The 57,048-nt window shown below is 43.8% G+C and overlaps 3 protein-coding genes across 11 annotated transcripts; 1 reads left to right on the top strand and 2 right to left on the bottom strand.

The window, feature by feature from the left end:
• Positions 1 to 1,616: 1,616 nt before the first annotated feature.
• gcdhb (glutaryl-CoA dehydrogenase b) lies at positions 1,617 to 7,571 on the top strand. The gene is made up of 12 exons (XM_034540167.1): positions 1,617 to 1,729; positions 2,168 to 2,283; positions 2,879 to 2,911; positions 3,045 to 3,185; positions 3,424 to 3,486; positions 3,727 to 3,897; positions 3,990 to 4,119; positions 5,197 to 5,413; positions 5,630 to 5,733; positions 5,852 to 5,977; positions 6,324 to 6,484; positions 6,603 to 7,571. The coding sequence occupies exons 2-12, from the start codon at positions 2,181 to 2,183 to the stop codon at positions 6,674 to 6,676; spliced, it is 1,323 nt and encodes a 440-aa protein (XP_034396058.1). The 5' UTR covers positions 1,617 to 1,729; positions 2,168 to 2,180; the 3' UTR covers positions 6,677 to 7,571.
• Positions 7,572 to 13,756: 6,185 nt separating this feature from the next.
• Positions 13,757 to 21,873, bottom strand: farsa (phenylalanyl-tRNA synthetase subunit alpha). 2 transcript variants are annotated; one of them, XM_034539905.1, is made up of 13 exons: positions 21,681 to 21,873; positions 20,456 to 20,593; positions 19,928 to 20,026; positions 19,721 to 19,839; positions 19,140 to 19,232; positions 18,075 to 18,203; positions 17,873 to 17,988; positions 17,693 to 17,777; positions 16,612 to 16,711; positions 15,499 to 15,667; positions 15,312 to 15,389; positions 14,269 to 14,383; positions 13,757 to 14,161 (listed from the first exon to the last, which is right to left on the bottom strand). In XM_034539905.1, exons 1-13 carry the CDS (start codon positions 21,825 to 21,827, stop codon positions 14,056 to 14,058), a joined length of 1,494 nt encoding a protein of 497 aa, XP_034395796.1. In that variant the 5' UTR covers positions 21,828 to 21,873; the 3' UTR covers positions 13,757 to 14,055. The 2 variants fall into 2 exon arrangements, with proteins under 2 accessions (XP_034395796.1, XP_034395797.1); XM_034539906.1 differs by lacking the exon at positions 13,757 to 14,161 and having other exon boundaries at positions 14,274 to 14,383; positions 15,499 to 15,620.
• Positions 21,874 to 22,456: 583 nt separating this feature from the next.
• On the bottom strand, positions 22,457 to 35,849 carry LOC117734602 (interleukin enhancer-binding factor 3 homolog). 8 transcript variants are annotated; one of them, XM_034538778.1, is made up of 18 exons: positions 35,737 to 35,849; positions 34,392 to 34,487; positions 33,355 to 33,578; positions 33,013 to 33,187; positions 31,860 to 32,007; positions 30,423 to 30,514; positions 28,734 to 28,829; positions 28,501 to 28,618; positions 28,293 to 28,390; positions 28,100 to 28,211; positions 27,856 to 27,969; positions 27,002 to 27,207; positions 26,722 to 26,898; positions 26,329 to 26,610; positions 25,586 to 25,721; positions 25,407 to 25,454; positions 23,628 to 24,050; positions 22,457 to 23,303 (listed from the first exon to the last, which is right to left on the bottom strand). In XM_034538778.1, the coding sequence occupies exons 2-18, from the start codon at positions 34,392 to 34,394 to the stop codon at positions 23,143 to 23,145; spliced, it is 2,613 nt and encodes an 870-aa protein (XP_034394669.1). In that variant the 5' UTR covers positions 34,395 to 34,487; positions 35,737 to 35,849; the 3' UTR covers positions 22,457 to 23,142. The 8 variants fall into 8 exon arrangements, with proteins under 8 accessions (XP_034394669.1, XP_034394673.1, XP_034394674.1 ...); XM_034538782.1 differs by having other exon boundaries at positions 26,329 to 26,595; XM_034538783.1 differs by having other exon boundaries at positions 26,329 to 26,595; positions 35,719 to 35,798.
• Between the last annotated feature and the right edge of the window lie 21,199 nt (positions 35,850 to 57,048).

Raw genomic sequence — 57,048 nt, 5'->3', positions numbered from 1 at the left:
TAACGAGGACGACATCCCTCCTGTTTGTCAATCAGTACTCATTCACAGCGAAAATGAATCTACACCAGCTAAAATTGCAGCAAATCATTTAGAGCAGCGAAACTTTTATTGGCCTGATGCAAATCAACACAACATTAATTATAAAAGCAATCTATTCATTCATTATTCAACTAACGTGCCTAACATGGCCTGGAATGACTGCACTCTGTGAGTCTGGGCAGCTGCTCGTCGGCTGCAGAGGAGGGAGAGAAAATCCCAAATGGTTCAATTAGAAATACCACAAAGTAAAAAGAAATACTACGTCACTAGTTAAAAAAAAAAGTTACTTCAGTAGTAATCCAGATGTATTATGTGCAAAATGCAATATGCATTTAAAAAAAAAAGTTAAATCATTAACTATGCAGTACGGACCCTTGAGGGGATTATATTGATGTAATGCATGGGCTGTACTCAACTGCTGCATATTCCCATGAACATGCAATCTATATGTTGTAGCTGGTGCAGATGGAGCTAATTTGAACAGTGCAATGTATCATGCTGTAGGAGCTGACAAATACATGCTTACATTTTTTACGAATTAACTATATTGCTGTCATAATAATACGGTGGAGCAAAACATTTGTTTGTCAATGAAAGAAACAGAAAAAACGATGACGAAAAGGAATCTGTATGTTTCTATGACAACATATACTGTGTTAGGGGAAGACAGGTATCTGCTGAAAATGTTGCTAGCAGCTAGTAAAAAGGCTATTGCGAAGAGATGGCACACGATAGAACCACCATCACAAGATGGATGGTTGAAAATTGAGATATATGATATGGAAGTGTTAACTCACAGAATAAGAGCTCAAGAGGAGCAATGTCATGAGAAGTGGGAGAAATGGACGGTGTTTACACATCAACGAAAACACAAGATAAGAACACTTGAATGTTGCAGGATTTATCATGCTTTTGAGAGGACAGAGCAAACCATACCCCCCATTTTTATTTGTGTTGTTGTTATTTTTATTTGTTTTTAATTGCTGTATATATGTGTTATATCTGTGGTGAAAAGACAACAAAAATAAAGTGTTAAAGAAAGAAAAGGAATCTTTATTTGTATTAAATAATGCACCCTTCTGGTGTTGTTTATGTAATGCTTGCACTTTTGGAAAATGGTTGCATTGAACATTTGTATTGGCCTCCTGGACAGAAAGCTTCAGACAACTTGTCCATGAGTAGCTCTGTTAATGATGAGACTACAGCATGTGTCATTTCATCCAGCATGAGAACAACTGCGTCTGCTGTTGAGACCCGAGGGAGGGCTGAACCTATTGGGACACTGGCAGCAACTGTCATTCCTTCCTCGACCCTTTTTTTTTGTTATTCTGGGAACTGAAACATGAATACAGCACAAGCACCCACTCCTTCTGCCAATGAGCCAATCACAGTCGCCCGCGGGTTGCTGAGGTTTCCCCCGAAAGGGCAGCCATCTTCAACGATGCATAATGTTTATGTCACCGTCTTAATATTTCATTTGCAGTGCTGCTTTCAGACAGAGAACGCGACTGGCTATGTGAAAGCAGAACAGAAGTTGTTAAGTGTTGTTAACCTCACACGTGGACACGCCCAGCTCGGCGTGCTTAACGTGATGACGTCAGGTTGTGTGTTGACGTTCAGTGAGTGCCCCGTCAACCTCAGTAGCGAAACAGGGAAGCCAGAAAACGGGTTGTCGTCCCACTTACCGCAGGTAAAAGCTCCAGCGTTTGTAGTAGTTTGTTTACTACTATACTCAACGCGCAGTGCTCATTCAGCACGTTGTTACTGGGGTCATGCGGGAATTAAGACGTTTACGACCGAGTTACGAGTTAGCTAACGCTGTTAGCTCGTAGCTACAATGACTTTACTGGACGCGCAGGTTAACGTTTGTTAAGCTAACATATAATTAAAGTCAACACAACTGTAACTAAAGTCCTTCGTTCGTATCAATTTAGTGTGTGTCTGTGTGTGTAATAAGTGTGTGAGCGAAGCAGTCCGACACGTGCTCCGGGTAACCAGCCGACGTCACCTGAAGGCATCAGCTGTTCAACTCTTGGGTGCTCGCGCGGTGGACTGCTGTGTCGAGTTGCTCTACAAGTTGTCAGTTCAATGACGGTGAATAAAATGTGAATTTCTTGTTGTTGTACAGAGTCCTCTTCATCATGGCATGGAGAAGCGCCGTGCGTCGTCTCTTGGTGAACCCTCACAGGTGTGCCTTCCTCTCCGCCTCCAGAGCACAGGGGACCGCGGCGGCCGCCAGCCGGGGTGAGCACTGCGATGGACCGTTGAGTCTTTCCATCAGCTGATGTCTGTAAACACGAATGGCAATGTGGAGAAATATTAACCTGGTAGATTGCTTGCTTTTGTAAATTGTTATTGTTTTTGTTGGAGAGTCGAAATATCATTTGACACCCACAGGGAGACCCCACGGTAGCAAATTCAAAGCTACATGTGCTACATTACATTACATGTCATTTAGCTGACGCTTTTTATATAAAGCGACTTACAATCATGTTACATTCATACACTGTAGACACAGCTACAGGGAACAATTCAGGGTTAAGTGTCTTGCTCAAGGAGACATTGTCTAGAGCGGGGATTGAACCGCCAGCCCCCTGATTGAAAGCCGGACCTGCTAACCACTTGACCCACAGTCGCCTTACTACACAGTGCAGTCTAATTTTAAAAAGAGTTAAAGAAGTGTGGTATAATTATTTTTTAAAAAGAGTGTAACTAAATTTACAATAGACGTTAGCAAATGGGCTATCATTACATAACATGGCACTTTTATTTTCAGGTAATACAGTAGTGTATCGTTTCTTGCAGGATAATAAACATTCTGGTTTCGAATTCTCCACAGATGCTGAGAAGGTCGAGGCGAAGTCTAAAACACGTAAGTGTCAACAGCTCCTTATTTCTGAAATCGCGTCCGAGATCATGTTTTGAATTTAAGGGCTTCTTGCCGGAACATTTGTTTTACATCTGCGGTTGAAATGTTTCTGAACTGTCTTCTAAATGTCTGACAGCAAAGGTCCAGTTCAACTGGCGCGACGGCCTGGACCTGGAGAGCCTTCTGACGGAGGAGGAGGTCATGATCAGGGACTCCTTCCGGACCTACTGCCAAGAGAAGCTCATGCCTCGCATTGTTATGGCAAACAGAAATGAAGGTGCGAGACTCCTCTTCGGTTTTTTTTCTTCCTCCACGTGTGAGCCAGAGTCCTCAATTCAGCGCTTGATTGTTTTTTTTCCATTCAGCTTTTAATGATCAGTTTAGGTGTCTGCTGAACAACACAGATTATCAATAAGATCGTAATGTGTTATGTAACGTGTGCGGCAATATTCCCACTTTGTTAATACACTTGAAATTGAATAAAACGTCACAGCTGCTTGTTTCATTTTCCGCAGTGTTCCACCGAGAAATTGTGTCAGAGATGGGCGAGATGGGGGTCCTGGGCCCAACCATTAAAGGTGAGTCTTGCTGCATGTATGCATTACAGATGCAATCCCAAATAATGTGATATAACATGTCTATTTGTACTTCTGTGATTTTGGACTTTGGCCATGTGCACACTGGACCTGTGTGTTTTGTTTGTTTTTGTCTATGATGAAAGGTTTTCCGCCCAATAAACCTGACTTTATTTTCCAACGATGATTCTTTAACTTGAATTCGGTGCTTCCCAAACGACTCTTCCTGCGTTCCACATGAAGGTTATGGCTGTGCCGGCACAAGCTACGTGGCCTACGGTCTGATCGCCAGAGAGGTGGAGAGCGTGGACAGCGGCTATCGCTCCGTCATGAGCGTGCAGTCATCGCTCGTCATGCACCCCATTAACGCCTACGGCACAGAGGAGCAGAAACAGAAGTACCTCCCCAAGCTAGGTAGGAGGAGAAACACTGGCAACCACCATTTTAAAAAAAACAAAAAAAAAAAAAACAGCGATGAGTGACTGAGCTCTTTGGTTTACTCCCAGCTCGGGGTGAGATTCTGGGTTGCTTTGGCTTGACGGAGCCAAACCACGGCAGTGACCCGAGCGGCATGGAAACCAGAGCCAAATACAATCCATCCAGTCGCACCTACTCCCTCACTGGCTCCAAGACCTGGTGAGTTTCAATGAAATCAAATAAATAGTATAAGAAGAGATGTTTCATGAGCTGTCTCCATATATTTGCATCTCGTTGGAGGATTAATGAACTCTTTTGGAATTCGATGTCAAGACCTCAAGTCAGGATTCAATGTCAAACTTTTCCCCATATTGTGTCATTGCAGGGTTTTGACTTTGCAGTTTTACTCATGACATTAACAACCAGCGGGATGCTTTATTCCTCCTGGTTTGTCTAAAGACTTAGACAAATATAATAGTAATATTAACACCCGAGCAAATGCTTTCATGTTCCACAAAATAAGGCAATTCTTTCCACATCGCGTTAGGAGCAGACGCATGTATGCGCCTAGTTTCTGTTCAGCCTTGCAGGATCATTTCAGGGTGGCGCTAAACATGGCTGCATAAAGAAATAGAGAAAACAGTGCGATGTGTCTGATGGGGAAGAGCTCATTTTAGTTGTTGACCCGAGAATTAATACGTCTGAAATGACTTGACAAACGATGACATGGTTGCATTAAGTATCTGATGTTAATATCAGCTATATTTACACCTGAGTACTCTGAATGAATTCTCTGTAAACAGGTGGCCTTAGTTTTATGGCTTTTTTTCCAGTCGTCTGATAAATAGTTTAAAATCTCTATGATAAAGTGTGACCTGAGTTATCCACATGGTGGAGCTCTTCAGTGTTTTAGCACTGAATGAAACCAAAGAGACGGGCCTTTTCTTTCTTGGCTCACTGGGTCAGTGGTTAGCAGGTCTGTCTTACAATCAGGGGGTTGGCGGTTCAATCCCCGCCCTTGTTGATGTCTCCTTGAGCAAGACACTTAACCCTGAATTGTTCCCTAGTGCTGTGTCTACGGTGTATGAATGTAACATGATTGTAAGTCGCTTTGGATAAAAGCGTCAGCTAAATGACATGTAATGTAAAGTCACTAGGGTCCCAGTTGATCAATTGGTGATTGTAATGTTTTGTTTTATACATAACGTTATAACTTCATACAATGCCGCAGCTACAGTTCAGACCCTTGTGGTTTACTCCGGCCTACCCAATGTTCCCCTTCGCCTCCACCCTCAGGATCACCAACTCCCCAGTGGCAGACATTGCCATCGTCTGGGCCAAATGCGACGACGGGAAGATCCGCGGCTTCATCCTGGAGCGCGGCATGAAGGGCCTGACGACGCCGAAGATTGAAGGGAAGTTCTCCCTGAGAGCCTCCGCCACCGGTATGATCGTCATGGATGAGGTGGAGGTCCCCGAGGAGAACCTGCTGCCTAACGTCTCCGGCCTCGCGGTGAGTGGAATGAGACCTTCTGGCTCGGTGACGATGCGTTTGTGGAACATAGTTGAATAGCTTTTACATCTTTTCTCTCCGCTACATTCATAATATACACGCAGAGTTAAGTTTGCGACTCAGCTATCTTATAGTTTTATGTCACAGGGTACAGTGTCACTCAGTGTTTAAACGACGCACAACGGTCATCACTCATCACACTCTTCCTGCTTCCAGGGTCCTTTCGGCTGCTTGAACAACGCTCGCTACGGTATCGCCTGGGGCGCTCTGGGCGCCGCCGAGTTCTGTTTCCATGCAGCTCGGCAGTACACACTCGACAGGTCAGACGTCCCGGCGGTCTGTGTGATGTCATTTAGTCAGAATGCTATTGTTTTGGTTCACTTTGGATTGTTTCCTTATGAACGTGTGGCTAACAGTGCCTGTTGTCGTCTGCACCAGAATCCAGTTTGGCGTGCCGCTGGCAAGGAACCAGCTGATGCAGAAGAAAATGGCCGACATGCTGACGGAGATCACCATCGGCCTGCAGGCTTGTCTGCAGCTGGGAAGACTAATCGATGCCAAAAGGTAAAGACAACTCTATCCTCTGAGGGAGGTGTATTAGATGGGATGTGACAGGTTATTGGCCCATCCATCAGACCACGTGTCACTCTGACCTCCAGTGTCAGTGACAGAAGTATTTTCCCTTTTGAAATTGTTTGATCGGTTGCTGTGTCTCATTTTGGTGTCAAACTGGCATCACAGATGCAACTAAACGCAAAGAGCATCTGAGGCTGATGGATTTGGTTTAGCTAGTATTATGTTGTAAAAAAAACATTTTGACCAGATGGTGGCGCTAGATGAAGGGTTAAAGGGATCGCCAAAGTTCTTCAAATTCAAACCTCTCTGTACGCCGTTGCTCTCCTCTCAACAGAGCGGCCCCGGACATGATCTCCATGCTGAAGAGGAACAGCTGCGGCAAAGCCCTCGACATCGCCAGGCAGGCCAGAGACATGCTGGGAGGAAACGGCATCTCCGACGAGTACCACATCATCCGCCACGTCATGAACCTGGAGGCTGTCAACACATACGAAGGTGAGGAGGAGGAGGAAGAAGAAGAAGAATGCGCGCACACACACTAATGTATTATTTAGTTAGAGAGCAGATTGTGTAACTTTCATGCTGATCCCGGGCCGTCTCTCTCCTCCTACAGGTACCCATGACATCCACGCCCTGATCCTGGGCAGAGCCATCACAGGTCTGCAGTCCTTCACTGTGGGCAAATAGATCCGAGCTCTTTCCTTCCGCCCAAATATCAGGAACCCGCTGGCAGAAATGTAACTCGCATGAGTTCCCATCTGTATAGTGACTGTTTGTTTTCACTCTTGGAGAATATATACATATATAATTGAGTGCTTTATTTTGAGAACAAGTCATTGTGTGTCTGAACCTTGCGGACTGAAGTGTGATTCATTCAGAAGTTGATTTTTTGTTATCCTAAAAAAAGGGCTATTTTTCTACTCTCGATCGCAACACTATCCTCAAGTCCCCATTGTATAGACAAAGTGAATTTAATTGTATGGATGACGGTTCTAAATTAGGTCAAGTTCTAGATGTGCTGCTGGTTGATTTTATGACAATGGAAAATGCATAAATGTACACCATTTGTTTTTAAAATGCACAGGAAAAGTTTATATCGGTTGATGAGATCAGTTAGGACTGAGGTGTTTGTTTCTGGCTCTGTCACTAAAATGTCACTTTGCATGGTTTCCAGGGGTCAAGTATGGAGATCAGAGCTTAAATAAATTAGTTATTTAAGTTTAAGATGGTAAGCCACACCCCTCTAGCCAGCTGTTATTTCACTCTGTGTGACATAAATATCAGGTGGTATGTAAAATAATGTGAGACCTTATGGGCCTCAAAGTTCTTTAAATTGAACCCTTTGAGATGCTGTGTTCATATTTGATTCCCTGCATTTCCCAGACAACGGTCCTCGCCTGTTGATTCTTAAAATTGTTAAATTTGATCATTTTGTCTTAAATGGTCTCAATTGGCATGCATGTTCTCATAATTTTGACTTAAAGTGACAACTACTTTCAACAAAAATGTTCTTGAAATGTCATAATTCTGTCATTAAAAAAAATAAATGGTGGTGATTCTGACATAAAGTAATAACTGGTCACGGATTGTCTGGACTTGTCTTTAAGTTTCACTTGTTTTATTATCCAATATTGTGTGATTTGTTGGGCCTCCAAACTGTTTAGTTACAAGAAACCAAGTCTGGAGTGGAACCGCTAACAACACAAAGACATCTGAAGCCTAACTGGTTGGAGACCCCCACAGCACCCACCACCTTCAAGAAGACATGAAACACCACTGGTGCAGCAAATGTTATCTAGAAGATCCGTCAGTGTCGGGGCAAAACCTGCACCTCGAAGAGTAAAGAACTTTGACTATTCAAAGGCACTGCCTGTGTTCTATGAACTACTGTGACTTTCTTGGAGTCCAGTGAAATCGTCATTGAGAAATAGAAACACAGCTGCCTGCAGCAGACCTGTGATGACTGAAGGAGCTCCAAGCTTCAGAGGCTCAGACTAGCGGGACGAGGTGTCATTGTGAACTACATACTGGCTTGGAGAGAGTGAATAATAATGCAAATGTATTGTATACAGTGCATCCGGAAAGTATTCACAGCGCTTCACTTTTTCCACATTTTGTTATGTTACAGCCTTATTCCAAAATGGATTAAATTCATTATTTTCCTCAACATTCTACACACAACAACCCATAATGACAAAGTGAAAACAGATTTTTGCAAATCTATTAAAAATAAAGAACGAAAACATAACATGTACATAAGTATTCACAGTCTTTGTCATGACAATCAAAATGTATCTCAGGTGCATCCTGTTTCCACTGATCATCCTTGAGATGTTTCTACAACTTGATTGGAGTCCACTTGTGCTAAATTCAGTTGATTGGACATAATTTAGAAAGGAACACACCTGTCTATATAAGGTACCACAGTTGACAGTGCATATCAGAGCATAAACCAAGCCATGAAGTCCAAGGAATTATCTGTAGACCTCCGAGACAGAATTGTATCGAGGCACAGATCTGGCGAAAGGGACAGAAACATTTCTGCAGCATTGAAAGTCCCAATGAGCACAGTGGCCTCCATCATCTGGAAATGGAAGAGGTTTGGAACCACCAGGACTCTTCCTAGAGTTGGACGCCCAGCCAGACTGAGCGATCGGGGGAGAAGGGCCTTAGTCAGGGAGGTGACCAGGAACCCGATGGTCACTCTGACAGAGCTCCAGTGTGAACCTTCCAGAAGGACAACCATCTCTGCAGCACTCCACAAATCAGGCCTGTTTGGTAGAGTGGCCAGACGGAAGCCACTCCTCAGTAAAAAGCACATGACAGCTCGCCTGGAGTTTGCAAAAAGGCACCTGAAGGACTCTCAGACCATGAGAAACAAAATTCTCTGGTCTGATGAAACAAAGATTGAACTCTTTGGCCTGAATGTCTGGAGGAAACCAGGCACTGCTCATCACCTGGCCAATACCATCCCTAAAGTGAAGCATGGTGGTGGCAGCATCATGCTGTGGGGATGTTTTTCAGCGGGAGGAACTGGGAGACTAGTCAGGATTGAGGGAAAGATGAATGCAGCAATGTACAGAGACATCCTGGATGAAAACATGCTCCAGAGCGCTCTGGACCTCAGACTGGGGCGACGGTTCATCTTCCAACAGGACAACGACCCGAAGCACACAGCCAAGATAACAAAGGAGTGGCTTCGGGACAACTCTGTGAATGTCCTTGAGTGGCCCAGCCAGAGCCCGGACTTGAACCCCATTGAACATCTCTGGAGAGATCTGAAAATGGCTGTGCACCGACGCTGCCCATCCAACCTGATGGAACTTGAGAGGTTCTGCAAAGAAGAATGGGAGAAACTGCCCAGAAATAGGTGTGCCAAGCTTGTAGAATCATACCCAAGACTTGAGGCTGTAATTGCTGCCAAAGGTGCTTCAACAAAGTATTGAGCAAAGGCTGTGAATACTTATGTACATGTTATGTTTTCGTTCTTTATTTTTAATAGATTTGCAAAAAACAGTTTTCACTTTGTCATTAAGGGTTGTTGTGTGTAGAATGTTGAGGAAAATAATTAATTGAATCCATTTTGGAATAAGGCTGTAACATAACAATGTGGAAAAAGTGAAGCGCTGTGAATACTTTCCGGATGCACTGTATTCTAGTTTTGTCAAACTTTTAGATCACTTTGTAGAGATCCGTTTTCAATTTGACATTTAAAAAAATCATTAAATCTAAATGTGTTGATTGTACACAGACAATCCACTCACTCTGCCCTTTTCATTCCTCACTTTCATGCATCCCTTCTCCCTCTGTCTCTAAACTCGCTTCACGAAAAAAGCTTTTCCCAATACTTTGTTACCAGCGTGACTGTTTCTTGTCCTCCTGTCCACACTCTAAATTGCCCATAAACCCTTTCTTGCACACTTACTGCTATAGTGGGCTAGAGGTTAAGCTGCCACTGGTGGCCTGTGGGCCTCAGGTGGTCTCCCTCTGCTTCCGACCATTATCTGGGATTTGGATGATTGTAACTGAATGGTGTTGTTTCCTAAAGGCTACATTACAACAGACAGATTACGCTCTGAATTGAACTGACTGTTTGGTCACCGAATCCCGGGACATGGTGGGAAATGTTTCTCAAGGTAAAGCGTTGCCCAATGTGGTGCCAGGCAGGGTCTAGCAGAGGGTGTGACCCTGCCCTCCTGGTGCACCAACAGGTCCCGCCTCTGGTGGTGGGTCCGATACCCAGGAAGCATTTCTGCCAATTTGACCCAGGAGCCAATCCCAATACTGCAGAGAAAAACAATCCCTTTTGTCCAGAATATAGCGCAGTTATTAAAGAGGAGTCTATAAAACTTTTGACAAGACAATTGCTGTGCTCACCTCTAACTAATCCTGCTCACAATGGTGTCAATGTCAGCGATACACCGGATGTCCTCCTCCAGCGAGAGCGAGCCAAATGAGATCCTTCTTATGGCCAGGCCACTCCGGCTCAGGTGTGGCTCATCCCGGCTGACGACACGAAAATGTACAAGGTTGTAATATATATATATATATATATATATATATATATATATATATATATATATATATATATATAATTGTTTCTCTCTAACATGGTTGTAATGTTGTGCTTGGGACACATCAAGGAAACTCCCTAAACAGCTTGGATAGGCACTAATAGCCTCTATGCTCGGAAAGAAAATGGCTTGATTGATTTTCCTACGAGGTGATTTCCAGGTAACTTGTGGGAATTAAGGGCGCGACAACAGCGGCGCGTGACCCTTGTGTTTGAGGACACGCGGGCAGAGTCGGAGCCGGCGAGTCGTCCAAGTGGGCGGAGCTGACACTTCTACCCGCTGGCGAGAGGGCGAGCTTCATTTCAGCACCAAGGACAGAGGCCGTGAGGAGGAGGAGGAGGAGGAGGAGGTCCGAACGACTGCCCCGCTGAACTATTAGTATCATTCACTCGACACATTTGGATAGATTCGGAGCTCCAGAACAAGGTTAGAAGTGAAGTTCAAAGCATTAAAAGCTGTCACTCACGTTCCCCTTCTGGTATCCTTCTTTTGTCCTTTTTAAACCGTTCTCCGGTTTTTCTTTGAAGGAATTTAAAACGGTCTCGCGCGGGTTCTGAGCTCCACGCGCGGACTCTCCCCCTCATGTCCGAGTCCACTTCTGAGTGAGAGAGGAAGACGACGATAACAACAAGTCTCACTCGGTCGGAAGAATCCGGCCCCAACCATGAACAGCAACATCTTAACCGGCCTGAACTCCACCGGTTACCTGTACCCGGCGCCCACGGAGGAGCCCCTGTACCGGCAGTACAGGCCCCCGGTGAAGGACCTCATCCCGCTGCCTAAGCCGGTGCTGTACGTGCTCATGGCGGCGATGGTGGTGGTTGGGGTCGCCTACGCCATCGTGGGACATCTCATCAAGGATCTGGCGATAGACATAGCAGGTAATTGCTTTCTGATAATTTAATTAAAATAAATTACATGTAGAGCATCAACAGTCACGTTCATTTGAGCCTAAACTGGATGTTATTTATCACTATTAATATAATAGATATATAGAAGTGGATATTGTGACAATATATATATATCTTTTTTTCATAGTTGAACTGTCGGTTTGGTCAAATTTGCATTCGCACTAAGTAGCTAGTGTATGGACTCAATATATATAAATATGTTTTAATCAAATATATTTTGATATTTTTCATATAAAACAGTTATCTGCAACAATTTGAGCTAACGTAACTGCACAGTCTTCACCTATTCCCCCTGGATCAGGACTTACTGATGTAAGGCCTGATCTTCAAAGTAAACACTCCATGAGCCACTGACCTCGTGCCCTTTTAATATTGGTGCTATTAAAATCTTTCCTAATTAAGAGTGTGTGCTGGGCCCAACCGGGGATGAAGAAAAGGACCTGGCCAACAACGCGCAGCAAATGGCCTCCAGCCACCAGCCCCCGGTGCACCCGTTCGCTCACAACGCCTTCCACGTGTGGGACCAGGACGACGTGGTCATCGCCCTGCCCCACGACGAGAGCCCCCAGCTCAGCCCGATGATGCTGGCCGCCATCCCCTACATGCCCTCTTTCTTCCCGCACACGCACAGCCCAACGAGTCACTGCTCGCTGGCCTTCTCCAACAGCCCGGGGCCGGTCCGAGACTTCAGCATCTCCAGGGAGCTCTGACCAGCGACGAGGGGGGGTGGGAGGGCCGTGATCCTAAACAGCCTCAACGATGAGGTGTGGGAAACCCCCACACACATAAAACACAAGCAGATATGATTTTCATGCGTAACAGACGAGGCCGGTAAGACATGGTTGTCCCCAGTCTCATGTCGACTTCCTTCTTACATTTGGATGATTTCTCAGAATTACGCAACGTGACGTGAGATGCTGTCACAAATCACGTCAACAGAGAAGTCAAACCCCCGTCAGAAGGGGAACCCAAGGACAAGCGGTATTACGGGAGACGGCCACTGGACGTTATCTCTGCGTGCCTGAGCTTTACAGAGAAGCTGGTTGATGTGTTAGATTGTGTTTAGGTATTTTCTTATAAAGTGTGTCTTATTGACGGATCTGGTGTTTTTTTTCTTCTGTTACTCTTGTTATTACCATATGCTCTGCAAAAACAGAAAAATGGCCAGCAGATCAGACTGTTTGTACATTACCTGTCATCTCCAGGCTGTAAACCAACCAACCAGCTGGCTGTGTCCCACGCACCCAGAGTAAAATGTTTATTTCAAGACACCGAGGGATTAGTTTAAGAGGATGACTTAACGGACTTCCAGTAATTCAACATGTACAAAAACATGACAATCCCACGTCCTGTACCTGCAGGTGTCACACACTCACAAATGCCCCGCCGTTGTGCTTTGGTTTGTTTTGGCTGCTCAATTATAAACTACATTCCAATGCCTCAAAAAAAAAAAAGAAAGCTCCAAATTGGCCTAAAATATATATTTTTTAAAAAGGCAGAACTACAAAATCCAAAACAATAGGGTTGTCTCTTTACTAAGAACAAACGTATACTCAGAAAGCAATTATTCTTGGTAAGTTTGGATCCTTTGCAGCCAAACTGAACCCAGAAAGAGCCGACGCCATGTGGTCCGCTTGGTGAGGTCACTTCAGCCTGAACCTGAAAACCTCACGGGATGAACTGCTTTCAGCAGGTGGTTATACAATTAGATTGCTAATGATCATTTAAAAAAGTCAGTACAGGGGACTACGGAATACAAACATGGCAAAAATGTACTAATGTCAACGGATTTCCGCGAAGCAGCTTCAACATGTTGACACGGGGCAAGATCTCGAAACTCAGGGAGACAAACATGACGGGACGTAAGGTTGTTAAAAGGTGTGAAGATCAACTGTAATCCTGCGTCCCTGGAATTACAAACATAGCCGCAGCTTCTTCTCCCTCACAGACACGACACAGACCTGCGATGCAACTCCGTATTTATATTGTAAATACCAAAAACCTGATTGTTTTGAGTTAGAAATTCGCATTTTCAATCTGGGCGGTTTAGAGATATTGAGGATTTAGTTTTGCATTCTAAAGAGACACTTCCTTCATATTATAGAGTGTGTTTTTGCAGATACTTGGGTATCATGCGTCTGATAAAATGATCAATTTTGAGGTTTCAAACCTTCCCTTTCAGCTTCTTTCACGGAGCAGCGAGGTGAGTCATCAATGTCATGTTAAAAACGTTCATTCCTAAAGTTGGACATCAGATCATACAACACACACAAGTCAGGTTGTACTGGTGTGTTGAAAAAGCATTTTATTGAACCCCTTTTCCTGTACAAATAGAAAGTGGTGCAAGGACGTAAAGGAGAAGGGAAAAATAACAGCTGTTCTCGCACTGATGTTTTCCGGTAATAAGTTCATAGCTGCTCCCGTGTGATAAAAGGCTTTTGGAAAAACAGCTTCCCGTGACCTGTGTGAAGATTTGTTTCGGGGGAACAGACCCTCGTCCTGCTGCAGTCGCCTCTTCAGAACGGTAACGGCAACTGGGGTGAGCTGTGGAAACGGGGTCTCCTGAAGGGTCGGGCGAGGCTCAGGAGTCCAGTCGACATACGGGGCTGTCGTAGACCATCTGCAGGTTCACCTTGTGTCCCACCAGCTCCCTGATGTTGTTGATGCCGTATTTAATCATGGTGGGCCTGCAGGTCAGAGGAGAGCTTGTTGTTGTTGTTACGTAAAAAACGCATCCCTAACAGAGGCCAAAGCACGCATGTGTTTGTGTGTCTGTGTATGTGTGTGTGTGTACCTCTCCAGAGACAGCCCCCAGGCGATGACGGACACGTCCTCAGGAAGACCCATGGGCAGCAGCATCTCCGGTCTGAAGACCCCGGAGTTCCCCAGCTCCACCCACTTCTTTAGTCCTGCATGAACGGGGGACAGGTCGCACTCAAATTCTTATTATTTATAGCCAGCAAAAACAGAACTGTCCTATAAAAAGTAAAATAAAAAACAGTGTTCAGGCTTGTAACGGTTAGAAAGGTTGTAAGACCTTTATTTAATGTCTTAGTAGTCGTGGTCGCACAGGGCGACTGTGGGTCAGTGGTTAGCAGCTCTGTCTTTCAATCAGGGGGTTGGTGGTTCAATCCCCGCCCTAGTCGATGTGTCCTTGAGCAAGACACTTAACCCTGAATTGTTCCCTGTAGCTGTGTCTACAGTGTAAGAATGTAACATGATTGTAAGTCGCTTTGGATAAAAGAGTCAGCTAAAATGACATGTAATGTAATGTGGTGGGAGTGGCAGCTACTGTGACCTTGTGATCTGCTAAGCTAGTTAGCATTAGCAGGGGTTTAGTTGGGGGCTATCCCTCAGTCGTGATGGGATTTAGCCGCCATGTAATTTAGTTGTGGAGTAACAAAGGGAACTGGAGCTCTCATGGCCAGCTTTCGTTTGTGGAGCAGGAAAACATAACCAATAAATGCATTTCGGTGGGATTGACACGCTCTCTCATTCTCTTCTCCCTCACCAGTCATATTAAAGATATTAGATTTATTTGGCGACCTTTCCTTCCCGACCCAGCAGTCATTCCCAAAGACCGGCGAGTGGGGACCCACAGGTGAGATTTCATTTGGGTCGCCAAATACTTTTACAGAGTTTCCTCCATGGGTCAAGAAATTAAAGATAGCACGATAATTTAGACTAAATGTGTGCATTTGGTCGCATTTGTTCAGCATTTAACTCAAGTACGTTTTTAATGTGAATAAAACAGGAACCTTTATTTACGTGCACAGTCGCCCCTCACGCGGTTTATAAATTGTAAAGCCAGAATAAAGAGTTTGGGACACACTGCACCTTCATGGTAGCTGAACACTTCCATGCTGGGCTCCGTGTACGGGTTGTAGGCCGGCTTGAAGCGGAGCTTGGTAATCCCTAGAAAAGAAACACGGAAGAGTTTAGTGTGGCGAGACAACCATCAGTGCTTCATGCCTCTAGTAAAACAACGTAGTATCTAGTCCCAGAGCCCCCCCACCCCCCTCACCTAGTTTGGTGAAGAACTCGTGCAGGATGCCCATGAGGTCCCCCAGCGTGAGCCCGTAGTCGGCCACCACGCCCTCGATCTGGTGGAACTCGGCCAGATGGGTGGCATCCAGGGTCTCGTTCCTGAACACGCGGTCGATGGAGAAATACTTGACGGGGGTGAACTTCTCCTGGTTGGATGTGTGTGTGTGTGTGTGTGGGGGTGGGGGGGAGGAGGAGAGAGAGTCACATATGCACTACATACTACATTGATGCGTGGCCAAAAGTGCAGTAAACATCGCAGTTCTTGAAAAAAAAACCTTTGAGCTTTGTTTAAAGATTATCCATCCATCCATCCATTTTCAATACCGCTTATCCTCATTAGGGTCGCGGGGGCGCTGGAGCCTATCCCAGCTGACATAGGGCGAAGGCAGGGGACACCCTGGACAGGCCGCCAGTCCATCGAGGGCACATGTAGGGACATACAACCATTCACTCTCACATTCACACCTATGGGCAATTTAGAGATCAATTAACCTGCAGCATGTCTTTGGACTGTGGGAGGAAGCCGGAGAGCCCGGAGAGAACCCACGCTGCCACGGGGAGAACATGTGTTTAAAGATTATCCATCCATCCATTTTCAATACCGCTTATCCTCATTAGGGTCGCGGGGCGCTGGAGCCTATCCCAGCTGACATAGGGCGAAGGCAGGGGACACCCTGGACAGGCCGCCAGTCCATCGAGGGCACATGTAGGGACATACAACCATTCACTCTCACATTCACACCTATGGGCAATTTAGAGATCAATTAACCTGCAGCATGTCTTTGGACTGTGGGAGGAAGCCGGAGAGCCCGGAGAGAACCCACGCTGCCACGGGGAGAACATGTGTTTAAAGATTATATGGAAATGAAAACAAAAAAATATTTCTTTATGGTGTAAGTTGGGGAGAGACGGCGCTCTGTAGCTCAGAGGTACGTTTCCTTTGAAAACCTTTTCTTCAGAACATGGTTGAAGATTTCAATCTTATTAGTATCTGTTTTGGGGACTTTCCAAGCAGTGTATGTGAAGCGTTTGCTATTTGCAAACAGTCCTAGACGTCAAATCGAGCGCATGCTCTTCGCGGGCGACTCACCTGCTGCGCCAGTTTGTACAGCATGCGCGCGCTGACTGCCGTGGTGTGAGTGCGGAGGATGTTCTTCTGAGCCTCCTCGACCTTCCAGTCGTACTTGTACCTGAAAGACAGCAGCGGATTAGAGAGCAGTCACAGACTGTTAGATGTCCGATCAGTGTTGATGGGAAATGTAGTCGACCGAGGCCATAAAGTCCTTTATGCGTGTGCAGTATGGATGCCCTGGTGTCGGAAGCCTGGGCGCAATGCATCATGGTACTTGTAGGCACCACCGGTAAGGGGTGCAACAGACCATTAAAAACTCCCCGGGAGCGAATATAACTTTTAGAGCGGCCCCGATCACGTTTACATATTTCCGATACCAATTGCAGATCATCTATAACCCATAAGTCAGTGTGAACCAACTTCTAAATGTTTTCTTTTACTTGGTTAGTCATCTTCAGTGGGGGTTTCCTTTTTTTTTTTTTTAAACTATACAATTCAAATGATGAATAAAAGATTATATTTCTATTGAAAGATGTGTAGTTTTAATGTTGGGAAATTAAACAGCTCAAAATTAGATTGCTGTTAAAATATGGATTTATTCAGGTTTCCCACCAAATCCTTAATTTTACAAGATTACATTTGAACACATTATGACAATATTACAGTTTTCCTTCAAACACTTTTGTGTATTCTTTACTGCATGAACGCATCCTCATGCAACGCAATGGAGCCTCCCTACCGTACCAACGTTACCAGCACTCCTGATGATTTCAACAGAGATGTGTCGTTCACGACCACAAAACATTAATGCTGATCCTCTGACCGCACATCTTCTCGAGTATCGGCCGATAACGATCGACAATAAAAAACATATTTCACACTTTGATGGTTAAACTGTGGCATTATCAACCACAGTCCGTCACACCGCTAACGGACAGCAGTCACGGTGAGGAGGAGAACTTCCTCCCTCGTTACACAGAGGAATTTATTGCTTCTCTCGACTACATTTACTATCAAGGCTGACTGGACGTCCACATAAAAAGGGGGGCGTACCTTCCCCATTTAAAAATAATAAAAAACTTAATGATTGTCGTCTCACCCTTGCGAGCCGTAGCCTCCCTCTGAGTGGACCTTCTTCACTCTCTCCAGGTAGTCCGGAGGGAAGCCGTGGGCGAGCGCTGGGTCTGGGGGGGGAGACATGTTGGGTGTAAATGATCATCTAAAGACTTTGGACCTCGGGACACAGCCGGGAGAGCGAGATTAAAAACAGATGCCTCACCGGACAGGAAGAAGGTGTCGTGCTGGTCTCTGGCCGGGTGCTGCTGGGGCTGGAACAGGGAGTCGAAGTTCCAAAAAGAGCTCTCGATGAAGTTGTTGGTCGGCATCTCCGTGAAGCTACGGGAAGCAGGGAGTTCATTTTCTGTGCGTTTCCTTTTCCCCCCCCTATTGTTTGGTGTGTGTTTATGCAGCCGCTCGCTCACCCCATCTCCAGGAAGATCTGCCTGAACTGCGTTCGCACCTTCATCAGCGGGTGCATGTGGCCACAGTCGGGGGCCACGCCCATGGCCTCGAAGTTGTAGGGCTTGAATTTCTTCTCCTTCCAGCTGCCACTGCGACACAAGAGTGAGGCGAGGAGTTGGAAACATGTCGGCTGTTCCTCCTTACTTGCTCATAGTTGGTAAGTTTTATCGACAATACATTTGTTGATTTTTAAAAAAAAAATCTGCAGCTGAGATGATTGAGAGCATCAGTCGGGCAGAAATGTGAAAGCAGCGTCACGTTAAAATATTTGGGCTGGGGAAGAAGGAACATCTGGATGCTGCTTTTAGCTAAATCCCCTCTAGGATATGATTTCATTCCAAGCTAAATGCTAAGCTAAATGTCTCGCCCTCAGCAGGAAACCAGCACAAGCTCTACGAGCACATCGAATTTTTATTCCTATCCTTATTTCCTGTTTCAACGCATCTCACTAAGAGTGACTAAGAGTAAAGGTTTCATTTGAGTTTTACTCATGTGTTGGGAGATTTCTGGATGCCAATTTAAAAATGAAAACAAAAATAGTAGAAAGCAAAAACAACCGTACGGTTTGTCTGCTCTGGGCTACCGTAGAAACACGGCTGTGAAACCAGCTCCCGATGTAGACACGAAGGGCTCGTTTTGAGCGCAAGAAAAAAAATGATAATGAAACGTAGTTAAGAAAGGAGACCGAGAACATTTAAGGATTTAACAATAAAATCGCTCTCCATTGGCTCCGAGCAAACAGAATAACGGCCGCCAACTGGGATGCACAAACAACAGAATAAAGAGGGTTTTTAAATAAGCTGCCAATGTTATGTCAACTATTTGGGTCACGATCATTTTTTCCAGCCCCGCCTTTAGCACAAAGTCCATGTCTTTGGACTCGTCCCCTTTTTAAGGGCCGGAGGTCTCTGTGTCCTCTGTCCGAGTCCCTGCACACTCCGTCACTGACAGACGGCCGAGGGCAGACGGGACACATGTTCACACCGTGTTGATGTTTTTAAATCGAAAACTAAAACCGTACTCACTTGGCAATCATCTCGGGAGTGAGCTCCGTCTCCAGTTTGGTGATGGTGGTGCTGAAGGAGCTGCCTTTTGTGATCCAGTAGGACTTCACCGTCCTAAAAGCAAAAAGAAAACAATTTTTTTGGGGGGGGTTTCTAAAGAAAATGCACCCTTGGTGTCAATCCAGAGGATATGTCAGCAGGTTTTACACCAAAATCCAGAACGCAGTCACCCATGCGCAGTCTACATTTTGGATTCTTGACTCGCTGCTTTCCAGAAGCACAGAGGAGTCATTACAAACGTCTCACGATCGAATATTTAGTTATCGGCAACAAACAAGATTCAAACTCTTAAAAAAATATATAATTTTGATGTAGTTTATCCGATCATTAATTTGCCAAATATTTTCTTGATTAACCAATTCATAACTTCCCTATAAAAACTGTGCAAAATGCCCACATCACACCCAATACGCCATTCTCCGTTATTCAAATAGGATCCCAACCCAACACCTACTTGTGGAGGGTTTGAACTCTGAACCACCACAAACTGTCTACCGCCACCTACTGGTGGACGAAAACATCACAACGATCTGGGGACTTACACCTCAGAGAGCAGTTTTCTCTTCTTCAGCTCGTTCTTCTCTTTCTCTTCCAGCTTAGAGGAGTTCCCTCTCTGAACCAGAAGCAGCTTTTCTCTGACCTGGTCCTCTATGTCCTCCACCTGAGAGAGAGGTGGAGCATGACCTCACGTACACACTTTACTCAGAGTCCACAGCTCACTAAACAGTCAAGATCAACTCGCCGCCTACCGTCCTGAATATCCTCGGGCCGCCCTCGTGAGCCTTGTCCACTCGGATCCACTTGTTGGACATGGCCTTGCTGAAGCCGATCTTCCCGAAGGACAGTTTCTGCAAAGAGGGGACAAACAATGTCAGCGGGAATATCAAAACAGTTCACTGTGCGTTTATGGAAGAAGAGGGAATGGCTTTCTGGACGTTCATATTTCTTTGCATAGTTTACGTGAGATACCTATTTTAAATCACAGCCTCAGCTGACTCATTCCTTAAGTTACATGCAGGAGTAAATATACAAAGTAAACTTGAGACACAGAACGTACGCCGTCTACACAGCAACACTTCCTTTCACAGTTTCCCTTGTCGGTCCGTGGAGCGATAATATATTCACGTACTATATATATATATATATATATATATATATATATATATATATATATATATATATATATATATATATATATATATATATATATACATACATACATACATACACACACACATATACACAGGAACCTTCTCCCCCGTCCGCCTCTCCCTCACCATGAGCTCGCTCTGCCCCAGACCCTCCGGCGGGATGGAGCCGAAGACCCGGGCTTCGTGGCTACCCTGCTCGGCTATCTCCGTGCCCTCACCCAACAGCTCCCAGTGCTTGGAGGAGCGCAGCTCAGCCGAGATCAACTGGAGGAGCAGAGAGCAGACATGTCAGAGTGTCCATGTTCTATCTGCTAACTGGCTAAATGAACCGTGTTTCACTGCATGTCACACAATGCTGAGCGCATTAAACCGGGCACTTCTCGTCTCTTCAACCTTATAGTACCTTATTCAACTTTATCAAAAGTGACTTATATAAGGTGGACAATAATGATGTGCCAATTTTTAATCTATATATTGATGATCTGTCAAAGCAGTTGAAAGCCTGTAATACTGACGGCATGATTGGTAATACTTTAGTTAATCATATTATGTATGCAGATGATCTTGTGATTCTCAGCCCATGTAGTGCTGGTGTCCAGCAGCTCCTTACTGCATGTACTGTATGTGGTATGGACCAGGATACACAATGCCAGTAAGAGGTCTAGACCATGTAGTGCTGGTCTACAGCAGCTCCTTGACTGTATGTACTGTATATGGTGTGGAACATGATATCAAATACAATGCCAGTAAGAGGTCTATCTTTATCTGTAGAACCAAAGAGGATAAAAGTGTCAAATTCCCTGAATTGTCTGATAATTGTCTGTGATAAAGTAAAATATCGCGGAAATGTTATTACAGATGACCGATGATGAAGATATCTATAGGCGATGTTGTATGATGTATGCACAAGCAAACCTTCTGTCATAGCTCATAATGATGCCATGAGAATATTACTGAAGAGACAGCGCTGGAGTAGCGCAGTGAAATGTTTGTGGCTGCAGGAATTAATACTTTCCAATCTGTTTTAAGAAATCTTGTGTATAAATTTATCTGCCGGGTTAATGACTCTGAAAATGAAATAATTATAGTTTTATCAAACATAAAGTTTAGTTCTACGCGCTACCAACTGTACAGACACAGCTGTGTGTTTATAAAGGTCTTCGTAGGTCTAGGTATTTTATTTGTGATTTTGTATGCATTTTATTCTATTTAATGTGTTGTACTATATGGACCTTGAGTCTGAAATAAAAGTTGATTTTAACCTCGACGTTATTGCGTCAGTCGCGCTAAATGCCCAATGTTGACGCCGACGGACGGACTTCCGCCGCCGCTCAAGCCCCGTAAAACTCACGTCACCGAGGGCCTGCAGACTCTTCACGGCCCCGACGAGGACCTGGTGGTCCACCCCGAGGCTGGTGGCCACTTCGAGGCTGTCCACGCCGTCGTCCACCTTCTCAATCCGCCGTAAGAGCGTCTCTAACACACCGGTGTCCGCCATGCTGGAGCCCTGCTTAGCCCTAAAAGAGACCGGATGTGACGTCGCGTTACCCAAGGCCGTATGTATTGGAGTAGCGAGACTTCAAGAAATCGGGAATGGTGGACCGTAACTACGGTCATTATTTTTGCTGTTAGAATATAATTAAATAAGCGTTATAATAATAAATGTTTTAGGCTGTCCAGTTCTGATATTTAAATGCCGTTAGGACAATAATGAATTCATAAATAGAAATTCACAGGTAAAACCCAAAACTAAGCTCAAACACTTCATTCGTTTGATTCATTTAAATTTCTTAATTAACTTGTATTTAGTTTTATGAAATCTCTTATGAAAAGTCTTCCCTACTTGACCAGTGACCCATCACAGCTATATGGGTCCCCTGAAGTCTGTAATGCTTTTAATTTTATTAATTATAGTTTTAGTTTTTTCTATTAAGATACACAATAACCATATAAATTAGACAGGTTATTCACCATTAATGAGAGCAAGTTTTGGGTTGTCAGGTTGTGAAAACTCTTGGTGGTGAGCCCTTCATAGTCAAGTAATGCATAGTTCTGGTCATTCATAATGAATTTAAAACTTTATATTAATAGTATCAATTGTACAAACTGGATACTTTAAGTCAAAACTTTAATAAATTTCAAAATAAAAATCATTTATTAATACAAACACTTGGTTATACATTAACAGGAACAAATCCAACCCAATGAAAAAGCTACATTGAGCAGAAATGTGAACTGTAAGTTTATTTCCGGTAAACTCCCAAAAAAACATTAATTAAAATAACTACATCACATTAGGTAAATTACAAAATGAGCCAAAATTACAAGCAATGCTGAAAAAGGACAAGCTATTCGCGTTCTCTTGAATTAATAAAAAAAAAAGAAAAAGAAAAACAAGCTTTGTAGTTTTAAAAATTACAAAGATTTTTCTATTTTCACAGGAGAAAAGGAAACTGCCTACGCCACACAACACTTTAATAAAAAGGAAACCAAGTCAGAGACAGTGAGTAACTTGTGGAATCACCCTTCCTTATTTAGTGATGAAGATGAGGACTGGTGGCATAGATTTAAGAAGAATAACCTAAAAACACAAGACTAAGCACTGACCAGACCACTGAAACAAACCACTAAATTCAGCCACATCCCATCTCCGACTCTTAAAAAGTTCAGTCATCTCCATTTGTGCCACACAGAAACTCAAAAGCACAGAAGAAGCAAAGACAGAAAAGGCAGTCGCTTTCTTTGGAGAAGGCTCTGAAGACACCGCCGCGGAGTGCTTGATGCCGATGATTCACAGGCGGAGCGGTTAGAGTTTATCTGTACTGGTAGTTCATACTGCCGTCCCCTCTGCCGTAGCCCACTGGGTTGTGGTACTGAGAGTGGTTGATGCCAAAGCCCTGGTTGTTGTTGTTATTGTTGCCACCGCCTCCTCCGGCTCCTCCTTGTGAGTTGTAATTGGACTGGGTGTTGAAACCTACCAAGAAAGTGTTGGGTAGTTGGTGAAAAGATTTCCCAAAAGAATAAGCATAACAACCAGTTCTGTATTTTAAAAGACTGAAAAACTGGAATGAATTATATTGTTGGTCACTTGTGGGCGACGGAAACGAGCGTTGAATAAATTATGTTATTTATAAACAAAAGGAAGTGGAGACGGAGTAATTCAGTATGTCGCTATACAGAGGAAAATATTGTAACAATGTCGTATAGCTTAACGTGGAAAGGATCTTGTTGAAACAAGAACATCTTCTCGCCATTACAAGAAACTGAGAAAGTAAAAATAAAATTACAAAAGACTCACCTTCATAACTGTAGTCTTGGCTGCCTCCGGCACCCCCGGTCACCTGGCTCGGATAGGCAGTGCTGTACGAGTATCCACCCGCCCCCCCCTGGTTCTGGTTGAAAGTCTTCTTCCCCTGCCCATAGCCCTGGCCATACTGGTTATAGGAGCCCTGCCCTAGAGGATTGCTAGACTGGTACCCCCCAGTGGTCCCACTGTTCGCCCCTAGGGGACTCGTGAAGGGTGCCTTCCCTCCCTTGTTCATGGGGGGCTTCTTTTTGCCGCTCTTTGCGGCAGACGTGGCGGTGTAGGCTCCATCGTTCTGGTAGTAGGAGCCGTAAGAGGCCTGAACCGATCCTGGCGCCGCGCTGGCTGGGGGGGCGCCGCCCAACGGGCTGTTCGATGCCCCGGCTCCTCCGTTTGTGCCACCGTTGTTGTAGTAGTCTGGGAAGTAAGAGCACGGCACAAAATCTTAAAATGGGCACGACTTGGGTGCATTAAAAGCTACTGCTTGCATATACTCAAATTAATTCAGACCCTGGAGTAACAGTAATGATTGGTGACGTCACATTTATTTAAAAAAGAAAAAACATAAGCAAGAAGTCTTCCCATCTCAAACATTCAGATTCCATAATTCAGCAAGTCTGTGTGTGCAAACTTAGACAGTCACACACAGTCACACACAAGTTCAGTCTTGTTTGGAAGTGACAGAATATTATAATGAAATAAAAACAAGTCATGTTAAGATTCCTTTCAGTATTCTCATCGAAGTAAACAGTTGGGAGAGGACAGGCGGTTGCAGTCGTGACAATAATCCAAAAGGCAGTATGTTGTCCAGCTCCCGCGGGCCTTCCCCTAATCGTGATCCAAACAAATGGAAACAAATCTGCGTGCCCGGTCCGACACATGGAGGCAATCCACAATAAATCAGCCCTGTGGTTTTATATTTGGGGGGGTGAGGGGGCTCCAGGCGGTCAGGTACATCCACAGTAGGTGACTTTTGTCTACACGCATGCAGTGGCAGATCGTCTCCCCCGAGGTGTCAGGACGTGACAAGTGGAGAGGCAAGACGGGGTCGAAGGGGGGAGGGGAGGGGGTCACTTTATTCCCAGGGTTGACGGTGAAGAGAGTTCATGATGCTGCTGGAACACTACTGACAATTGTCCTTTTTTGTTATCCTTTCTACAGGACTGTATTGATTTCTATTAGTCTGGGGAAGATCTATGTCGCAAACTCGTGGTAGCCATAGCAGTCTGAGACAAAGTCACCTAAAGAGTGAGACAGGGCAGAGAAGGGGAAAAAAAAAATATATCAAAATTAGATTTGTTTATTTGGAAGTTTTTTGTTTTTTATCTGCCATAAAACAGGCAAGTCGTACGACTCATTTGGTCAAATTGCGTTTTATTTTTATTTTTTTTAGATTTCTCTGCTCCTGTCACGCTCAGGGAGGTCAGTCCTCAGAACAGGCTGCCAGAGGGAAGAAAGGGGGTTCTCATAGGGGGAGGGGAAAGTGGGGGGCTTGTTAAAACAGATTCAAAAGCAGAGAAATGTAAAATCATTGAACTGGAAACGTCCCAACTTGCTTTATCATCATGTGGTCTTGTCTTCTAGAATAGGCTACATGCTCTAGTTCTGCGGCTACAACACTAGCCATACTTGTTCAGTCCGGGCCAGATGCACCTTCCCGCCCCCCCAGGACACAACATCCATTTCTTACATGAAAGCTTTAACTGCAGCACAGACAACCAGCAAACATCCAGTCAAACCAGGATTATCAGAATGGGTTAAATTAATACTCACTGTATCCGGAGACGGCATTGTTTCCGTAGCTGTATGTTCCAAAGCCACCTGGCCGGATATGAAGCCGAGTTTAATATGCTGATTTGAAACCCCGGCAATCATAATAATGACAACGTGTTCTCATGGTTTACCAGAACACAGGAGTATGTGTGCGACAGTCAAAGGTGCTTTTCTTTTACCTCCTTGGCTGTAGCCTCCTCCGTTATTGAAGCCCCGGCCTCTTCCGCGACCTCGTCCTCCTCCTCTCCCTCGGCCCCTGGGCGAAGCAGCTTCTCCGGCCCCGGAAGAGCCCATCATGTTGAAGCCCGGCGCGTGCTGACGGGGAGACAAACATTTTATTGGTAACCTTCTTTTTTCCCTGCCAAGCTTGTTACATTATATATTCTATTGCAATGGCAATTTGAGTCTATTTTATTTTAATCATATTTGCTACGACTGATTCAGCATTTATGGCAATCTATATATATATATATATATATATATATATATATATATATATATATATATATATATGATAAATGTTTCAATTATTTAATATATAAGAAATTCTATTTTACATTTATTGTTCGGTCAATACACACACACTACATCTAACGTATACAGATGCATATTGTAAATAGACTTTTAATTGATCGATATCATCTCTATGTTTTATACTAAATACAATCATATCCATCACATTTCTTTCACAAATGCAAATAAAGAAGATGCATGTCCACTGGCCAGAAATATTGCATTGTATACAGCTTTCCAACTGATTGTATGGTTTACTTTCCCCTACAGCATCATAATACCGGACACATACCGTTACAGGAGATCACATTCAAAGCGCACTCTGAGATTCTTTTTGAATGAAAAGTGCTTTATTATTATTAAATAATTTCAACCTTCCACTGCCGTTGACTGGAGAGTTTATTCTTACCATGGGTGGTCCTTTTTTCTTTTTAGCGGCCTCGGCCATGGAGCCCTCTGGGAAGAGGCGCTCCAGAGCAGCCAGGGCCGCGTAGGCCTTGGCCACCTTCTTATTGGACCCCGTCCCCTGAAACTTCTGTCCATCGATCTCCACCTCCATGACAAAGCGCTTGTCATGGCTGCCGCCGGTCTCGGAGATGAGCTCGTACTTCAGGCCACGGCGCTTCTCGTTGAGCTCCATCACGGGGTTCTTGCCGTGCTTCGTCAGAATTGGTCCCTGTTGGCGAGCGTTCTGACAGTTACAGAGACACGGTCAGTCAAAACAAAAGGTAATAAAAAGCAGTGCAGTCCAAAATTCCCTCACACGACCGTCACTCTCCGACAAGGGGAGGAGCTTTAGTACCTCTGCGGAGTCCGTGGTGTCGGAATTGGCTGCTCCTGTGGCGGCAGCCGGGGCTTCGATGGGTGTTATAACTGGTTTAAATTCCTCCACAGCGACCGGCACTACCACCTCCTCTGGTTTTACGGTCTCAGCGGCCTTTAGTTCCACTCCTGTGGGCAGGCCCATGTCCTGGAGGACCTGCAATCGTACACAACAATCGTAGTTAAAAAACTAAAGTATAAAAAAAAAAAAGAAGAAGGGAAAAACAGACTAATGTACTTTTTCCCCGCGCGGTGCTCACCTTTACAGCTACGTGCAGCTTGGCAGTGCGTTTGGAGGGACCAGACGCCTCAAAGGTCTTGCCGTCCACCTCTACGGCCATAGTGAAGACCGGGACGTGGATCGGGCCAGTCTGAGAGATCAGCTTGTACTGGAGACCTGGCTTCAGCTGATTGAGCCTCATCAGAGCGTTCATCGCCTGGGGAGGCTCGGCCTTCTCCTCTGGAGCTGGTTCAACAGCATCACAAAACAGTAAGTATTATTATGTATTATCATCAATCAGTTGATTCATCACTTCAACTGTACAGTTAAAAGATTATGAATCACAAGTTCTATGGAGGTGACATTTTCAATTTGCTTGTTATATCCAAAACTAAAGGGTATTCATTTGAACTACTTAACCCAGTGACAGGACGCCTGGTTCTTTTTCTCCTTTTCAAAAATCAGTAAATGTGACAGAACATTTGTAGTATTTGTCATTGTTATGTTATAGATGGTTAAAACAGTGTAATAACGCAAAAGTAAAGAAACGTATTTGAATTCATCACCAGGTTTCTCTTTATAAACCATTTTAAATGAACTACTGAACACTTTTGACATCTTCTTGTTTTTGCCTGGATCTTTCAGTGTCCATGTTACAAGCTGTTATATGTGCAACAGACCCCTCCCCCCCCAAAGGCAATCCCACCACTGTTTTTTTACCATTAACGTAATGTAACCTTCATCGGTGTAATCCATTGGAATGATGCCGATAGCGCAAAAGGTCGAGGAGTTACGCCGAGCGCTTGACACCGCTTTAGATGAGTTAATTCCATTCTGACTTAGGAATGACTGCTTTCAGTAGGTTTCAACAAATACAGCAGAAAGATAACTTACATTTCTTCTGCAGCTTTTTCTTCTTCTTATTTGGACTCTTGTCATCAATTCCCTCCTCTTCCTCGATGGGCCTTTTCATTGGTGGGGCGTACGCCGTGCTGGGTGGGATTTGCACTGCGTCGCACACAAAATAATGGCATAAGAACGTGCAAGGTACCTCATTGCATCTATATACAGTAAATCTAAACTAAATAACCAACAATCAGGATTGTTTGAATCTCACAGGTGAGCCAGCCCGGTTTACCTGTGTAATCAATAGGAGTCTCGCTACGGGGTTTCTTGGGCATCTTTGAAGGGAGGGGATCCATCCCAAGCACTTTGTGAAGCTGTCCAAAAGCCGACAGCCTTAAGGCATGCTGAAGACACAGGAGACTTCTGTCAGTTACGCGTTCATTAAATTGGGAATACGCACACGGAACTGCTCTTGTCTCACTCACTTGTGCGCTCGCTGTGATGTCTTCTCTCTGCTGGCAGTCCAAGTGGCCGATGGCGTCTGTGGCCTCCTTCTCGCACGGATCAGAGATTCCAGCACCATCTACAACAAGCGGACACAACATGGCGGGAACTCTTAGAACTGGGGGGTAAAATACAAATACAAAGCGCAATTATTTTTTAACTGTAATTAAAAGAAGACACTTCACATACATATACCTGACATGAGGATGCCAGAAGCCAGACACTCTAGAACTCTGCGCAGAGCTTCCCCAGCCCCCATGGGTCGGTTCCCTGTCCCGATGGCTTTCTCACAGATCAGCTCCAGTGGCTGCAGAGCAGAGCAGAGAGGCTTGTTGTTTGAGGGTGCTATTTTTAAGCTTGGCCACGCACACAGAGAGTTTAGGCAGAAAAGACCTTTCTGTAGAGAGGAGGCGCTCACTCACCCAGCCACGGAGCGGGGCCCATGTGGGGACGCGGGCGCAGAGGTCCCGTAGGATCCGGATGACGATGACGCAGGAGCGCAGACCGTTGGCTCTGGCCTGAGGACAAAAGCAGGGAGGGGCACGGGGAGGACATGCGGCCTTAGTCGATGAGGACGACAGTGTGAGCGAGGCACAACACAAATGTCAAAATAAACAAAAGAAAATGTGTATTAAAAGGAAGCCACACAGACTACAACAGCTTAGCTTTGTCATTATGGTTATATTGCGTGACAGAATGTTCGGAGACCATAAATATGAGCGGTCTCATTTGTAGCTGTGAGTCGACAGCCGCTAACCCGAGTCGGTGGTGCCGGTATCAGACGGAACATGCTCATGAATTAAGTTCAGCAGGGAAAGTGAATAAAGCCACCTCAAACTTAATGTGAGCTTTAAAGTGCGACAAGGAAATCTACTGTGTGGTCACAAAAAATCTGAGTTGCAATATTATTGTTGATTTTGTGGCACAGAGTGACAGAAAAGCCAGAGAGCAGGAAGTGTCGAGGCCACATACTCTAGAAAAGCTGCAGAGATGGAGCACTGATTCTTACGGAGTGAAAGACCAAAGATGACACGCCACAGAACTAGAATGAGTTATCAACAGGACTCACTACAAAACAAATGATATATTTCTCTCTTCAAAACTACAGAATGGGGCCACGGGGTTCTACGAGCAGCTTATAGAAATGTGAAAACGATTGCACCTGGATACAGGGTGTAATAGTCCCAGATTATTTGTGTTGTTGATTGAGTTAAACAGATGTGAGGTAGACCAGCGGTCCCCAACCCCCTGGCCGCGGCCGGGTACGCGGGTCGGTCGGTACCGAGTCGCACAGAACGAGTGAATGTAAAAAAAGTTTTTATCAAAGTCGGAAAAATGTTTTATTTTGAAAAAGGACCGGATACATCCGTCTGTGCATCTGAGCCTCTCACGATGTCACGAAATACGTCACACATCTTAAGTATTACGTATAAGTCAACTCTTGAGAAAAGCTAGCGAGCTATAGCAAACCCACAAGCGAGAGAAAATGAGTCCAAAAAAACCAAACGTCTTTGGAGAGCTTCTCTGTGAAGCGGGGTTTTCTGCAATGACAGCGACGAAAACTAAGTTACGGAGCAGACCGGACATAACAAACACACTTCGGTGTCGTTGTCTCCCATCACCCCAAGATGGCACCGGCTTGTTGCAGATAAACAAGCTCAGGGCTCCCACTAATTCAGCATCATGGTGAGTTGTATTTTTATGCACTTTATGCCGGTCGGATCATTTTATTACGTCATATTTTTCGCCCACACTGTGAAGGCCGGTCCGTGAAAATATTGTCTGACACGAAACCGGTCCGTGGCTCAAAAAAGTTTGGGGACCGCTGAGGTAGACTACGGAAGTCAGGGACTAAAAAGCAGCATTGAAATTCTTTAAAGAAAAAGGGCACTAGAACCAGTTAAGTTAGCAAAGCAACGCTACAACATGACAACGGTTTCTAAGAAACACACATCCAGATAGTCTCGTATTACTACAGCAAGTATACTTCAAAAGAAGAAGAAAAAAACAAACACATGGAACGCCCAAATCAAAAGACAAAAGAACAAACAGCATTAAAACAAACTCAAAACTACTTCTGTTTTAGAGACAAATAAAGACAAGATCCAAACCTGGAACCACTTAGCGTGGCGGAGAGACGCCAAGGCAGTTAGGCATTTCTGCCTGTCCAGAACATCCGGGGGATCGTTGACTGAAAGCGATTCTATTGGCAGGTGGAATAAGAAGACAAGGTACAGTTTGACCAAGGGGAGTTCTGTCAGCCGGCCAGGGGGAACACAGGCAGCCTTCCCAGACCAGGCAGGAAGGGGGAAGGGGAGGGGGACCCCTCCACTGCAGAACCACCAAGCGCTCTCAACCTCCCAGTTAATATCGTTTTGTACGGCCCGGCACACAATGGTTGGACTTAAAATGCACCAGAACAACAGAGTTGTGAAGTGGGTCGTAACCTGACTTGGTAAAAATGGAATAAACGCATGCCCGTCGTAGCAAAATGTGCATTTCTTAATTACGGGCTAATTAGTCGTATCAAATGGGAGGTTGTCTCTCCGTGGTTGCTTCGGGTTCTGCTTTTCCTTTTCTGGCGTAAACGGGAGGTAGAGCCCCTCCCCTTCGCCCCTACACTGGGTGCGCTGCACTTTGCCCCTTCCGAGACAGAGAGCGGCCAGTTGGTCAAAGGTCCAGCGTCCCTAAAAATTGACAAACTAGAAGGCTTGACAGAGAGAATCAGAATTGGAACCACAGGCAGAAGTTATCAGATGCACAAAAAGTGGGGTATCAAAACAAGTCCACACTGCAGCAAAACTGATGGCGTTTTTTTTTTTTTAAAGGACACCCAAACTGGGCATCACTGTTCGCACAGGGCTACAGATAAGGTCGAGGTTCAACACCTGCTAAAACTGAGATCCTCGCTACTGCTTTCAAAAAAGTCTAGAAATTGCATATCCAAAATCAGACTACGTGATTATATACTTCAGTCTGTGACTTTCTGAGTGTGCGGAATCCAAGTGTCCCTCGTCGTCATCATCTGTAACCCTGAGCATTGCCTGCTAATGAACATCAGAGACAGTCAACAGCCCGCTGTTGGGTCTGACGACCAAGGACAGTTCCAACACTTGTTTTGCTACTCATTTTTGCTGCAATGCAAACCGTTTACCATCAATGATAAAAACACATGCAAACAAAGTGGTCTCTCTTTTTGGTTAAATTCTCAGTAAGCCTTCATTTCGTTGGTGACCTTGATAGTTAAGGGAGGGGGAAGAGAAAGCCTAGTCTTCAAAAGTCAGTAAACTACCTGCCCTATACTGTATATTGGGCCATCAAAAATGTACAATTACATCACATGGAACTACGAGAGAGAGAGAGAAAGTCTAGAGCGCTATAAGCATAGCACAGTTTCATTACATGACGGTGCATTCTTGTCCCCCAGCTCCATTGAAGGCCCAATAAACAATATCTATCTAGCCTGGCTGCCGGCCGGCCGGGCCTCCCTGCTTGGAGGAGGTGGCAGCACTGAAGAAGCACTGGGGCCCTCGGGTGCCGGAGCTTACCTCCGGACACGGCCTTCTCAATCTCCTCGCGGACCAGTGGGGAGGTCAGGTGAATGGTGAGGGTGAGGGGGGACTCCTTGGTGTTCTTGATGACAATACTGGCCTCCTGGACATGCTGGGTCACCACGTACTTGTCTTCTGTGATCGCCTGTGAGAGAGCAAAATGTTTAGGACACGGCAAAGGCAGTCAATTAGTAGTATTTTTGGTACCACATACATTCATATTAAGTACAACTAGGTCTGGTATCATTTCTGTGGTTTAATCAAAATTTCTCCAGTCTCACGTCAACACAGACAACTAGGGATAAACCCCTAACAGCAGTGGAACGAAAGGTTTGATAATGAAAGCCAGTCAGAGATTTATAGTATACTGTATATGAAGAATGATAAACAAAATTGTTGTACAGAAATAGCTATATAGAGACAATGTCACCGTTACATAGTTTGTCCACAAGAAGGAAGTGACATGTTTATTTTGTTTAACTGCAAGTCGCACTTATCCGTGTCATAATTATTCAATAACTAAGTATACGGGATCTTTTAAGCTTATGTTGTGTTTAAAAGTATATATCTGTAAGAACCTCACAAACATAGGGTTGTCACATTAATCAATACACTGAATTAAGCTTAGTGGTCGCGCACCTCGGTAACATGACATGCACAATCAAAGGACTGTCACACATGGTTCACTGATAAAAGCACTATTTACATGTCTGGAGATTATACAAATACGGCCAATTCGTTTTTAGATGCTTTAGAAACAGGAGGCGTTCACTTGAGTAAATAATTTGCAGCCAAACCAAATTGTTTACAGGATATTCAACCTTAGTTTCCTTTATAATGCGTATAGGGCTTGTATACAGGCACCACAGTAGTCCATGAATATGAGATATGAGTTTACAGATAATTACAATCCCTCCTCTGCATTGTGGAGGTTGCTTTATGGCGCTTTGCCAGTTACACCTACGGTCTATGGGAATATCTCTGGGGTGCACTTGTTGACTTTTTGATTCTTCGTAGTTGCTTTTGTTTGAGTAACGAAGCACACAAAATAAAAAAGCCTCCGTTCGTGCTCTGAGCGCGCCTGCGTAGGCCATCGCTGCGGCACCAAGAGCGCGTTATAAACAAAGCTTTAACTGAGCCACATTCTCACCTTGAGCTGCGAAACAAGGTTTTCAGACACTTTCTTCAGCAGATTGATGGTCGGCTTTTCCTTACAGAGGAGCACCAGCTCCAGGTCCAGGTCCCCCTTCAGTAGTAAGCCTTTGGCAACCAGGCCCACTCTCATTACGCCCCGCAGAGAGCGGGTTGCTTGATCTCTGTGCTCACTACCAAAAAAACAACAACAAAAACACAGCAAACACATGGAAGACGCACATGACAGACAAGAAAAAGAGAGCAGTGGTCAGAGAAGAGGAATTGAAACAAGTCCTACTAACCGACTCATTTTCCTACCAGCGGAACATGAAGAACGACAGCCCTGACATCTCCTCACCTTTCCTTATCGGTGTCTGCGCTATCAGAGTCGGACATTGGGGGTACCTTCTCTTGCTTATCCAGCCAGTCAGAGACGGCCTTGAGGGCCCGCTCCGAGTGGGACACCATGTTTTGTACGCTCTCCAGCTCCTCCTGAGTTGGGTAGATGACGGAGTGTTTGGCCATGACGTGGCGGTCATCGTTCATGAAGACGCGCATGGAGCGGTGGCGCATTGGAGGGGGCTGGGGAGCGAGAAGACACAAGATCAATATTAATAAAGAAGACAATACCAGAAAGGTTTGTGCACAGCCAGGGTTAGCAAAATCTAATCTATTGCAGATAACAAAAAACACTGCTTTCTGAATAAATTGGTACCGTTTACATACAACATTGACCTGTAATCAAGGAAGCAAGATTACTGAGCCAACTGGATAACAGGACAGAAAATAAACAGATCAGCTCAACTTCAGACCATATTGCAGTTTTGAAAATGTTCCAGGTTTTATTGAGAACAGTTATTTAACCAGCTTAATTAATCCTGTTTTACGTTGACCTGCAAAACACCAGTTCTCTTTCAGTCTCTTATCTTTGATTAATTCTCACACACACACACACACACACACACACACACACACACACACACACACACACACACACACACACACACACACACACACACACACACACACACACACACACACACACACACACACACACACACACACACACACACACACACACACACACACACACACACACACACACACACACACACACACACACACACACACACACACACACACACACACACACACACACACACACACACACACACACACACACACACTTTAGAGGGGAGCGGTGATGTGAAAGCTTGAGCATGTGTTCCTAAAGCACCAGCCCTGTGACTTAAATTAGAGGCGCCACGTTTATTTGTCCCGTTACCAGTGATATCCCACATTAAGGCAAGTGTGCCCGGTGCTTTGGCTGCTGCCAGCCTACTGTAAAACAGAAAAAACACATCATACAGAGATGCTAAAAAAGGAAGTCATTACCATTGTTGTTAAAGAGACCGTGGCGACTCACTTATCCAGTGAACCACAGTGTTGGAAAATGTCTTCTCGGCAGCAGATGACAATGTTGCAGTCCGTCTGTAAAGAGGGGAGGAAACCGGCACAAGTTTTAACATAACTTAAAAAAGGAGGGAAAATCTGCAGCCAAAGAAGAAGATCCACAAGGGGCATGAAGTTGGTACTAGCTGGACCTCAGGGATTACAAACGCAACCAGACTTTCCCAGGCAGTAAAGCTGACTGACTTTTAAGCACAAGCAAGGCGCTGGACACATTTCATATTTCTAGCAGGCAAATGTGTGATCTTATAATGAAATATAAACCTGCTAGAATTTGTTTGCAACGCTTTTGGTGTGCATTAGTAAAACAGACACGTGAGGGCTGTGCTACTCTATGCGATTGATCTCTGGGTAGAGGTCAACCCAAGTTATACGCGGATGACTGTTCATCAGTGGCGCCTCCAATGTTTTGATCGTGACTGCTACTGTGCAGCAGCCACAACAACACGACGTGAAACAGTGAAGCTAACAGACAGGACACCTCATTCAGCCATTGTGACACGCCCACACGCTCCGACTGTAACTTCAGAAGATCATTTGCAGCGTCACACGAGTGATTTAACGTTAGGTTAGTTTCCCGTTGTGGTAAGAGGCAAACGAGGTAAAACGATAACGAGGATAAACGTTGTCCCTGTTGTTGTTTTAGTCAACAAGTTGCCGCCGCGTGGCACCAAGACCAACACGCCCCTAGCGCACCTGTTAAACCTACACCGACACACGATTTTATTTTTTTATTCCAGGCGGAAGAGTGCGTTGTGAAGAAGACGTAGCCCGGCAGTTAAGGGTCCCAGGCCCCGCAGCTCCATCGGGGGAATTTAAAAACAGACGCCATTTTAATTCAGTGCGGAGCTTTTGACTGGCCGCTGCTGCTAGCTAGCACACAACCCCCCCGCACAAAAAGAAAACTGATCCCCCGTCGGTTAAAGCCGAGCCGCAGACATAACGTACCCGTCACGGTGGTCAACAAAGTGACCACAGAGAGGTGCAAAGACGCCACGGGAAATTATGTTTCGGATACCGGGCTGTCCTATCAAGACAGCAAAATGGTCGAGGAGACGAGACCCCGTTGTAACGCTCAGCCTCAGCTCGCACTTAGCAGGCTAGCTTAGCCGAACAAAGCTAAACGGACACACTTCTGACGCACATATGAAATAAATGCCCCTCAGAATCCGCTCACGGGCTTCTGTCAGTTCTCTCAGCGTCCAACGACCATCAAACAACTAACCCCGTTCATGTTAAGAGCTATATTTACATATTTGTTCTTGCTCACCGTAGAGTCGTTGCTGCGAATGGACGGCTGCTGCACGCTCGCTCCCGGTCTCGGCCAGGAGTGTGCACGGAAACGTGCACGATGTGAAAAACGATGATGCTCATTGGACAGAGATTACTGGTGACTGCGACTGTAGCCAATTGGAAAAAGGGAGGCCTAGTGCAAGAGGCATGTCTACTAATGATGGGATGGGATGGATTGAATTCAATTGAATCGCCTCCATGCAACAGCTGGCTCATTCATTCAACGGTCATATTATATATATATATATATATATATATGTATGTATATATATATATATATATATATGTATGTATATATATATGTATATATATATATGTATATATATATATGTATATATATATATATAATTATATATATATATATAATTATATATATATATATATAATTATATATATATATATATATGTATATGTATATATACATATATGTGTATGAAAAGTATTAAAACACGAACATTACACTGGTGTAACCATTGTATCACATCTGTATATTCTTATTTCCTACAAGGGTGTGTCATTAGTGTGTGAATTCTCCAGTTCGACCCCCAATAATATTCATAGCCTTCAGAACATTTTAAACACAAGAGTGACCATTTACTGTGAGTGCTCTGAAACCCAGTGACAATGTATTTACACAGCCAGAACATAAAGGCGTCATGACAAGTGTCAGGTCACATCCTTTGTTTTGAGAGAGCTGCAAAGAACCAACACAAATATGTCACTACTAAATGACACATGAAATAAAGAAGTGTAGATTATCTCGTGAAAGATTGCATGTCATTTTTGGAAGCTGATTCAAAATGAAGTGTAGCCAACTGCAGGTGCTGCAACAAAAACGTGCAGTTCAAACATGCCGGGGCAATTACTTCAGGGGTTAGAAAATGCATTGTGTGTTTTCATATTATAACATCCCGCCAACCATTCCCATCCACTGTTTCAGGTCTTCATTTTTTTGGTCATGTTCCTGATGGTCTTAGGCATTATGCAAATAGTTATACACTATATTTGTGCGCTTTAGAGGTGTTGTTAAGACAGAGGCACCAAGCTGGTTCCCCGTTTCCAGTCTGTGTACGAAGCTAACATCAAGACTACATGCGAGTGCCTTGCCTAATACTCAGTCAGAATAGGTTGAATACCGGAAACATTACTTTAAAATATGGCATCAACCATAAACCAGAATAACACAAGAGCTGGTCAGTGATATTTGACTACCCCTTTCAACACTGAATATGGATCCAGGTGATGGACCGTTGGACTTAGTGGCAGATCCCTCTGACGAGAGACAGAGCAAAAAAACTAGTCAACATGCTACAAACTCTAAAAAGGCTGCAGATTGCCTAAATTAAATTCAAAGAAGCATTAGCTCACATGTACTTTTTGGAGAGGACCTCACATTTATCAGATCTGGGAAACGGACATCAGCCTGGACAACGTTTCTAGAATATTTATAGTCACTAAAACAAACATTAACCATCTTGCACCACAAAGTGGGTATTTCAATATTTGTATTTTATTTTCAACTTCAGTGCCAGAAATTCAAAAAGGCATTTTTCCCACACTCTCACTAACTAATATACATTTTGCAACGGGTTGTAAATGTGGCCCAACCTCTGCAGTTAAGGTTATATAATGTTAATAAGTTCCTTTAATATCTGTTTTTTTTTTTCTGCTATATCATTCTTTAAATCAAAGTGCCTACATTATGATGATGTGATTTTGTCAGAGGGCTGAAGACACTGACAGCAGGTGATGTTGAATGAGTATGACAATAACAGTGATGATGCTGCGAGTGATGATAAAGCAATGAAGGTGGCACAGGTAAGAATAAACCAACTGTCTCTTTATTGTTTTAATTGTGATTATTTATTTACACTTCCACATAGGAATGTTTGGTTCTAAAATGACCCAACAAAAGAACCATGGTATTTCTGTATTTTCCTTTTTTTGACTGACCTATAAAACAAACGATCAGAACTTACACGGACCCTTCAGCTACAGCACTTGTATCTTTACCTTGTTGTATTTATTACCAATAGATTAACGCCTTTATGACAAAAGTACCCTCAATGTGTTTTGTGGCGGATAAATGGTAGTTTCCTTCCCTGTCAGTAGATGGTGCTCTTTTGGCCCTGAGGCCTCACTGTCTGTATGTATCTCATAAACAAAGACTCCTAAATGTTCTTTTATTGACAGAAAACAGTAAAAGAACATCTGACATTAAATGTAATGTCAGTATGTTAATTTATAATACTTCTTATCTTTAAAATTACAGATCAGCGGTTTGTTCTGCACATTGTTTTCTGAGATTTCTCTTGTTTATCCTAAACATATACATTTTAATTCAGTTTTCTGGAGCACATTACATTAATTTCCTGTAGTATTTATTCTTATTTGTGTACTTAAATATTAAGGGATGGAAAGAAACTAAGTAGTTTTAATTCTGAGGTACTTATATTTTACATTATTAAAGTATTCCATTTCACGCTACTTCACTACATTTTGGAGATATTGTACTTATTTGGCAACATTAGTTACATTGCAGATTCTGATTATTTTTACAAAATAATAATCAACCAATAAATCATGATGTATTATTCGAGATTTAGCCAAGTAGTTATAATATTAAGCTGATCTCACATTAGACTGCTTCCACCACTCTAATTGTGTCACAACAATATATATTTTTCACTCAGTTACGAGCATGTTCCACTTTCATGTTTGTGTCTCCATCCTGGTTCAATATCGACTCAATGATTGCTCTCTGATATTAATCAATTGATGACATAAACTCCCAGATTAGCGCCCATGCATACTCCAACAACCGTTTTCTACCCAGTCATTGTCCTGCACTTACACTGTCATTGAAAAAGTGAAATGGATCTTGCTTTCTAATAATATATTTGTTTCACTTGCTATATATATTTCATTCTGATCATATCTACACCTGTTTCTAAAAGAAAGGATCCAAATAAAGATTTGGAACAGAAATTAAGTTGATAGATAGCTTGACAGGACAAGTGTATGTGTATGTGCGTGTTGTGTGCGCCCGTGTGTGTGCGTGCAAGACACTACAGTTTGTATATTATAAACAGAAATACTAGTTTCACCTTCTCACCCCAAGGTCTGTGCCGTGTTGGTATTGATTTAAATACAGAGTAGTATATCACATTCTAATTCCTGTATAATCTAAAGGGCCAAATGGTACATGTTTGTCTTTGTAGCGACATTATGTAAAGTCATTTTCTGTATTGCATGCACTTCTTTGCGTTGTAAGAGCAGGTTTGTCAACATGTTCTGGTTCGGAACCAATGCTTAGGCCACACAATGTTCATAATTCTCATGAACCCATAAAATCACAAAAAATACTCTTTAGTCATTAAAAGGACTCAAAGCGGCGAGAGTCCCACTGAGCTCACGAAATAATCTGTTGACAAGTCAGAGGAAGCCGGGGTATTTCACAGGATGGTTTGATGACACACACACACACACACACACACACACACACACACACACACATGTATACACAGTGAATGGACAGGGGACACTAGAGACACAGGGATTTTTAAAGGGGGTTTATATTTTATATATTGTGGCAGTGGGGTGTGGTTAGGCTCAGCTGCAGAGTGGGTGGAGCGGGGGTGTGGTTCAGGGAACGGTGTCGGGACAGGTCTAATCAACCTCAGCTGGGGTGAGGGTTAATCAGCCCAGCTGTGGTTAATGAGTGTGTGTGTTTGTGTGTGGGTGTCAGTTTTTCCCTCAAAATGAGCAGTAGTGACGGGGAAGAGCAACGCAGTGCGACAAGAGTGCGGAAGTACCGTGTTTGTGTGCGATACGCAATAAAAGAGCTTTTGTGAACCCCAAATAACCCTTGTTGCTTTGTCTCTTTCCGTCCAAGACTCACGGGATAACGTGAGAGCGTTTACATATATATTATCCTCCATATATATTAATATATAAAGCTAGGTGACTATTTAAAGCTCTCTAGTGGGGCAATATGGTACTACAAGCTCCTTAGGATATGATGGTGCATCACCAATCAAGGCTTTGTAGGTGAGGAGAAGAATTTTAAATGTGATTCTTGATTTTACAGAAAGCCAGTGGAGAGCAGCTAATACAGGAGTACTGTGATCTATTTTCTTAGTTTTCTTCATTGGTTACATATACAAATTGAGATCAATCTGATAAATAGGATTTAAACCAGCTTTGTGCAGTACCTTTATTGCCAATCGACTGAGTAGAAGTCGTAGCACTAAGGTCTGACAAAACAAGTACAGAGATGAGTACTTTATCTGATGCAATTAGAAGGTCATTAGTAATTTTCACCAGTGCTGTCTCTGTGCTGTGGTGTTATCTAAATCCTGACTGAAACTCCTCAAATAAACTACTATGATGTAGAAAGTCACACAACTGATTTGCGACTACTTTCTCAAGGATCTTAGAGAGGAAGGGAAGGTTAGAGATTGGTCTGTAGTTAGCCAACACCTCTGGATTAAGAGTGGGCTTCTTGAGGAGAGGTTTAATTACAGCTACTTTGAAGGAATGTGGTACATGGCCTGTTAGCAAAGACACATTAACAATATCCAATGGAGAGGTGCCAATTAAAGGCAAAACGTCTTTAAGCAGCCTTGTTGGGATAGGGTCCAAGAGACAGGTAGATGGTTTAGAAGTAGAAACCGTTGAGGACAATTGGTCAAGATTGATGGGAGAAAAGCCATCCAAATATACACCAGGGTATACAGACATTTCCAAGGCCACTCCACTTGAGAACAGATCAGCACTGGGTGAGGGCAATAGATCATCAATCTTGGCTCTAATAGTTAGAATATTTTCATTGAAGAAGTTCATGTCATTACTACTCATTACTACTGAGGTCTATAGGAATACACAGCTCCACAGAGCTGTGACTCTCTGTCAGCCTGGCTACAGTGCTAAAGAGAAACCTGGCGTTGTTCTCTATTACTGATGAGTAATAAGCTGTTCTGGCATTGCGGAGGGCCTTTTTATATGTTTTAAGACTCTGGCCAAACTAAGCGGGATTCTTCCAGATTGGTGGAACACCATATGCTTTCAAGCTTTCGTGATGTTTGCGGGTCTGCAGGTTATACCAGGGAGCAAACCTCCTTTGCCTCACGGTCTTCACTATCGACATGATGATCAACCTGGGACGGACTAAAGTTAGCACAGGAGTCCTCTGTCACATTGACACTTGGTATTGAATCAAATGCAGAAGAGATCGCTTTTTTAAATTTAGCACTGTCAGTTAGACATCTGGTCTAGAAACTTTTGACTAACGGTATACACTCCAGTAGTATAAACTCAAAAATTATGAGGTAATGGTCTGACAGAAGAAGGTTCTGTGGGAAGACCAAATGTTGAATGTTAATTCCATATGCATGAACAAGGTCGAGGGTGTGGCCAAAGCAGTGAGTGGGTTTCTGTACTATCTGACAGAAGCCAATCAAGTCCAACAATGAGATGAATGCAGCACTAAGGCAATCATTATCAACACCCACATGAATATTTTTAAGGACTAAACTTGATAGAAACTCTGAATATTCCGAATACGGACCTGGTGCACGGCACAGTATGACTCCTCTTCTGGTTACTTTTGATTTAATTAATTTAAGTGGCCGTGGGACAGACTCTCTATAGAGTTATGGGTGGGTAACTGCTCGAATGGAAGTGCAAAGAAGGGTGTAAGACTCCAACTCTGCTTCTGCTTCTTGATCTGAACTCTGGGTTGTTATGGTCTGTTAATCAACTTGGTCGTATTTGCAGAAATGAGACCCGCTCCATCCAAAGTGGGATGAATGCCGTCTCTCCTCATCAGATCAGGTTTTCCCCGGAGTAGTCGGGAGTCATTACCGCCGGCGTGTATTACAATCTTACTGTATTTACGCTTATCTTTAGCCAGCAGATTCAATGTTGCCCGCTCTGGCCCCCGGGATGCATTTAACTATGGTCTGTGGCTTCGCTATCTTCACGTTTCTGACTATAGAGGTGCCGATAACCAGAGTGTGTTTCTCAGCGGGTGTGTCACTGAGTGGGGAAAACCGGTTAGAAACTTGAAGAGGTTGGTGGTGCACAGTGGGCTTCTGTTTATGTAACATAGTTGAAAATCTCACAGAGATTTGTTGAGGTTCACCGTTACCCTGCGGACAGTTCTTGAAAGACTCACGGTAGACTTGTAATTTTAAATTTAACAAGAGTTTTAATCAAGGATCACTACACAAGATACATGCATGGGCTTCAGCGAGAACGAGAGCATACGCTGTCAGACTCCTACGAGAAGAAGCCCCGAATGAAAGCGTGCAACAGGTTATACAGTCTTTTGGTGAGGGAGGAGTCCTCTCCCTATTGGTCCGTGTGAGTCCTTTCCACGGAGTGATGTCATCTTCTGATTGGTTAGCAGAGTGCGGGCGAGCAGGCGGGCGTGGACTGGGCCGGTCCTTCGGGAAGTAACTTGTTCGTTACCCTCCCCAATTCTTGCTGTGTCTTACCTCAATGGGATGTAGTTGGTTCTCACCCTGAACTGTATGTTATCTTTCTGGCTACCATCTGTTGGTTCCCCCCTGGTTCTGGGGAACTGTATGCTCCTTTGTCCGTCTAAGTTTCGTTAGTCATTTTCTGAGAAACAACTTGTTGTTTTCACCTTGACTGCCGGGGAGCTGTATGGTCCTATGTCTTAGTAGTCTGGGGGGTGTGTGTGTGTGTGTGTGTTTAACCTTAAGTGCCCTCATATCATAGTCAGGCGGCCTCGTTTGCCATACGCCAAGCATTAATATAAAATGGATGCCGCACACCTGGTTGCGTGCTGCAAGATAAGCAGTGAGGTTAATATCCCTTACAACAGTGAGGTTAATATCCCTTACAACAGTGAGGTTAGTATCCTTTACAGGTTACACTTAGATTAATTTTTCCTTCGTTCAGTTACCTGTTCACGATGAATAATATATGAGGACAAACTTACCAACATTGGCACTCAGGTACCAGACTTTTAAGAGATTTAAAGAGTTTTGGAACTTTTACCATGTGCATTTCAGTCAGGAAAGTATCTAACATACGCATTATCTCTCTTAATTGTGATTAGCAATTTTCCAAACCAATACATTTACATGTAAAATAAATTACTACAAAAATATGCATTAATGATATCAATATTTTGTTTTTGAGTATCATTTCTATCATATTCTTATACTCTTCCTCCTAAAAAACTTTCCTCCACCTAACCAAATCTTAACTTGTGAAAAAATAATTCAAACCTCGGTTCCCGTGGCGGAAGGAAGATTCAGGATCCAATGATTTAAAGTTTAACAATATTTAATGGCAAAAATGATAGTCAGTTAAGGTTTCACGATCGTGGAGTTGGAATGAGAGAAGAGGCCACAGGCTGACTCAGCTCTGTAAGCCAGGTCTGTGTTGCGCTAAGAAAAGATACCGGAGGACGTTTTGAGTTGACTTCAAAACAAAGTGGATTTATTCAGCATTCAGCAAGCAAAATCAATACGTGTACACGGGTCTGTAGGAAGTGGCTCTTTAGCAGTGTTCTTCAACAGAACGAATCTCTAAGAGCTAACAGCAGGTTATACAGTCTCTAAGAGCATTTGTGATTGGACTAAAAAGTTGGAGGAGCCTCGTGGTTTAGACTTTGAGGTCCTCTAGTTGGAGCACAGGATGGTCCCATCCTCTTGGCTCACGCCCTTCTTGATGACGCACAGTGGGGTGCGATTGTTGCAATATATTCGCGCCATTCTTTGTTCACTGTTAGGGCCATATCCGGCCGTCAGATTTCGAAATCTGACGGCCCGCAGCTTCGGTCTTATAATGTGTTAGTTATTGCTCTGTAAATAAATCATACAAATATAAAGATGTAATTCCTCCTTTCACCACACGGTGGCAGCACCGTTCTAAAGGGGCGTTCACACCAAACGCGTCGCAAATTTTTCGCGCATCTGGATCCCATGTAAAGTCAACGCACAGACACCTTTGGTTGCGAAATTCGCCGGGCGTTGCGATAGACGCATTTGAAATATTTCAACTTCCAACGCCAATCAGCATTGAGATGCTCCGCCCGTTGGGCTGCTGCTAATCTATAAGCGCTGTGAGCCTACAGGTGATGTTATGAACCCAGACACAAGGGCGTTACATGTTCTCATGTTTACGGGATGTCCACAACAAGTATAAAGCAGAACTAGCGGATATTTCGACCGTGGTGAATGGCGGAAATTATAACTGCTTTTACGGAGAAGAGCCACGGAGATAAGCCACGCCCCCTTTTCGCGTCTAACGCGCCTGCGCATTGACTTTGCATGGGATCTCGACGCGCATTTGGTGTGAACGCAGCACAACTTGTCGGGCGACGAAACTCACGCGAGTAAAGCGTTGAGAATATATGCATCGCGTTTGGTGTGAACGCACCATAATGCTATCTGGCTCTGCATCTTGAATCATTTCTGCCATGGCGACCGCAAAAAAAAAAGAGAAAAGTTGACAGTGTTTTAAAGTGTAATGATAACAGACCACTTTGCATTACTTATAACTCCTGTTTAAAATGTTCATGAGGCAAAGATATTTAATTCAAAATTAAAGGTATTCTATACAGTTTGTTCAATGTTATCTGACTGAATGAAAGGCAGAATTGTGTTTTTAGAGTTGTTCACATCTGCCTGAGTTTGAAAAATATTTGAAAAATAAAGGCAATTGTGACAATGAAAAATGTTTTTATAACAGTGTGTATTTTCATGTAACTTTTGTGGTTAAAAAAATGTCAGAAGGAACTATTGGCCCCCGGGCATCTTCACTTTATCAAATTTGTCCCTCTCTGCAAAAAGTTTGGACACCCCTGCCTTAACTGTTTCTTAATCTGTGGGGAGTCAGTTCTGTTTTGTATATATTGTTGCATATTCTGTACTTTTCCAGCTCGGGACAGATTTTGTTGTCTTCACCTCGCATAACCTCTTGGGGTTTGGGTTCCAATATGGATGCCACTTTATACCTAAAATGGCGGCAATCGTTGGACCAAGTTCAGGGATTGTTTTAACAACTGTTTTAATTATCAACATGTGTATGTCCCCCCTACTCCAGTAGAACTCTGAACTCCAGAACAAAGACTACGGCTATTAGTAAGGCTTGCAAATGATTTCACACCTAAAGGTTAGTTCAATTGGCTAGTTTAAACAATGCAGATGATTCTGCTCGCTAAGCTAATTATGTCAACATGGCTATGTACTATGAACGGAGACGTGCGACTGCGTGAGTACTAACGGCGGTGAACTTGGGACAGTCAGCACGACACCTGCCAGAGCGTGCTCAAAACACAGTAACAGCCTGAAGCTGAATATAACGTCAGGTTTAAAAAAAAAGGAAATTGCACTCTTTGTTAATTTGTTAGGTTAACGTTACTTGACAAAACGAAATGCAGTGATATTATTTTACATTTGCATTAACCTTAATGCAGTCTAACTCTTGTCGCTCATTTATTTACAAACACTGGGACACACACATAGAAACATACAGATGAATCAATTTAGTTTTCTTTTCATTAGTTCCGATTGATAACAATATTGTTCCTTTTAATTTAGGTTTCCAAATGGTTGGGTTTAGAATAAAGTCGCCTCTGGCGTCAAAATGACATTTATTCTTCCCTGTTGTGTGGAAAATGGTTGGGATTAGGTTTCCACCTTAATAAATATAATACATTTGATCTTGCTGTTAATTAGAATAGGTTGTGGTTAGGATAAAACACCTATTTAGGCTTTATTACTTTTCCTGTTGTATATCAAGTTGCAGTTTAAATAGACAAATTAACATAGTGAATTTAGGATTCTCTAACTAAGTGGGGTTGAGCCCCTAGAAAAACGCACTTACAACAGCATCTTCCGTTAGGAGAATGGGGATTAACTAAATGGCAGGAATGGCCTCTCTAAAACACTTGCATAGTGGTCGAGGGACCGGTGGACTCGCTGGATCTGTAGGTCTGTGTAGGTGTCGAGGGCCAGCTGTGAAAGTTATCCATGAATGTTAACATTGAGCTTCCCTCCATACCTTCTTTAATCCTGTATATGTGAATATTGTTCCGGCTCATTCTTGCTTCCAGATCCTTCACCTTGGCCTGGAGCAGTCCCTGCTGTTTAAGGCAGTAAAGCAGCATCCTTCAACTCGGACTTGGCGGTCTCCGTTTCCTCAACTCATTGCTCTGCTTCTGCTAAACGTAATCCTTGTTTGCTGATATCTGTGGCCATTTGGTAGTTTTTACTTTCTGTAGGTTTCAACAAATACAGCAGAAAGATAACTTACATTTCTTCTGCAGCTTTTTCTTCTTCTTATTTGGACTCTTGGCATCAATTCCCTCCTCTTCCTCGATGGGCCTTTTCATTGGTGAAGCGTACACGGCCGTGCTGGGTGGGATTTGCACTGCGTCGCACACAAAATATTGCCATAAGCTGCATGTGAGGTACCTAGTTGTGTTGCATCTATATACAGGTTGGAAATATTTTTAAATGTTGTATGTTTTATTCCCAAAAATGTGTCTGTATATATATTGTACCATATCTAAAGTACACATATCTAGTAAAAGAAATTTGGATATTGTATTTTCAGTCTGTGCTGGAATGTTTTTCCTCTCCCAAAAATTAGTTTTTGTCAGATTGTGTTTCCTTCCCTTGGTATTTTTACAAATATTTCTTGAAGGTTGTCGCAATTAAATCAATAAGAATTAAATTATTACCAAATTTCTAATTTCAATTTATACAATCCATCAAAATCTAAATACAATATTTCTTTGTAAAATGCATAATAATGATCATATTGATTCCAGAGTTGATGATTAATTGTTCATGCAGAACCATTTAAAGTACAAACATTACTTATTAATGGAAACTTTTCCCAGTGGGTTCAGTAAAAGAGAACAAGAAAACATTGACAAATAACTGATATTATGTTGTACTGTATGTTTAATATCAGACACCATCACAAATCCGTTCACTAATTTAGTTTTTCACATAGTGAACACTCTTGGGCTGATCTGGACATGCCTCGGTGTGACTTTTTCTGGTGGTGGAATTAAGGTGACGACCTAGCCCACTGTGTACCAGATCTTGTCCTCTAGTCGCAGCCAATAAAAGTGGTTTCGCTCAATGTTGTGCATGACTTTGACCTCAAGGGCACCTGCAGACAGATAACACATGACATAAAAGGACATTGGATTAGATAAGTATTGCTTGTATTGGAATCTTATAAGACTATGAAATAAAGTTTGATTCAAAGGGAATTGGAATATGAGAACGGAAGATGGCCAAGTGAGAATGAGTGGAAAGAGAGAAATATCATGGAAATAAGAAAATATGTACAAATTACCTTCTATGTCTTCAATGTTTCCAGGATATGGGCCATCGTCATATGCGATGACACCACTTTCCAACAAGGTCTTCAGTGAAGTCATCAACTGGACAGAGAGTTCCTTTACACCCAGAGCTTGAGGTGAAATTACTTCCATCTTCTGGGGCTGTTGGTTCAGATGTTACATATATTCAAGGCTGTACTTGTGGTGTAATGTTGGTGGACAATGGGTGGAAACAGGGACAGATGGCCTCTCTGTTGCAGAATCAGCTGAGCACTCTATAATGGATTGTGCCAGACGTAGTGCAGATTATTTGATGAATGCTCAGTGTACCTTTGATGGTGGTCAGCTCTTTTGGAAGCAGTGTGCTTACTCTGTTTATTTGGTCTTCCTCCACATAGAGGAGCTTGACTTTGGTGAGAGGAAGGAGTGTGACATAGAGGTCTAGGTATGTCTGTACCCCTGCCTACCTGTGAATCAGCAGTTCTCTTCATAGTGGCTCCAACGCCATTGGCAGGCCCTTTCCCATGACCAGCTTCCAGGAAACTCCAGTTTACAGCGGTAAATACCATATGGAAAGGAATGCTGCTCCAGAGATAGAAGTTCTTTGTTCCTCTATATTGCATGGTCGGCCCATCGCTGATGAAGAAGAGCTTTTGGATCCTCGGATTGTTCTCCTTCAGGAACTGAAGAACTGGTTCAAGCTGAGCCCACCCACTTTTTATGAGGCTGCAGGGTGCGTGCACAACACTTCCCATCTCGTTCTCCCCATGGTGGTTGGCTGACTGTTAGTTGAGGAAGCGCTTGATTTTATATGTAGCAGAGCACGCATTTTAAATGTCAATACCGCTGACGATCGTGCTCATTTGATTGTGGCAGCCAAAATCGTGATTGCGATTAAAATTCGCTTAATTGTGCAGAACCTAACTATTTACGTACAACATTGACCTGTATCAAGGGAGCACAATTACTGAGCTAACTGGACAGAAAAGAAACAGATCAGCTCAACTCCAGACCATGTTGCAGTTTTGAAAATGTTCCAGGTTTTATTGAGAACAGTTATTTAACCAGCTTAATTAATCCTGTTTTACGTTGACCTGCAAAACGCCAGTTCTCTTTCAGTCTCTTATCTTTGACTAATTAAAACCCCAAAATTAATTAAACCCAAAAAAGAGCAACATGGTCTCATGTCTGGGCCAAGCTTCTAACACCAATGATTACGCAACCCTTGTGTACACACAGGCAGCCAAAGCCAATTTAGAGGGGAGCAGTGATGTGGAAGCTTGAGCATGTGTTCCTAAAGCCCCGGGCAGACGGGACGCTACCACCAGCCCTGTGACTTAAATTAGAGGCGCCACGTTTATTTGTCCGGTTACCAGTGATATCCCACATTAAGGCAAGTGTGCCCAGTGCTGTGGCTGGTGCCAGCCTACTGTAAAACAGAAAAACACATCATACAGAGATGCTAAAAAATTCGTTTGAACATAACTTAAATGAGGGAGAAGAGATCCACTAGGGACGAATGGCATATGGCAAAAAGCAGTTTTGGATGAAGCTTCATTTTATTTTTAATTACATTCAATCACCTCACAAAGGTCTCCAGTCTTTACTGGTCTCTACCATTCCCCTCCACAAACAAATTGAGCTCTTTTATACCCCTGGTGAATCTAATTAGACCAGACCTACCATCAGTGCCGTAACGGAAACACATGAGGCCCCCCTGCAGAATAACCCTGAGAGCCCCCCCCCCCATATGTAAGGGATAATGTATTGTCCGGCGGTCATTATCCAAAGATAAACGAACAGGACCCAAGCTTTTCTTTTGAGGGAAATTTATTGAATCAGAAAAAACAGCTCAAACAAATGTATTCCAACAGAAAAAAAACATATGCTAGGGCCTATCAAACAGCTCAAACAGAACATATGTTACAACAACATAACAAATATGCCTACATATAGTCGATACACCGGTAGGCTACTTTCTACAGGTTTCTACAAGTCTTTAACCACGCTCTTTACATCTAAACTGCGCGCACGTTTATTCTCTATGCTAAGGATGGCCAGACCTCACAGCCTCTCTAGCTTGGTAAATGACCTTTCAGCGCTTGCGACAGTCACGGGTATTGTCAGAAATAATTTGATGGCCGTGGCTACATCAGGCACACTTGATAGTATGGAGTTGTGTTTTATTATTAGCGTGTTTGCTAAATCATTAATTGAGCCATTTTTTATTTCCCTGATGGCGAACTCTAACGCCTGTCTTAAGGCAAGCACCTGGTCTGGGAAGTCCGCAGATAAGTCGTCAGAGTATTGCTCAGCAAGGGCACTCGCTGACTGGTACATATCATTGTCTTACTTTGACAGGAGTTCTCGTGGGCATAGGAACCCAAACCTCCTTGCCACCTCTTGCATTCCACTGAACCTACGGGTCACCTGTGTAATGGCTATGTCTACAGTCTGGTAAAACACTGACACTTTAAAGTGTTCCTCGGGATCCAGCAGCCTCTCATCCTCGCATTACTCATCGAAATGCCTCTTGGTGCGCCTGGCGCGTTTTTGAAGAAATGTGGGAGAAATGCCCCAAGACTGGGCAAGATCTTGGGCACTTTCTTTAAGGCTTTGAAACTCCCCTCTGAGTGCAGCAAGGCTCTGCGATACACCGGCTAGATATTCGCTTGCCTGCAAAATATCCACATTCTGTTTCTGTAGGCTCTGTGAAACAACATTTACAGTTTCGAGAAGTTTACCCTGTATAACTGTTTGGAGGACAAACTCGAAATTCTCCATGCTGTGTTTGAGTCCCTCGGCCTTAGCACAGTGCTTTCATCACGTCTTTAAAGCGAAAGCGGAGAGAGCGCACAGCATCATGCCGGGATGCCCAACGTGTCGGGCATAGCCGTTTAAGTGTAGGCCCTGCTTTGAACTCTGTCTCCAGGAGTTCCCATCTTTTGATGCTACCACTGAAAAAAAACATATAGTTTTTGTACAGAATCATAGAATTATTTTACCTTCGTTACATTTTGGCATGCATCGTTCAGGACAAGGTTTAAATTGTGAGAAGCGCAGTGAATATAGATGGCGTTACGTTCTCTGTCTGAGATGCGTTTTTGTAGCCCGGAGTACGCCCCACTCATTGTGGCTGCACCATCATATCCCTGTCCTCGACATTTATTGACAGAAATACCCTTCTTCTCTAAAAGGCCAACTATGTCTTTCTCCAAACCAGATGCGCTTTGATCATGTACTGCATGGAAACCCATAAAGCTTTCATGTATTTTGACCTCTAACGGAGTGTCATTTTCATCTTTTGAAATTGTTATATAGCGCAGCACCTGGCTGAGTTGATCTACTTTGGAAATGTCTTGAGTTGTGTCTATTATTACCGAATAAAATTCTGCGTCGTGGACCTCTTTCACTATCTTGTTTTGAACCTTCTGTGCCATAATAGAAATAATTTCATTTTGAATTTGTGGGCTTAAGTATTTTGTTTTACTTTCGCTGGAAATTAACCTCTGTAATATAGGGTCATATCTGCCGAGAAGTTCTATAACGGATAAAAAGTTTTCGTTATTGATTTCTCCTAGTTTCTCACGATCTGCACGGAATGCAACATTGCATGATGCAAGTGTCAACGTAACATCAACAATTCTTGTTAATACCCCTGACCAAAAGTTGACTTTCTTTTTATATTCAGTGGAAATCTGCTCATCAATACTTTGATGTCCTTGCCATGTGTCATACACGACACAAGCTGCCATATGTGAGCGAGTGTGTTCGTGCTCTTTTATTTTTCTAGACAGTCATGCCAATCATTTATTCTCGTAGTCCAGGCACTGTTATGGCATGCAGATCTTCTCTCACCAAAAAGCCAACAGGGCTCACAATATACTCTGTCAATTTTGGGGGAGTAACACAGCCATTTGCGTTGTATCTTGGTTCCTTTTTTTGACACTCTATGATAAAAATCTTTAGAAAAACATCTCCTCTTTTTATCTTTAGGATACGGACCTTCAAATTTACATGGTCCCTGCCTTAAAATGAACTTTTTCATGTCAGCATCAGCAATATCCACCGGGAAATGTGCCCGGTCACCAGGGTAAAGTGTAGTATTAGAAGTTTCATCTGACTCTGTCGCACGGCTACTCGAGGCCTCCTCACGGCTGCCTGGCTCCTCACGGCTGCCTGGCTCCTCACTGCTGCCTGTCTCCTCACTGCTGCCTGACTTCGCTGGACTTGCAGAACCTTGGCGCACGCCTGGCTCTCCCTTATCCTCTGTCACAGAATATGATTTAAGTGTCAACGGTGAATGGGACTTTTATTTTGACGGCCATAGGTTTAATAAGGTTAATGTATTTTCAAGCACAACACATAGACAGAGCAGTACAGCTGTCAAAGTATAACGTTAGCTACGTGGTAATGTTAGCTATAGCAAACAGTACAATACCTGTCTCTTCTGGCAGATGAGTGCATCCTTCACCAGCTGGTCGAAAAAGACTTGTAATTTTGGGAAGTTTGGCATTTAATTCAGAAATGTTCTGTTTTGAATGCTGAAGTAGCGCTGGAAGCTACTTCAGGCTAACCTGTAGCTCTTTAATACAGCTACAGGTTAGCCTGAAGTAGCGCTGGAAGCGGCAGTCATCCAGACGCAGTTCCTGGAGAAGACGGTGAAATTCACCGAGCTGTGTGCGGCGACGGGTGATGTTATGAACCCAAATACGAGGGCGTCTGGTGTTCCGACGTTTGTTGTATTTCCACAACAAGTATAGAGTAAAAATAGTGGCTATTTATTTCATAGCGGACGGCGGTAGTTATACCTGTTTTTATGGAGACAAGCCACGGAGATAAACCACGCCCCCTTTTCACTTCTAAACGCGCCTGTGCATTGACTTTGGGATCTGGTCGCGCGTTTGGTGTGAACACAGTTTTAAATACTTTTTTTTATTGTGTAGCTTTATATGAGAGAGACAACTTTGAGGGATATCTTAATGTTTTTACGTAATGTAATATTATTTATTTATTACATTATTCGGCCCAGATTCGGCAGCCGATAAACCGGTTGCCATGTCTCAGACACAATTTGCCCATGTCCGTAACAGCTACACCTGGGCCAGATATGGCAACAGTGAAATGTGCCAAAGGTGGCTCACATTTGGCCGCATCGAGCCGGAACACAGCCGAGTCAGCCGACACTTAGCCGCAATACGGCCGAGTCCGCTGGCTAGTGTTGGATTAAAAAAAAGAAAATTGCCACGCGAGGCCCTGTCACTGCGAGCCCCCCCCCCGCGGTGCGGGGGCTGCGGGGGTGATCTCTACGGGCCTGCCTACCATCTAGAGCAGGTGTGGGCAAACTAGGGCCCATTGTGCTTTGTTATCCAGCCCATCAAATATTGGAACAAAATTGAAGTCATAGGGTTGCTGTCACAAGTACCACCCAGTGAGAGTGTTGGAGTCTTTCATCCGATTTAGCCATTGCAGAGTACGATGATCTGTCTCAAGCGTGAAGTGATGTCCCAGCAAGTAGTACCTCAATGACTCAATACTCAAAAACTCCTCCACAGTAGAGTACCTTGTCTCCCGGTCCCGGAGCTTACGACTCAGGAACAGTGGACATCTCTCTCCCTCCGTGCTGCTCCAACACCAACCCCTGAGGCATCCGTCTGCAGATTGAATGGTTGCGAAAAGTCTATGGAGGACTATGGAGAACAGACTTAGTTGTGATTGCCCCCTCGAGGTCTTTGAAGGCCTGGTCACATCCTTCATTCCATGTGACAAAACTGCATTGAGGTACCTGAAATATATACAGAACCTCAGTGAACCATCCTTTTTTTTTTTTTTCAACTCCACCAGACTGCCCCACTCACTGGTCGATGTTTCAGTTATCCACAGCTGTAGCATCAACTCAATTTCCTTCTTGAACTTTGGCACCAGCCGTTCAGGGATCCTATACCACTTTCGACGACTAATGGCGGTTTCCTTCAGGTGGACCTTATGCCGGTTATGAAAAAAGGCTTTTTTTTGTTGGAAAAGTTCTGAGTCGAATAATGCTTTGATCTTGATGCAGGAGTTAACGGGAAACCTACCATAGATACAGTAAGCATATTGCCTGTGGTATTCTTCAGCACAAGCGGCTGATTACCTCCTGTCCATCTTTAACATTTAAACACTCTCTCCGTCTTTTAGCGACTTATCACTGAATCCAACAGTCTTATTTTCACTTTGTTTAGTTCTGCTAACGGTAACTATCATACTTTAGCTTAGTTGCTGGCGATGGGTTCCCTCTCTCCCTCTCCTGCTCAGTGTGTCACATGTATAGCTATTCCTCTGCCTCATTTAAGGATAACGGTACATGAAATAAGTGTAGTTTATTTGTTAGGTTGGAGGCAGGTTTCAGTGGGTTGGATGCACGAATCCGCACCATCGAAGCTCAGATTAGTTAGTGTGGAAGGAAAATGTGTATTTAGAGGTGTTAAAGCCAACCAGACGTAGCTTCTGCTAGTCGTTCCCCGGCAGCCCCTGAGCAGCCAGTAACTGTCCAAAAGAATAAGAAGTCTAAGCAGAAGCCCATGGTGCATCACCAACCTCTTCACATTTCTAACTGGTTCTCCCCACTCAGTGACACACCCACTGAGAAACCAACTGTTAGAAAAATTCTACTCGACACCAAATGTAAAATCATCATTCAGGTAATTTATTCTTGCAAGAAGGAGCAGAGTTGAAATCACGCACAAGTCATATTTCCAAGTTGCTGCCTCTGTCCTTTATACCCTGTGACACTTAAACGGGGAGGGGGGGCTGGGCAGGGGTGGAGGCCCACCTAAAACGGTTATTTTTCCAACTCTGGTTATCAACAGCTTCATAGTCACAAACGTGAAAATAGCAAAGCCAGGGATCACAGTCATATGCATCCCCAGGGCCAAAGCGGGCAACATTGAATCTGGTGTAAAACTGCTGGCTAAAGATAAACGTAAATACAGTAAGATTGTAATACACGTCGGCGATAATGACTCACGAATTCGCCACTCGGAGGTCACTAAAGTTAATGTGGAATCGGTGTGTACATACGGCAAGACAATGCCGGACTCCGTAGTTTTCTCTCATCATTCCACTGGTTGTCGAGGTGGTGTCGAGCAATCAATGTGGGCTTCGTAGATAATTGGCAGACTTTCTGGGGAAAACCTGATCTGATGAGAGGCGACATTCATCCCACTTTGGATCTCATTTCTGCAAATATGAGCAAGTTGATTTCCGTTAATCCATGACAGCCCAGAGTTAAGACCAGGAAGCATAAGCAGAGTTGTAGTCTTACACCCTTCTCTGCACATCCATTCGAGCAGTTACCCACCCAAAACTCTATAGAGTCCTGTGTCTGCCCCATGGCCACTTAAATTGATTAAATCAAATGTAACCAGTCATACAAAATAACCTCATAAAAGTTAACACCATTGCAACAGTGCAACAAAACAGGAAATTAAATGTGGACTCCTAAATATTAGATCTCTGTCATCTAAAGCTGTATTAGTAAATGATTTAATATCAGACAATCACATTGATTTATTCTGTCTTACTGAAACTTGGCTGAGTCATGAAGAATATGTCAGCCTAAATGAATCAACTCCTCCAAGTCATATTAATACTCGCATTCCTCGAGGCACCGGCCGAGGAGGTGGAGTAGCAGCCATCTTTGACTCAAGCATATTAATAAATCCTAAACCTAAATTAAAATACAACTCATTTGAAAGCCTTGTTCTTAGTCTTTCACATCCAACCTGGAAAACATTACAGCCAATTATATTTGTTATACTGTACCGGGCACCAGATACAGTATAACAAATATAGACCCCATCCCGACGAGGCTGCTTAAAGAAGTTTTACCTTTAATTAGCACCTCTCTACTAGATATGATCTACTAACAGGCCATGTACTACGGTCCTTCAAAGTAGCTGTAATTAAACCTCTCCTTAAGAAGCCCACTCTTGATCCAGAGGTGTTGTCTAACTACAGAACGATCGCTAAGCTTCTCTTCCTCTATAAGATCCTTGAGAAAGAAGTCGCAAACCAGTTGTGACTTTCTACAATATAATAGTTTATTTGAGGACTTTCAGTCCGGATTTAGAAAACACCACAGCACTGGTGAAAATTACAAATGACCTCCTAATTAAAGGACTCATCTCATGACATTAGGACAGCAGAAAGTCTCTACATCTTCCGTCGCAAACTAAAAACATATTTTTCGACTATACCTTGAATAGGGAAGGTAGCGCCGTAGTAGCACTTTAGTAGCACTTAAATGGCTCTTACTGATAGCACTTTGTAGTTTAACTTTATTGAAGAAATTGTACTTGCTTGATTCTTGTTGTTCTGAGTTTGGACTCATGGTTTAATGCACTTATTGTAAGTTGCTTTGGATAAAAGCGTCAGCTAAATGACATGTAATGTAATGTCATCTCTGTACTTGTTTTGTTAGACCTTAGTTCGGCACCATTGACTATGACATCCTATAGAGACCGGTACACCAGGAAGGTTTGGAAGCTTTTGTAGAGACTGGTACAGCAGGAAGGTTTGGCTAACTGCATGCAGTCGTGCTAATGCCGTATTGTGCTTTCCATGCTTGTTATATAAATCAACAGGGACAGATCCAGCATAGACAGATTCGGGACTAAGGGACATGAAGCACACATAAAACATCTGGTTACCACCTCTTCCAGTCCATCGATTGGACAAGACCTCTTTCTGTTGTTATTTCTCTCTCTCCATGTTAGGTGTCGGTCAACCCAACCCTTGTCCACATTCCTTAGCATGTCCTTACTTATTACTTATTTTGTGGGGACTTGATGTTTTCTGGATTCCTTTCACAATCACCTAATACATCCCATAATTCAAATTGATACATTTGCATAACACATACAGAGTTATTTATTTGTCTTGATCCTCCAACATGTAAACTCATTATAATGGTTTGTGCGAGCGGTTCCATCGCTCTATGAAAGCTGCTCTCTGGGCCAGCCTTAAAGACAGTGGTTGGGTGGACAGGCGTCCGTGGGTTATGTTGGGGCTTAGGACAGCCCCCAAGGCTGATCTGCAGGCTTCATCTGCCGAGCTGGTTTATGGACAGCCGCTGCGGGTCCCGGGGGAGTTTATCCCCAAAGTCACAGACCCTTGGTCTGCGACCCAGCAGCGGGAAACACTCTTGGAAAAAGCCAGGCTGTTTAAACCGGTGCCCGAGTCGCAGCACGGCCAGCCGCAGTCGTACGTCCCATCCAGCCTCAAGTCAACGGAATATGTGTTCGTTCGCCAGGACTGCCACCGGGAAACCTTTCAACCACCCTACGTCGGGCCGTTTCGCGTTCTAGAGACCGGGGACAAAACCTGCAAGATCGACATGGGCGGCTGGCTGGAATACGTGTGTAGGTTGACCGCCTTAAACCGGCACATTTGGACCTGGACCAACCAGTAAGGTTGGCTGAAACCCGGGGGCGGCCTCGTGCTCTCTTACCTTCCCACGACAAGATCTAGAGGGGCGCTTCAACGGGGGTCCTGCCCCAGAGACACGGAGTCGGTCGGGTCGATTGATCCGGGCCCCGAGACATTGAGGGTTTTGTGGTGTCTAGGTGAATTCTGGGGGGCGGTATGTAGGGGACTAAGGACGAATACACGGCGGCAATTTAAGAGAAGGGGCGTAACCCTGGTGACGAGGGGGGTTAAAGGACACCAGGAAGTAAATGTCAACACAGGTGTTGGGAAGAGAAATAAACGTCCACAGGAGACGGCCAAAGGGAATACCAGACCACTCATTTCTTTACACACACCTACAACACAACTGCAATCGCTAGGAGCGTTATTAAACATAGTTTTCTCACAGGGTCAGACAGTCGCCACATTTAAGAGTAGACTTAAGACTTTCCTCTTTGATAGCGCTTACAGTTAGGGCTGAATCAGGTTTGCCCTGGTCCA

Source organism: Cyclopterus lumpus, chromosome 8 (assembly GCF_009769545.1).
Source record: "Cyclopterus lumpus isolate fCycLum1 chromosome 8, fCycLum1.pri, whole genome shotgun sequence".
NCBI lineage: Eukaryota > Metazoa > Chordata > Actinopteri > Perciformes > Cyclopteridae > Cyclopterus > Cyclopterus lumpus.
Note: the sequence above shows the minus strand (reverse complement) of the source record. Positions and strands in the feature narration are given on the sequence as shown.

Excerpts from the sequence above, each read along its gene's own strand:
- LOC117734602 (XM_034538778.1), bottom strand. Across the intron at positions 28,391-28,500 it reads CATCCTCATGTCAGGTATAT|ATGGTGCTGGAATCTCTGAT; the intron begins GTATGTGAAGTG and ends CGCTTGTTGTAG. Across the intron at positions 27,970-28,099 it reads GACTCCTATTGATTACACAG|TGCAAATCCCACCCAGCACG; the intron begins GTAAACCGGGCT and ends TGTGCGACGCAG.
- gcdhb (XM_034540167.1), top strand. The coding sequence starts at position 2,181 with ATGGCATGGAGAAGCGCCGTGCGTCGTCTCTTGGTGAACCCTCACAGG. Across the intron at positions 5,734-5,851 it reads CGGCAGTACACACTCGACAG|AATCCAGTTTGGCGTGCCGC; the intron begins GTCAGACGTCCC and ends CGTCTGCACCAG. Across the intron at positions 6,485-6,602 it reads GGCTGTCAACACATACGAAG|GTACCCATGACATCCACGCC; the intron begins GTGAGGAGGAGG and ends CTCCTCCTACAG.
- farsa (XM_034539905.1), bottom strand. The coding sequence starts at position 21,827 with ATGGCGGACACCGGTGTGTTAGAGACGCTCTTACGGCGGATTGAGAAG. Across the intron at positions 16,712-17,692 it reads GGAGGCTACGGCTCGCAAGG|GTACAAGTACGACTGGAAGG; the intron begins GTGAGACGACAA and ends GCTGTCTTTCAG. Across the intron at positions 14,384-15,311 it reads AGTGTTCAGCTACCATGAAG|GACTAAAGAAGTGGGTGGAG; the intron begins GTGCAGTGTGTC and ends CCGTTCATGCAG.